We start from the raw sequence: 72089 nt of genomic DNA on the forward strand, positions 1-72089 counted from the left end.
TGTACATTTCACATTCCTTACGTTACACTTCATTCTTACGTTGAATGCACTTAGCAGCTGCTCATCTGTCATCTGTCACTCACATAAAAGTTGACAATACATATTTCACATACAAAGACATGTATATTAACCCAAAATATTGTGTCCCAATTATTAATCAATGCGCATTGTATACTATTAAATTTAGTATTCTAATATTTTTTTGAATATTCCCCAAATATATCTAACACTATGGTCCCTCCACTGCATCTCCCTGCCATGCTCTGTTTTTATCATAAGCCACTTTAATAAAGACCGGACTTAATACACGGATGGTGAGTGCTCTTCCTTTTCTTTAATTGATTCATGTGGATTAGCTTTTTTCCGAATGAGCACCATTGATCCGTAGTGGTAGTAAAACATTTCCAAGCCGAAGGGAGGTGAAACAGGAAGCTCAGGCTGAACAGTGTGCACGTCTTTTGTTTCACTGAGTTCATATCTAACACTATGTTCCAACCTATAGATAGGACTCTTCCATATGAAATGTGTGCATTTGTTGTACAGTTATATTTAGTACAAGTCTGCAACTGAATCCGTTTGAATGCAAAGGCTGAGGAACTTCTAAAGTTTCTTCTTACAGCTTTAAGTTGAAACAAGAGAGTGACCTGTCACACCATGCAATGAAGGAGAAAAAAACTACATTATTTCCATGCAAAGGAAAAAAAACAAGTTTTTAGTTTATTAGTTATATATTATTTTTTTATTAAGTGTTAAATATATATACAATCATGCAGTTAATATAGCTTCCTGTGTAAATAAAACATAAATTCATGTAAAAAGGTTTTTTTTGTTCAATTCCTGTTTTTGAAATGAAAGCTCTAAGGAAAAATAAAAGATAAGGTTAATTTCATATTTATTCAGAAACAAAATAATTTAAATATGTTATACATATGTATATATTTAATATATATTGTGAGGCAGTGACTGGTTCAAAGCCCTGGAATAGTGGGGGAGGGGTGTCAGTGTGTTCTTGGAAGCAGACAGGGCAGTTGCCTGCAGAGCTCTCTCTGTATGGAGCAGCACAGAGGCTGAAGGAACCAGAGAGACTGACACCCTGCGTCTTGGCCTGTCTTATGTTGTACCCAGCTGCACTCCAGAGGATAAAGAGTGCAGTGTGCTGAGTGAGTACAGAGACTTGTTATACCCGGCTGCAGTCACCCAGGGAAACTGGATAGAGGGAAGTTCGGCCTGTGTATTGACTGCGTCATATAGCCATGCACTATTAATGGACTGTATGAAGAAGCCGTATACTATATTGACTGTGTGAAGTAACACACTAAAAGAACGTTTTGTTTGAACTTGTTTGGGTCACTGCCGTTTCACTGTGTATGGTCATACCGCTGCATCACAATATGTAATTAATGTAATTCTAAGTATTATTACTGGAATAAATTTTAATTATTTCACTATACATATATATATAAATACAGTTACTATCATCTATACCTATACAAATATGCTACAGTATTTACTGTATACTATATTAATATATATATATAACTGCAGAAATATATTGTATAAAATAATTACATATTAATAAATAATACATTGTATAACTCCCCTACACCTTATATAATTGATTACATTTTTAGCCAATTCCTAACCCAAAATTTACCTCTCTGTTGATAATTTGTTGGACAGCACTATTTAATAAGGTCATTAACCCTAAGGACTCTTTGAAGTTGAAGAGCTGCAATAATGGAGTGTTCAGTTGAGCACCCCCTATACTCACCACTTGTTTCTGTCTGTCAATTTCCGCCATTTTTACAGGGAAATCTGACCCTTTAGCTTTCAACCCTTTCAGTGCAGCTTCAGTGGGAGACTTCTGCATTTCATTATAGGGTTTGTAGCAAATATGTAATTTTCTTCGTTCTTCATAGATTTGATTTTGAGTCAGTTTTGGAGATTTTGATTTTGGCTTCTCATAAGATATAATTCTGCCTGGTTTAAAAACCTTAGTATGATTTGTTTTCCTTTCAAGATTCTCATGTTTTCTAAAAAATTCAATGGACTGTGCACATTCATATAAAGAATCTTTCTGTGAAGCAATATCACGAGATACAGGATCTAGGAATCGAAATTTGTTCACAAAACAATTTATCATTGATTTTTTACTGGAATTAGTACTGATCATCCTGTAAACCCTTTCAAAAATGGACATGAATGTAAAAGTACATTCTTTCCGGCCAATCCTCAATTTTAGAAGAATATCAAGATCTGGATAATTTTCTTTTAGTCCACAAAATATCAAAATTTTTAATCTTTCTACATCAGTCATTTCTTCGTGGAATTCTTCCTCCTGCATTTTTAATGAGAATTTTCTGGAGAAAGTTACTGGGAGCCAAATTTTAAATAATTTATTTTTCTCCTGATTAGTCAGATCAAACTTATCGGCAAAACTTTCAAATATCTCTGAATTTCTGCACACATCGATTTTGTCATCATATGCAGGAATGATTTTACATAATTTTAACAAGGTCTTCCTAGATTTAGTTTGGAGTTGGGCCTCTGAGCCGTCTTCTATTTTTAGTGGCCCTTGTACATCTGTTTCTTGCACATCATCTTTGTCAGTTGTCATGTCTCCTACGTGTCCTCCATCTTGTTTTTCATCATGAGGCACAAAGTCAAGAGTGGCTGCCATTACAGACATGTGCGTCACATCTTCCTCTTCCTCACACTTTACTTTACACTGGACATCATTAATTTCCTTTTCCTTAGAAATTCTTTCTACACAATCTTTTTTGGACTTTTCTGTAACAAACTCATGAAATACATTAACCATATGTAATATATTTTTCAGTTTCTCTTTTTCTTTTTTCCTAGATACTAGCTTAGAATCTAACTTCAAATTCGCTATTCTACATTCCGCATATAACGAGAACCAAAATATTTCTACACTAGATCTATACAAACTTACAAATTCTATCTGACTTGATTTAGCATATAAATCAATCAAATCCATTTGTCTTACCTTGAAATCTCAGCTTGTAGATCTTTTGCTGGGTACCGGACTTCACTTGACCACGTCTATTTTCAGCACGTCCGGCACTTGTAGTACTCCTACTACTTGTCAATTCAACTAACACCTGTTAAAGTCTCCGTAATTCGTAGGTTCTTCTTGTGAGATCTTTGTGACTTGAAGTTTTGAAGTGAAATTTCTGAATACTTGCACAAAATCTTGCAAACTCTTCTGTCTTCCCCCCGTGTGCAAAAATGAAGGAAATTCACGAAAAAATAGCACAAAAATCAAAACTGGCTGGCTTCGCCAATGTTAAATATTCTTATTCTGCACATTCATTTAAATCAGGACTTAACCAGGTGCGTTATTCTTAAAAGAAAAATGTCGTCATATTCCCATAAAAAGTATAGTGGTTTATTGATTGTCCATAGAAAAATCAGGTTGCAGCAAAACATAAAACAGATCAAAATAGTTATGAACAGATTGTCCATGTGTAGAGAACAGCATTAGTTACCCATCTTTCCCAAGTCCAGAATGGAAGACATCTATCTGTGTGTCTCAAGTTTGAAGGTCATCATGGCTGCTAACAGCTGTTGTTCCTTCCTTCTCGGACATCCATGGAGAGAATGAGGTGAAGATGGGAGGTGACAGTCCCACGTGACAAAAGACCCCCACACCCTCCTAAGAGACACTTATATATCTTCTCTACAGATCACGTGTTGCCCTGTATATGGAGTGGACTTATGCTCTGAGCTCCTATATACATAAATAGCTTTTGTAACGTCAGCATGAAACAATATGTTCGGTACAGGATTGAGACCAAGAATATGTCAATTAATTAATATTTAACAACTTGTGCACCACAATTTATAGTAGTGCCTACGGCTATCTTCCAATAGACAATACAAACTTCTTATATTAAAGAGAATCTGTCAGTAGGATCAAATTTCCTAAGCCATCTATATGGGCATGTAGGTCATCGGAAGCTGAGTAAAATTATACCTGGATATCTGCGTTCTGATGTCTTATTCCAGAGAAATCTATGGTTTTCCTAAAATAAAATGACCTCTGTTTACTGTATTTGTCAATAAATAAGAATGAAAATGACGGGGTCTCCCCTATTTTTTAATAGCAAGCCAAGGGAAAGCAGACAGCTGTGAGTTGGTCTTATTTTGCTTAGAAGGGTCCAATGTCCATGCACCTTTCCTAGCCTATTAATATCAGCCACTAGCTGTCTACTTTACCTTTGCTGGTTATTAAAAGTGGCGGGACCCCCTTCACGCCCCAAAAAGAGGTCCACCCTATTTTTAATAATCAGCTAAGGGAAAGCAGACAGCTGAGAGTTGATATTATTAGGCTGGGCAGGTCCATAGATATTGGCCCCTTCACAGCCTAATAAGACCAGCCCTCAGCTACCCCAGAATTGGCACATCCATTAGATGCACAAATTCTGGCACTTCATCACAGCTTTTTCCGATTGCCCAGGTGTGGTGGCAATCGGGGGAATGGGATTGTGGAGTTTATGTCAGCTGTGTAATGTCAGCAAGTGAAAAGAGAAAAAAATCTTTATTTGAAAAAAAAACTCTTCAGCAATTTCCCTCTTTTACCATTTAAAAAAAAAAAAAAAAAAAATCAGTCCACATTGTCCAAATTGAGGTCCCACACCAGTCTGCCGTAGTCCGCATGGAGGTCCCACGATGATCCCAGTCTCCGTCTTCCAGTGCATGGAGAACTGTTCATACTTGGCAGGGCTGTGATGGCTCAGGAACTGCATACAGCTTAAGGTGGGCTTCACATTTCTTGATATTTCTAGTACCGGAAAAAATGGTACCGGAGATGTCAGTGTCCGTGTGTGTAATACTTGCGGCACACGTGTGGCAACCATGCAACATCAGTATCACAAGGACAGGAGCCAGGGAAGAAGCGCAACAGTAAGCGCTGTTACCCGGCGCCTGGTGCTGAAGGCTGTTCTCATCATTCTCCCCTGCTCTGCCTACAATCAGCGTGAGCAGGTGATGAATACTCCCATCAGCTGCTCCTGCTGTTATTAGTGACAGCAGGTGCACGCTGATGTAATAGTCCCATCAGCCACCACCTGCTGTAATTGTTCTCACTTGAATATAACTCATCATTCTCCCCTGATCGCAGGCATGAATGACGAGAGCCATCTTCAGCGCCCGGTGCTGGGGAACAGCACTTACTGTACCGCTGCATCTCAGGCACAGGGACGTGTTCACAAGGAAGACATTCCACTGTGTCATCCATGTGCATGTGTGCGGGACGTTTTGCATTTTGTGGTAAAAGAAAAAGGATAAGTCTATGTGTGGGTCACAGGGACACAGTCCATGGAAACACACTGACTTGTGCAGAGACCTATTCACTGGAATGGGTCTACACGTCAAAGTGTCTCTGATACGTGTGAAAACTGTCACCACACGTACCAGACACACTGACATGTGAAAGAGGCCTAAAGGCTTGTTGAATTCCTGCACTGCAGCCTTTCAACAAGCTTTATTAAGGATCCGAATAGTGACACATCCAGGAAAAATCCATGTTCGGAGTTCAGCACCGGACACTGGGTGTCTGGAACTAATCCCCCCGAATTTTTCAGTACAAGTTCGCTCATCCCTAGTTGAGAGATATGAGCTTCTGTGACCCCGCTGAATATAATTTTTTGGGGGTGTTATGGGGCCCAATGATTTCTATAAACACCCATTCCTGTATGCCCATATTAGCAGTTTGGAATTGGCAAATGGGGTGACAGATTACCTTTAACAGAGGTCTTAGACGTAATGAAATTGTTATACATAAAATGAAAATCCATGCCAGAACGATAGTCTCTGAAAGAAATGTTGACTTTAATTTCAAGATTACACAAATCTATTGAGGCATGTAGTGTGTTGTGAAATCTTCTGACAGATCAGCTTTATAGAGTAACTTATTTAAAATTTTCTAGTTCCTAAACTAATAGTACAAGTGAAAATAAGAAAATCTGTAATTAGAGATGAACAGATCAGGCAGAATTCACTTGTTTGCAAGCTATTTCCCGGGAAAATTCAATTTGCATATGAGTTATTCTCCACAAATTTAATGTCCCTTATTATGCACTTGGGTCTTGCTATGGAGCTATGACCTTCCATTCTCATGTGCAAAACCCCCCCCAGGCGCCATGACACCCAGAAGCCAAGAGGCCAGAAGATATTCTAATTTTTGGATACTTTGAGAATTCATTTGCACTCAAATTTTCTCATTTCCATCTGTAATATATCTTATTGAATAAATTTGCTTCTTTCTACAGCAGGATCGATCATTAGTTTTCAAAACTCTCAGTTCATGGGTAAATTCTGTATTCAGTGAAGACAGAATGTTACATTACCGAGATAGGAGATGGCAGCTGCTACTGATAAGATTCTGTGTAGACAGGTGGGGGGGAGCCTTGCATCTAGCTTATCCTTCCTCCTCACCCCTCCCCATATAATCTTATGAGTAGCAACGTTTATCTTGTACAGTATGTAACAGAGACGGGGGTGCGGAGGTTATGAAAAGGGAGGAGTTGGAAGCAAGGCCCCCTCCTGCTCCTGTCTGTACAGAATCTTAGCAGTAGTAGTAACTAATTTCCCATCTGATTAATGGAACAATCTATTTTCACTGAATAGAGATTTTACTTGTGAATTCAGAATTTTGAAAATGACTGATCAATGCTGTCGGAGAGAGAAAAAGCAAATTTCTCTGCTAAGATATATTACAAAGTTTCCTATTTTCATAAGTACTATTGATTTAGGTAATAAAAATTAAAAGACAGGTATCTATTAACCCCTTTCTGACATCGGACGTACTATCCCGTCGAGGTGGGGTGGGCCCGTATGACCACCGACGGGATAGTACGTCCAGCGCGATAGGCCGCGTTCAAGGGGGGAGCGCGGCCGATCGTGGCCGGGTGTCAGCTATCGCAGCTGACATCCGGCACTATGTGCCAGGAGCGGTCACGGACCGCCCCCGGCACATTAACCCCCGACACACTGCGATCAAACATGATCGCAGTGTTCCGGCGGTATAGGGAAGCATCGCGCAGGGAAGGGGCTCCCTGCGGGCTTCCCTGAGACCCCCGGAGCAACGCAATGTAATTGCGTTGCTTCGAGGGTCTATTACCTCCTCCTCCCTGTAGCAGGCCCGGATCCAAGATGGCCGCGGCATTCGGGTCCTGCAGGGAGGTGGCTTCACTGCGCCTACTCAGAGCAGACCCCGGGAAGCCTCCAGGAGCTGTGCACGTCAGATCGCCGATCTGACACAGTGCACAGCAAAGTGTCAGATCGGCGATCTTACACTATAACATCATGCCCCCCCGGGGCAATGTTATAGTGTAAAAAAATAAATAAAAATTCCACAAAAAAAATGCAAAAAAAAAATATATATATTGTTCCTATAAATACATTTCATTATCTAAATAAAAAAAATAAATAATAAAAGTTCACATATTTAGTATCGCCGCGTCCGTAGCGACCCGACCTATAAAACTGTCCCACTAGTTAACCCCTTCAGTGAACATCGTTTAAAAAAAAAAACAAAAAAAAAAAAAAAACCCGAGGCAAAAAACAACGCTTTATTATCATACCGCCAAATAAAAAGTGGAATAACACGCGATCAAAAAGACGGATATAAATAACCATGGTACCGCTGAAAACATCATCTTGTCCCGCAAAAAACGAGCCACAATACAGCATCATCTAAGAAAAAAGAAAAAAGTTATAGTCCTCAGAATAAAGCGATGCAAAAATAATTATTTTTTCTATAAAATAGTTTTTATCGTATAAAAGCACCAAAACATAAAAAAATGATATAAATGAGGTATCGCTGTAATCGTACTGACCCAAAGAATAAAACTGCTTTATCCATTTTACCAAACGCGGAACGGTATAAACGCCTCCCCCAAAAGAAATTCATGAATAGCTGGTTTTTGGTCATTCTGCCTCACAAAAATCGGAATAAAAAGCGATCAAAAAATGTCATGTAACCGAAAATGTTACAAAACGTCAACTCGTTCCGCAAAAAACAAGACCTCACATGACTCTGTAGACCAAAATATGGAAAAATTATAGCTCTCAAAATGTGGTAACGCAAAAAATATTTTTTGCAATAAAAAGCGTCTTTCAGTGTGTGATGGCTGCCAATCATAAAAATCCGCTAAAAAACCCGCTATAAAAGTAAATCAAACCCCCCTTCATCACCCCCTTAGTTAGCGAAAAATTAAAAAAATTTATTTATTTCCATTTTCCCATTAGGGATAGGGCTAGGGTTAGGGTTAGGGCTAAGGCTACAGTTAGGGTTGGGGCTAAAGTTAGTGTTTGGATTACATTTACGGTTGGGATTAGAGTTAGGGGTGTGTCAGGGTTAAGGGTGTGGTTACGGTTACCTTTGGGATTAAGGATAGGGATGTGTTTGGATTAGGGTTTCAGTTATAATTGGGGGGTTTTCACTGTTTAGGCACATCAGGGGCTGTCCAAATGCGACATGGCATCCGATCTCAATTCCAGCCAATTCTGCGTTGAAAAAGTAAAACAGTGCTCCTTCCCTTCCGAGCTCTCCCGTGCGCCCAAACAGGGGTTTACCCCAACATATGGGGTATCAGCGTACTCAGGACACATTGGACAACAACTTTTCGGGTCCAATTCCTCCTGTTACCCTTGGGAGAATACAAAACTGGGGGCTTAAAAAATAATTTTTGTGGAAAAAAAAAAGATTTTTTATTTTCACGGCTCTGCGTTATAAACTGTAGTGAAACACTTGGGGGTTCAAAGTTCTCACAACACATCTAGATAAGTTCCTTGGGGGGACTAGTTTCCAATATGGGGTCACTTGTGGGAGGTTTCTACTGTTTAGGTACATTAGGGGCTCTGCAAACGCAATGTGAAGCCTGCAGACCAATCCATCTAAGTCTGCATTCCAAATGACGCTCCTTCCCTTCCGAGCTCTGCCATGCGCAGATTATTATTATTATTATTACAACAACAACTATTGGGGTCTAATTTCAACTGTTACCCTTGGAAAAATACAAAACTGGTTGCTAAAAAATAATTTTTGTGGGAAAAAAAAGGATTTTTTATTTTCACGGCTCTTGTTATAAACTGTAGTGAAATACTTGGGGGTTCAAAGTTCTCACAACACATCTAGATAAGTTCCTTTGGGGGTCTACTTTCCAAAATGGTGTCACTTGTTTCAATGTTTAGGCACATCAGTGGCTCTCCAAACGCAACATGGCGTCCCATCTCAATTCCAGTCAATTTTGAATTGAAAAGTCAAATGGCGCTCCTTCGCTTCCGAGCTCTACCATGCGCCCAAACAGTGGTTTACCCCCACATATGGGGTATCGCCATACTCAGGACAAATTGTACAACAACTTTTGGGGTCCATTTTCTCCTGTTACCCTTGGTAAAATAAAAAAATTGGAGCTGAAATAAATTTTTTGTGAAAAAAAAGTTAAATGTTCATTTTTTTTTAAACATTCTAAAAATTCCTGTGAAACACCTGAAGGGTTAATAAACTTCTTGAATGTGGGTTTGAGCACCTTGAGGGGTGCAGTTTTTAGAATGGTGTCACACTTGGTTATTTTCTATCATATAGACCCCTCAAAATGACTTCAAATGAGATGTGGTCCCTAAAAAAAATGGTGTAAAAATGAGAAATTGCTGGTCAACTTTTAACCCTTATAACTCCCTAACAAAAAAAAATGTTGGTTCCAAAATTGTGCTGATGTAAAGTAGACATGTGGGAAATGTTACTTAAGTATTTTGTGTGACATATCTCTGTGATTTTATTGCATAAAAATTCAAAGTTGGAAAATTTTCAAACTTTTCGCCTAATTTCCGTTTTTTTCACAAATAAACGCAAGTTATATCGAATAAATTTTACCACTATCATGAAGTACAATATGTCACGAAAAAACAATGTCAGAATCACCAAGATCCGTTGAAACGTTGCAGAGTTATAACCTTATAAAGGGACAGTGGTCAGAATTGTAAAAATTGGCCCGGTCATTAACGTGCAAACCACCCTTGGGGCTTAAGGGGTTAACCCCTTCCCTACATGTGCCGTGTATTATTATTATTATTATTTATTTATATAGCACCATTGGTTCCATGATGCTGTACATGAGAAGGGGTTACATACAAGTTACAGATATCACTTACAGTAGACAAACTTACAATGACAGACTGATACAGAGGGGCGAGGACCCTGCCCTTGCGGGCTTACGTTCTGCAGGATTATGGGGAAGGAGACAGTAGGTTGGGGCTTGCAGGAGCTCCGGTGTTGGTGAGGCGGTAGCTTCGGTAGTGATGAGGCAGCGGGGTCAGTGCAGGCTGTAGGCTTTCCTGAAGAGATGTGTTTTCAGGCTCCGTCTGTGTATATATACACTTTGCCAAGGGAACGTTACTGCAAACTGCCGTATATGTACAGCGCAGCGATCGGGTGCCGGTGTCAGCTCTGTAAGAGCCGACACCCTGCAGCAACGACCACTATCAGTTCTAGCAATAATCGCGGACGTTTAACCTCTCTGATGCCGCTGTCAATAGTGACAGATTCATTGAGGTGCATTGCAGAGGGAGTGAGCTCCCTCTCTCTTTCAATTAGCATAGCGCTATGCAATCGCACTTTGTCGATGGTCTCCACAAGATGGCCACGTGGTTCTTCGGGGAAGGTGGCCTGTGAGACCCTGCTCTGATGCCCTGGAGTGCAGAAGCTTTGCAGAGTATCAGATTAGCAATCTGTCACTATTCAATTGATGTCCTATTCTAGGACAATGTAAACAAATTTAAAAAAAAAGCTGTTAAAAAGTGTAAACATTTTTTAAAAAAAATTCCCACGTAAAGAACAACAAAAAAAAAAACACCTTAAAAAATAATCAATCCAATAAATGCATTTATGTAAAAAAAAAAAAAAAGTACACATATTTGGTATTGTCACTTCCGGGACCTACCGACCAATAAAACTGTCTCACTAGTTCACTCCTTCTATGAACACCGTAAAAAAGAAAAACCAAACAAAAAAATCTATACTTTATCATCACACTACCGAACAAAAAAGTGCAATATAACGCAATTAATAACACAAATGTAAATAAGAATTTTACTGCTGGAAACGTCATCTTGTCTTACAGAAAACTACATACCATAAAGCTCCGTCAGCAGAAAAATAAAAAAAGTTATAGCTTGACACAAATATAATTTTTTCTATAAAAGTTTTATTGTGTAAAAGCGCCAAAACATAAAAGATATAAATGTGGTATCGCAGTAATCGTACTGACCAGAAGAATGAGCCTGCTTTATGAATTTTACCATATGTGGAATGGTATACATAAAAAAAAAAATCCTGAACTGCTGGTTTTTATTCATTCTACTTCCCAAAAATCAGAATAGAAAGCGGTCAAAAAATATTATGTGCCTGAAACTAGTACAAATAAAAATGTCAACTCGTCCCGCAAAAAGCTTTCACATGACTGTCGGCCGAAAAATGGTAAAATTATAGCTGTCTAAATATGGCAATGCAAAAAAACCCCTAGTTTTTCGAAAAAAAAGTGTCTTAGTAACTCTGCTGCCTCATCATAGTGAATGGATCCCTTGCGGGTTTCATCTGTCACATCACTCGTAGATTTACATGGAAACCCCAAAGTGCTCAGCGTAGAGCAACTAATAATTGTGATCCTAAATGTTCACGAGTCATATCAAATTTTACCACTATCATGAAGTACAGTATATCACAAAAAAAAAAAAACACTCCGAATCAGTGGGATCCATTGAAGCGTTCCAGAGTTATGACCAATGGAAAATATTGGCCTGGTCAGGAAGGTGAAAACAGGTTTCAGGGTGAAGGGGTTAAGTCTGTGGTATTACTGCATGGTGATAGCTCTGAAGTGAGTGGATGCAGCAGGCTACATTAGTAGCCTTTATTAACATGACAAGGGATCTTAGGATCAACTAAGACAATGAGGAAGGGAAAGTGAATGCATAAAATTCTGGCAAAAAAAACAGGATTTTAATGCTGATCTAAAAGGTTATTCAAAGTCAGCCATTCACTGCTGATGCAGAAGTTTGGGCTACAGAAACAGCTGAGCGCGGCTGTGCTAGTCTATAACTCCTGTAGAATTGGAGACATGGAAATATCATGACACAACCTCTTTAGGTATTGATACTCCAGTCTCAGAAATGAAACTATATAACCACCAAGAATGACTCCAAAATTGAAAAATATAATATACTAAAACACAAACTATGACTTTATTTTATTAGCGAAAATGGACAAATAACATGTCTAAATAAATATACAAAACATAAACAAGATAACAAAAACTTTTTTTTTTGCTTAGCTGATTGAAAAAGAAATATTGAAGTCCTAAAAACATAAATAGACATTTCTATGAGTCAGGCTCTATGTGTGGTCTTTGTGCAACCATATATATATATAAATCATCTGTATGGAGTGGATCATTGTGATATGGACATGTGCGGAACGTGCACATAACAGAACCAGCACATGCTACAGGAAAGTGCATAAAAAAGTAATATGAAGGGTAGAACAAGCAGCACATGAGATAAAGTGTCAAACAACAGAACACTAAACACTGTTAGAACTCACTAGTTTATTAAACGCACAATAAAATAAAGATAAGTGAGAAGTTGGCCTTTATATGTATGAGAGCAGACAAAGGAAGGAGAGGTCAATCGGATACAGTGGGGAAAATAAGTATTTGATGCACTGTCGATTTTGCAAGTTTTCCCGCCTACAAGAATAGAGGTCTGTAATTTTTATCACAGGTACACTTCAACTGTGAGAGACAGAATCTAAAAATAAAAAACAGAAAATCCCATTGTATGATTTAAATAATGAAATTACATTTTATTGCATGAAATAAGTATTTGATCACTTATCAACCAGCAAGAATTCTGGCTCTCACAAACCTGTTAATTTTTCTTTAAGTCCTCCAACTCTGCACTCGTTACCTGTATTAATTGCACCTGTATGAACTTGTTACTTGTATAAAAGACATCTGTCCACGCATAATTACACTCTAATCTCTCCACTATGGTCAAGACCAAAGAGCTGTCTAAGGATACCAGGGACAAAATTGCTGACCTGCACAAGGCTGGGATGGGCTACAGAACAATAGGCAAGCAGCTTGATGAGAATGCAACAACTGTTGGCATAATTATTAGTAAATTGATGAAACACAAGATCATGATGGATTAAAAGCCTGCGGGGCATTCAAAGCCCCCGGCTTATGCCAGCACATGTCAAGGCCTGTTTGAAGTTCGCCAATGACCGTCTCGATGATCCAAAGTTGGCATGGAAGAAGGTCATGTGGTCAGATGAGACCAAAATAGAACTTTTTCGTATCAACTCCACTAGCCGTGTTTGGAGAAAGGAGGAGTACAACCCCAAGAACACCGTCCCAACCATGAAGCATGGTGGGGGAAACCTCATACCTTGGGTGAGCTTTTCTGCAAAGGCGACAGGAAAACTGCACAGTATTGAAGGGAGGATGAGGTCATGCATCACGAGATTTCAGCCAACAACTTCCTTCCATCAGAAAGAGCATTGAAGGTGGGTCGTGGCTGGGTTTTCTAGCATGACAATGATCCGAAACACACAGCCAGGGCAAGTAAAGAGTGGCTCCGTATGAAGCATTTCAAGGACCTGGAGTCGCCTATCCAGCCTCCAGACCTCAACCCAATAGAAAATATTTGGAGGGAGCTGAAACTCAATGTTGCCCAGCGACAACCTCAAAACCTGAAAGATCTGTAAGGAGGAGTGAGCCAAAATCCCTGCTGCAGTCTGTGCAAATTTGGTCAAGAAATACAGGAAATGTCTGACCTCTGAAATTGCAAAAAAAGGTTTCTGTACCAAACATTAAGTTCTGTTTTTCTATTGTGTCAAACACTTATTGCATGCAATAAAATGGAAATTGTCTGATTTTTACATGTGACTTTCTGGATATTTTTTTTTTTCAAAGATTCTGTCTCACAGTTGAAGTGTACAAAAAGTGTACCTACGATAAAAATTACAGACCTCTCCATTCTTTGTGGGGGAGGGGGGAAACTTGCAAAATTGGCAGTGTATTAAATACTTATTTATCCCACTGTACCAGCGATCACTGTTCGGAGTGGGTTAAACCAAGATCTGATTGGCGGACACTTCCCCGATATGCGTCTGCTCAGGTTTCTATGCAGTAGGCCGGCTGTCTGCGCCACAGTTTAAGGAGTGTAGAACGGAGTGTCGTGATGCATAAAACACATGACAGAACAAGCAACAGGAACAAAACTACTCAAAATACAACTTCAGATGTGCTGCACTTAATGTGAATAGACCCTGTTATATGTATGTGCGCTTAACGGTTCACTTCAAAAGGCAATTAAAAACGGGACATTTTGGGGATATGCAACCCAAAAATGTCGAGAATGCAGATAGCAACACTGTCTTCTTCTTTAGAATGACTCCCTAACCTATGTAGTTAAAAATACACTTTTCAAGATCCAGCGATAAATATTTTCAGGTAAATCACAAGTGAATTCCTCCTATATGTCTCTCTCTCTCTATATATATATTTGAATATGAATTAAAGCATATCAGTGATATAAGCCATTCTGTGGCCAAAAGCGACCAACAGTCAGACACGTAGGAGCGACAGGTCACCAAGAACAGGTTTGGAATCTGACAAATGACAGCTTAAACATTTTTTTTTGGTTGCTGATAATTCAGACACACAAGCTACACAGGCAGTTTTTGGTAAAACATCCATATGCAGAGAGGATCAGTCACCTCTCCGGACAGGTCCGTGTTCGTACACAATGGTAATCCCCATAGAATAACGATACTGGAACATCTTTTGTTATAGGCGAACGCCGTCCTCTGCTATCCCCCTAGAAACGTATGAATAAATTGACAACTTGGTGTTACCATTTCTTTGCTAAATGGGTGTGCACTGGAGGCTGCCACTGATTGGACAGACTGAGGACACACCCACAACTGTCACCGCCCACTTCATACATTTCTAGGAGTAACTAGATGATCCAGAGGGATCCCTTATGTGGAATACAATTTTAAGAAGAGAGATGTCAGGAGAGCCGACAAGTCCTCTATATAAGGCCATTTTGGTCAGGATTGTGCATCAGTATTTGTAAGTCATAATCAATGTATCACCACAGAAGGGGTGCAAATATATATACTTTTAAAATGTATAAAATCTTTCTAATGTTTAGGCTACACGCCTGATCGTACAAATACTGACTGAAGTACGTCCATCTGAAAGTGGCTTTAGTAGGACAGTAATCTATATGGACAACTTTGGATCGCATAACCAAAAACTCTTCTGTGGCATTTATGCCTTAGGACGCGCTCTCATCAACACGGATTAAGGCCACAAACTGAGGTCATTGTATATCGCACATTTTACACACTCAATCCTTTGAGAACTACGTTTATCCTATGACAAATTAAAATTACCTAATCTGATCAATATTAAACGATATTTGTAAATCCTTTCAGCCTGTCTGAGGCACATTCAGAGATGAGCTCACCGTCCATTCCAAGAAATGACGGAGCTTCTCCTTGACATTTACTAAAAACTGATAATATAAGCCATTGCTCTAGGAATGCTTTAAGGCAGATGATGGAAGCCTGTATAATTCATGTCCTATTACTACTGCGTCTCCAGCGCTACTAATTGTGTACGGTGTATAAAAACTCTTTCCTCTCATAAGTGCTTCTGGATGTTAAAGGCACTTGGACGATGTTCCACATTACTTATAGCAATGTGATCACCAACCATGGTGACCAGGAACAGTACGGTCCATATAAATGTGGCAAAAAATGCTTAAATGATAAGAAATGGCTTTCCTCGAGGAGAAAAAAAAAACTCCCTGAAAGCATGGTTATAAAAATTCAGGAGTCGTCTTCCCTAACATATGGCAAATTAAATATTCTCCAGTATCCAGTCATCATTAGAAATAGGAGGTACGGAGAGAGTGAGGTTTCCTTCAGAGTCCTCCCTGACACCTTTATGGAGGACACCGGCTTCTTGATAATACTCTTCCTCTTCATCAAAATATCCGTTTTCCATGGCGTATGTGCAGTCTGCACTGGAGGCGGCCTGGCACGCGCCTTTATATTCCTGGATGGATTCATACAGTGAGTAGAGCTGACACAGGAGAGACATGTCAAGTTGTCTTAGCCCGACCTGGGAATACAGAAGAAAGCAGCTTATAACCTGCACAGCATGAGGCTCACAATACAGTCATTACCTGCGGGGCACAATATCTTATTGCTCTCACAAAGTCTCCAGGTATTTATGTTTTCTTAATAAGATTTGTGATCACCACTGTTGTGTGTCATGGGCTTTTGTGAATTTTTATACAACTTACACAAAAAGGAAGGAATTCAGCAAATGTTTTTTGTGGCTTCAGAAAATTGTGCATTTTTTCACAACTTGCAGTTACGCAAAATGTTATGATGTATGTTGGCCCCACAACGTTTCCAAGAAATGCTGCTTATGTTATCACATCCACTAATACTTTACTCACGCACTGACAACACAAAAATAAATCGATATTGATGCTTTCCCTGGAGAACAGTTTTATCCTGGCCTCCATTTATCTCAAAAGTTCTTCACCGCCACCCACATCTAACAGACAGCCACATGAATAATTCACATACTGACCATTTTGGTCTCGTCTGCATTAAATGCTAAAAGATTAATATACAACGGTCTCCTGAAATATCTAATCAATTGTGACAGCTCTTTGAGAATGCATCGCTGTCTGAACAGATCCAAATATACCATTATGTACTTTCCAAGCGCCATCATATAGCCTCCATTGCTTAGCAATCTTCTTTCCATGTACTGAACTGCATATCCTTAGGGAGCAGTCAGATGGCCATATAACATGGCCGAGTGCTCTCTGAAGTGTCATTGGATTGCACTTAGCCCAATGCGATTTTCTCATGCCAATTCAGCAGAAGAAAATCACGGCATCCGATGATCGGATCACACACACCCATACAAGTCTGTGGGTACGCGTGAAATATCGGACTACACTTGGATGTCACCCCAGTGCAGTCTGATGTACGCTCACAGAGACAATGGAGAAGATGGAGAAATTACGTTCTCCATCTTCTCCACACGTGTGCTGCGATTTTCTCATGTGAGAGAATTGGATCACACTCGGCTCAATCTCTGGTAAAGTTTGAGTCGAGTGTCATTAGGAGAATCGGCCCGACTCTTTCGCATGAGAAAGTAGATGCCCGTGTGACCCCGGGACCTTATCCAGATCTGTTGACATCTGCAATGAGAATCTCCATTGCTGTTATTGTCTTTTGGCAGTGATAGCAGCACATGCAACTCCTTCCTAGTTAAGCCTACGCCTTAAAATGTATCTACATTTAACCTTACTCGCCAAATCGGACATTGCGTGCAGAAGAAACTACGGCATGCTGGGTTGTAGAGGCAATGGTACTGCATCCAGATAGAATCATTAATGGATCCTGTACTATAATAAGACCTATGCTTGATGCTCTCTGAACGTTGTACAGATTCACAGAGGGCAATGGCATCTCTCTCCAGGTCCAATATCAGACTGGGCAAGAAAACTTATGTAGAGGAACACACATGCAGCTTTGTAGCATCTGAAAGGCTGATTACACTCTGCTATACAATCCTGTAAAAAAAACAACCCAAAAACGTATTCCAGGCTAATAAGGTTTTCAAGGGGTTTTTAGTATTCCATTGCACCTATGCCTGGTACTGCAGTTCAGTCCCAAGGGCAGAGTAGCAGGTCCAGTCACTAGGGAGCGGTGACAAACTACAAAAAGGCTACAGCTGTCATAAGAAGCAAAAGCTCCTTAAAGCGAACCTGGCAGCAGGATTTTGCTAAGTAAACTACAAACACTGTCACGTTGCCACTGATTAAAATGATATCTGGGGTGAATAAATCCGTCTTGTGGTTCTTGTATAATAGTGTTAGGCTGTGTGCACACGTTCAGGATTATTCGTGTTTTTTCGCGATAAAAATGCTTAAAAAACGCATACATTAAGCATTCCATCATTTTTAATGCATTCTGCAATTTTTGTGCACATGATGCGTTTTTTTTTTCCACAAAAAAAACGCATCGCGGTAAAAAACGCAGCATGTTCATTAATTTTGTGGATTTTCGCGTTTTTCCCGCTATTTAATGCATTGGGAAGCTCCGGGAAAAAAAACGCACAAAAAAAACGCGTCAAAAACCGCATGCGGATTTCCGGCAGAAAAAGTCCGGTTTTGTTTAGGAAAATTCTGCAGAAAATCCTGAACGTGTGCACATAGCCTTAGAAGTTTTCAGTTAATGATATGCCCGTGCTCCGGGCGGGACTATAGGCAGAATCTTATCTTCCTGCTCTAAGCCTGACAAACCAAGGAAAGACCTGCAGGGGCCACAGGCCGCCCGAAGCACAAACAGCCTGTCTTTATGATGAGGAACAGGTTTGTGCTTCGGGGCGGCTTTACTGTAGAGATACAGCCAGAGGTTGAGAGGTCACATCACTACTTAATATCTGTTCAACATAACTGTATTAGAGGAAGCTGACCTGTTAAAACATTTTTCTTGGAGAGACATTCCTTTATTGGAACTGACGAGCTGTATAAGACACTCGCCCTGCACATCGCTTGTGAGATGGAACATGAACCACTCTGATATATTATGGAGCTGCCAGTTAAGTAACTCTCTGATACATTCTTAATATCCACATTACAAGAAGAGTACTTGCAGGACTACGCAGAACTGAAATTATCCATTAAATGCATATGGATATGGGGCAATTGATAGGCTTGCAATTCCCAACCTCTCAAGTGGGCGATTATATGCTTTGAAAACCAAAAAGGATGCTTAGGCAATGTAGGGTTAATGTGTGTTCTTAAAGAGGTTTGCATTAATTATGATTGACGGTGTGTCGTTAGGTGGTCAGTCAGTTTTTCTTTAATAAGGCATAGCACCACACTCACCTGTACTGGGTCCTGCAGAAAAGCCACACTTACAATACAGTGTTAACATATTCTAGGGATGGCGAGAGAGAACAATGAACCACAAGTGGACACCGATCTGTGACTATAGATTAGCCACAGCGCTTACAGGGATTCTGGGATAGTCTGAGACACACCCGTCTCATCATTGGCTCAGACTGCTGCTCTGTCCCCTCCTCCATCCAGCCTGGCCTATTTCATTGGCTGAGTAAATACACAAGCGGACGTAGAGGTCAGTGAACCCACTGCAGATTTCTGGTAAATCAAGGCGAGAATGATTATAAAGAGAAGATTGCTAAATTGGTGAGAAAACTGAAATTCGAATTGCAATAGTCATACATATGCTGAGGAAAATAGGCCTTAGTAAGGAGTATGGAGAAACACTTTAAGATTCATAATGTAATAAGTACAGTGCATGTTACAGAAATACATCTAATAAATTATACTTTTGAACAAAACAATACACTGCTAAAAAAAAATAAAATAAAGGGAATACTAAAATCCCACATCCTAGATATCACTGAATGAAATATTTCAGTTGCAAATCTTTATTCATTACATAGTGGAATGTGTTGAGAACAATAAAACATAAAAATGATCAATGTAATTCAATATTAGTATCCCGTGGAGGTCTGGATTTGGAATGAAACTCAAAATAAAAGTCGAAAATCAAATTACAGGCTGGTCTAACTTCAATGGAAATGCCTCAACACAAGGAAGTGATGCTCAGTAGTGTGTGTGGCCTCCACGTGCCTGTATGACCTCCCTACAATGCCTGGGCACGCTCCTGATGAGGTGGCTGATGGTCTCCTGAGGGATCTCCTCCCAGACATGGACTAAAGCATCCGCCAACTCCTGGACAGTTTGTGGTGCAACGTGACGGATGGTGATGGATGGTCTGTGGTGGATGGTGCGAGACATGATGTCTCAGATGTGTTCAATTGGATTCATGTCTGGGGAACGGGCGGGCCAGTCCATAACTTCAATGCCTTCATCTTTCAGGAACTGCTGACACTTCAGCCACATGAGGTCTGGCATTTTTCCGGCATTAGGAGGAACCCAGGGCCAACCGCACCAGCATATGGTCTCACAAGGGGTCTGAGGATCTCATCTCGATACCTAATGGCAGTCAGGCTATCTCTGACGAGCACATGAAGGGCTGTGTGGCCCTCCAAAGAAATGCCACCCCACACCATTACTTACCCACTGCCAAACCGGTCATGCTAAAGGATGTTGCAGGCAGCAGATCGCTCTCCACGGCGTCTCCAGACTCTTGTCACATGTGCTCAGTGTGAACCCGCTTTCATCTGTGAAGAGCACAGGATGCCAATGGCGAATTTGCCAATCCCGATGTTCTGTGGCAAATGCCAAGCATCCTGCACGGTGTTGGGCTGTGAGCACAACCCCCATTTGTGGACGTCAGGCACTCCGACCATCCCCATGGAGTCGGTTTCTAACCGTTTGTGCAGACACAAGCACATTTGGGGCCTGCTGGAGGTCATTTTGCAGGGCTCTGGCAGTGCTCCTCATGTTCCTCCTTGCACAAAGGCTGAGGTAGTGGTCCTGCTGCTGGGTTGTTGCCCTCCTACGGCCCCCTCCACGTCTCCTGGTGTACTGGCCTGTCTTCTGGTAGCGCCTCCAGCCTCTACGCTGACAGACACAGCAAACTTTCTTGCCACAGCTCGCAATGATATGCCATCCTGGATGAGCAGCAATACCTGAGCCACTTGTGTGGGTTGTATAGTCTGTCTCCTGCTACCACGAGTTTGAAAGCACAACCAACATTCAAAAATGACCAAAACAACAGCCAGAAAGCATTGGTACTGAGATGTGGTCTGTGGTCCTCACCTGCAGAACCACTCCTTTATTGAGTGTGTCTTGATAATTGCCAATAATTTCCATCTGTTTATTCCATTTGCACAACAGCATGTGAAATTGATTGTCAAACAGTGTTTCTTTCTAAGTGGACAGTTTGATTTCACAGAAGTTTGATTTACTTGGAGTTAAATTCTGTTGTTTAAGTGTTCCCTTTATTTTTTTGAGCAGTGTGTATATATCCATCATTCAATGATGCAGGACATGATATATGGGTAGTCTCATGCCTTGCCTAAACATAATATCCTAAAGACTACAAAAACAAATTGACAATAGCAGACATATCCTACTATTTAACCAGCTGAATGGTAAAACAATTAGATTATGTATTCTACGGATATCCTATAGTTTTACTGAAAGCGGCTCACTTAACTTTCACAATGGATCCAAGCAGGAACTCTGGGGAGAAAACGTGCAACTTCTCCCAATGAAATCCCTACACAGGATGCCAGGGAGGATTCCTTCACAGCCCAAATACCCACATCTATTAACACTGTGCCGCTATAAAACTGCACAATGGTTGCCCTGATGAATGCCTACCTTCTGGCAGATTTCACAGTATGATACAAGAAAATAGCCAGATTGTTAATTATACTCAATTAAGTATGGGGATTTTAATGAGCCATGTGCAATGAATGCATCATTCTTATCTGCCAAATTATAAGGGTGGCACTTTGCTATACTGAGCGGTTAAAGACCTGGCACATATGCTCTTAATGTTATAATGAGGGCCCAAGTATAAAAATAGCAGATCCTGTTTCTCAATCTTCTTACCCTACCTAAGTCTCTGGCCCTGGGCTGACAGCAGTCAGCAAACAATAGAGCTACCTTCACTTTAATGATTCATATGTCCTCGTGATCCATAATACAAGGGGCTAGGCCTCATAGGACTTACTATTTCAGGTTAAGCCCTTTATCCCACTAAATTATTATACTCTGAGGATGATCGGAAAACCGCAAAAGGCACAAAAGTATAAGAATGAGGATTACACAGAACGGAACAAAAGAAACATTTATACTTAATGGCCCAAACAAACACAATGAAACGCCTCCTCCGAGACAACTACAATCTAATGCAGCACTCCGACAAGTAGTCATTGGCAAAACAAGTCTTCTACCAAGATTCACATGACAAAGTGTAAACTCCAACATGGAGTGTGTTCACATGTAGCAGAAATCTGTTACTTTCCCAATTCTTGTTGACTCAGTTGTAGACATGTGATAAGTCATTCATCAGGCTCAGCTCCTTTTGTTAGGCTGTAACGCCCACCTGTAGGGGGCTAGAGGACAGGTGGTCAGAGTTGTGATTGAACGGTGTCCTAAAGCCCATATATATATATATATATATATATATATATATAAAGCTGCATTAACACAGCCTCATGAAGGCCATTGTATAGCCTGTTTAGGCAGGCTGGCCGTGCGTCAACGTGTATGGACCAGTTGCAAATACGATCATTCTATGAGCATATAATATCAATTGTTCTAGGCAGCACATGTTCCATTTACCTAGGACGATGTGCCGCCGAGAACGATGATTTTTAAGAAAACTTAAAAATCACTTCAAGCAATTAGCGAGCGCTTGGATCATTTGTCGGGTTTTGGCAACCTGCTTGGACAGGCCGAATATCAGGATATGTGAGTCCCTAGGAAAGCTCGCTCCTGTTAACTGCCCAGTGTAAAATCAAACTACTAAGTCATCAAAAATATGATATACGATGGCAAATAAGTATTTACATTTCACACAAATCGTGTAATAAATCGGTCATTTAGTTGCTACATATATTGTATTCACCCATGTAAATGTCAGATTACTGATAATGTAAGAGTGGGAAAGGCATTGGAAAGAATGTTAAAGATTTTGCAGTAGACCGCCTTTAGCGCCCCTTTTGCCTCTCGTGCATTTTGCGTCTTTACAAGCCTTTGTTTGCGACAATTATACAATTGAGGCAGTCTATACACTGGTGGAGGTAGTGCTTGCTCAAAGTTTAGCAAAAACTGCGCCTTGGATACAACATACTTCAGCATCTTGTGTATAAAGAGCAGAGGAGTCGCTGTAACTGATCAACTTGTAGAACACCGACCCCGATTCCTCATGATTTCCCATCCCAGCCTTCACGAGGAGGTGCAGTGCGAGGAGCCCGATTTATTAACAGGCCCATGCCTCAATGAATCAGGTGAGACGTGGAGCGGTGTGTTGCTCCATGCACCTTCTGATGGACTGGAGTAAGATTTGTGGCGTAAAGTATGCCACAACTTGCTATGAATTTGACATGGGGAATTACACCCCCCGCCCTGCCGTAGCGCCGTTCACTTCATCAGAGCTGGGTGTCAATGCCAAAAGTCATGACATTTTTGTGCAGCCAAAAATTTGTGACTTTTCAAAGCTTTTTCCGATAGTTCTCTGACGTAAAAGGTTTGATGAATCTGGCCCATAGCTCTGTTCAAATTTTGAGCCAAGCTTGACCAACCAATCACAGATATCACGGCTACAAATAATTAGAAAGCTGCATTTGCAAAAGCAATATTGGTAAATGAGCAATTTCCATTTGCTTTACATAATGAGCAAGAAATGATAATTTTTTGCTCACAATTTCATCGGCGAATAAGTATTTTTTGGACATATAAAGTGGTCACTCACCCCACTTGTACAACACAATTATCGAGCACAGTAAGTCATAAGCGTTTGATTCTTAATGATTAACTCCTTCACTAAAAAATGGGCCGTAGAGAAAACAGTAGTTTGACAATAAATGGCTTCACCCAACCACTAGCCAAGAGTGGAGAAAAAGTTTTAGTGTTATCATTCATATTCTCTGAAAAAAGGCCACTTATGGGCAGGGTTTGCATGAACCCTGTCCCCTTCGGACCCATGAGTCCTGGGAAATCTGGGACAGTGGACAAACATGATGGCTGCATCTAATGTATGCTTCGAGAGTGTGAATACTTAGCTGGAGACTTCTAACAAGTCCAGACAAGACATTTGTCTCTTAATGCTTTCCATGACCTATCTTACAGTAGATCGGCTGAATACGTTACATGATCTGAATATTCTTATATACATAAGTCATACAGGAGACACCAACACTGCTGCAGTGTTTGACAGCACGTCTGCCATATAACAGAAGGAGGTGTCGGAAATTCTGACAACTTGCACTGTAATGATGAGTATGCACGACACTATGAGTAACTGTCCTTTTATTATTACGGTAATTACCGTTCTCACAAAGGCGGAATTGGTGCGAATCTATCTGCACAACTCTGTCCTTGACCACGTCATTAGTCTGTTGTCACTGAGAATCGCCCCGTACTTCCCGGCATCTACTGCCATTGCACGTGACGTTTTTTCAGGTCAGCTAATAAAAAAAAAAAAAATAGCAGTGGATGCAGGGAGATAAGAGGCGGTTCTCAGGGCACCAGTCCACCACAGATTACAGAAGTGGCCGATGGACTAGGTTGTATTAAATGATTCGCACCAACTCTACAGAGGACACTTTTTAGACTGCATACAAAAGGGTTAACTCACCATTTCTTTCCTAAGTAAAGCCAGCGCTGCATCTAAGTTTGGTGGCTTTGGATGAGCTTGAGAGCCTCCACTTGAACCTCCGCGGCTTAGGTCATCTTGAATGCGGGATTTCTGTGCGTACACTCTCTCCAGGTCTCGCCAGCCTGACCCTCCACTTGAGTTTAGCAGCCCACTGAGGCTCTTTGGCAGTGGAGGCAACCCCTCCATGCAAGGGGTCAGCGGAGTGACAGCTGTGTGGGACCCACTCATCACTCAGCAGGAACGGAGCCAAATATTCCTCCTAAAGAATTACAAACATGTTACATCTATTAGAAGAATTGCAATGATGATCCCGGTCATTGGCATTACCAGGCAACTAAGAAGGCGCCATGCAACCGGCAATGCCCCGGGGGCTCAGACAGGCTTCTAAAATAACTGCTCAGGGTTTCTCTGACAACTGTGATAGTCTATGCACCTGAAAGGACGAGCTGAATGAGGGCGAGTTCATACAAATCATTATCTTACACTCCGGATGAAGCCATCACAAACTTAACATGTTGTGCATCTGGATTGTGTCGGTGTTAATCCCTCCTAATCTCCTGATGGCCTGGCATAGACTTCAGACTCTGCCCCTAGAGAGGACTCTCCCAGTCACACAGATTTACAGCCAGCGCATTGGTGAATAATGAGAATAGCTGGGCACTTTGGATGCCACATTGGGTATGGCTGTAAGGCCGGGGTCACACTAGACCGTAATACGGACGAGTGCTATGCGATAAAAAATCGCATAGCACTCGGCACAATGTTAATCTATGGTGCAGCTCCCATCATCCGATATTTTCTCCACCGTATTTCGGATCCGAGGGAACTCGCAGCCTGCTGCGATTGTCAGCGTATCTCGGCCGAGACTCGCCAATGCAAGTCTATGGGTGCGAGAAAAAATCGGATTACACACGGACCATGCGTGTGCATTGCGAGAAATACGCAGCGGTGTTCTATAGAAAAGCCGGTAATTCAATTGCCGGCTTTGCATTTCTCCTGCACAAACCCGACAGGATATGAGACATGGTTTACATACAGTAAACCATCTCATATTCCCATTTTTTTTGCATATTCCACACTACTAATGTTAGTAGTGTGTGTATGCAAAATTTCAGCGCTGTAGCTGCTGAAATAAAGGGTTAAATGGCGGAAAAAATTGGCGTGGGCTCCCGCGCAATTTTCTCCGCCAGAATGGTAAAGCCAGTGACTGAGGGCAGATATTAATAGCCAGGAGAGGGTCCATGGTTATTGGCCCCCCCGTGGCTAAAAACATCTGCCCCCAGCCACCCCAGAAAAGGCACATCTGGAAGATGCGCCTATTCTGGCACTTGGCCACTCTCTTCCCACTCCCTGTAGCGGTGGGATATGGGGTAATGAAGGGTTAATGCCACCTTGCTATTGGAAGGTGACATTAAGCCAGATTAATAATGGAGAGGCGTCAATTATGACACCTATCCATTATTAATCCTATTGTTGGAAAGGGTTAAAAAACACACACACACGATTTAAAAGTAGTTTAATGAAATAAACACAGCGGTTGTTGTAATAATTTATTGTTCTCGCAATCCATCAGGACCACCCTCGCTTGGAAAAATAATAAACGCACAAGATACATACCTTCTGGTGAACCGTCTCGTCCCACGAAGTAATCCATCTGAAGGGGTTAACTAATATTACAAGCAGGAGCCCTGCAAATGCAGCTGTGCTCCGTGCCTGTAATCCCCGGCGAATGAATGAAATGTAGGTCATTGACCTACATTTCCTTCAGTCGCGGTGAGGCGCCCTCTGCTGGATGTTCTCATGAACTGCAGCCTGGGAACTTTTTCCCACGCTCCAGGTCATATGAGGACATCCAGCAGAGGGCGCCTCACCGCGACTGAAGGAAATGTAGGTCAATGACCTACATTTCATTCATTCGCCGGGGATTACAGGCACGGAGCACAGCTGCATTTGCAGGGCTCCTGCTTGTAATATTAGTTAACCCCTTCAGATGGATTACTTCGTGGGACGAGACGGTTCACCAGAAGGTATGTATCTTGTGCGTTTATTATTTTTCCAAGCGAGGGTGGTCCTGATGGATTGCGAGAACAATAAATTATTACAACAACCGCTGTGTTTATTTCATTAAACTACTTTTAAATCATGTGTGTGTGTGTTTTTTAACCCTTTCCAACAATAGGATTAATAATGGATAGGTGTCATAATTGACGCCTCTCCATTATTAATCTGGCTTAATGTCACCTTCCAATAGCAAGGTGGCATTAACCCTTCATTACCCCATAGCCCACCGCTACAGGGAGTGGGAAGAGAGTGGCCAAGTGCCAGAATAGGCGCATCTTCCAGATGTGCCTTTTCTGGGGTGGCTGGGGGCAGATGTTTTTAGCCACGGGGGGGCCAATAACCATGGACCCTCTCCTGGCTATTAATATCTGCCCTCAGTCACTGGCTTTACCATTCTGGCGGAGAAAATTGCGCGGGAGCCCACGCCAATTTTTTCCGCCATTTAACCCTTTATTTCAGCAGCTACAGCGCTGAAATTTTGCATACACACACTACTAACATTAGTAGTGTGGAATATGCAAAAAAAATGGGGATATGAGATGGTTTACTGTATGTAAACCATGTCTCATATCCTGTCGGGTTTGTGCAGGAGAAATGAAAAGCCGGCAATTGAATTACCGGCTGTTCACAGATATCGCACTGAATGAAATATAAATACAGAATATATATATATGTGTCTCAATGATATATATATATATATATATATATATATATATATATATATATATATATATATATATATATATATATATATATATATATATATATATATACTGTATATATGTTTTCCCGAACATTTGAGCACATAAATCCATTAGATGTTGGTTTTGCAAGCTTGCGAGAAAATCTCGGCATACGGATGCCATACGGATGTCACACGGATCATTTGATGCGAGGAAATCGCATCCTCGCACTGCACACGGATCACTGTTTTTGAAACATTTGTGCGATTCTCGGCCGTGAAAAACAGACCGTTTTTTTATACGTTAAGTGTGTCCCCGGCCTAACCCACATGATATTATTGCTCCCCTCACATGGCACCGCAGCTCATCCCGGCTCCCATGGACAAACTCTTACAGTAGGCGTAATACGGGCATGTTACTGATGGAGTCAGGATGAGAGAAGCTGCTCCTACGCATTAGGTGAACGTCGCCCCCGGTAGCTGACACCAGTCAATGATATAATAGATATAAATGTTGTATGCACCACAAATGGTATCAATGAGAATAGCTCACCACACAAAAAGCCCTCACCTAGCACATACCATGGAAACATGAAAACATACAGGTCTATTTTTTTAAACACAAGGTTTTGATTTCAATACGTTTTTGCTTAAGTAAATAAAATAAAAAGAATTAAGCTAGTTTGGTATTGCTGTAATGGTACTGACCTGGAGATTCATGCCCCCGGGTCTTTTCTACCAAACAATGGATGTCTGAACAAAAACAGCATCCCCCCCCCCCCCCCCATTTTATCCCACCTGAAATATTTTTCATCTTTTTCCAACACTCCATTTGGTAAAATAAAGTGACATTAAAACTGCAGCTCCCCCCATTATAAACAAGCACTTGCATGGCCATGTTGATGGAAAAACGAGAAGTTATGATTATTGGATGTATGTAACCCCTTGTCATGTACAGCAGCATGGAACCAATGGTGCTGTAAAAATAAACACTGGAAAAAATAAAAAAAAATCACCTGGTCATTATGGAGTTAAACAATAGGTCATTTTTCTGATGAGTGGTCTTAAAGGGAATATTTAATCAAAAGATTGCTCTAATTGCCAGCCTTGGAGGGGTTGCCTTTACTGATGAGCGAACGTACTCAGATTAGGCATTAGTCGAGCACGCTCAGGTGCACGCTCGAATAATCAAGTCGCCAAGCCTGCATGTCTCATGGCTGTTCAACAGCCGCAACACATGCGGGGATGGCCTAACAAACAGACAATCCCTGCATGTGTTGCGGCTGTCTAACAGCCACGAGACATGCAGGCTTGGCAACTCGAACATATTTTTTGAGCATACCATAGACACTCTGTTAGCACTGAGCATGCTCAGATAACACTTTATCCACTCACGTTCACTCATTCCTAACTAAATTGGCCCATAGGAACATAAGGCTTTAAGATAACAGTCTATGGATGACTAACCTGTGAATTCTCTCACCACTGCTGCCTCTTTGCTGCTCCCAACAAGTCTGTATCATAGGGCATCAGTGGATGCTGCAGCCAATCAATGCCCTCAGGGTTGATACTGCAGTGCGTGGAATAAGACTACTGAGGCCAAGGATTGCTGCAGTCACATCCGGTAGACAAGACGTCCCCACTGCAGAGCTGCAAACAAAGCCTGGTGGGGAGCAGAGAGGTGCTGGAGACACAGGGAAGTCAGCAGGTCAGTAAGGGTATGTGGACATGATCAGGAATTGGCAGCGCAGGTCCGCTGTGTCCACAGCGCTGCCGGCTATTGAACGCAAGTGAAGCCGCATGCGATACCATGCAGAATCACTGCGTCCAATACATTGTACGGGTGAAATAAATAGACATGCTGCGGTCTGGAGAGACGCACCGCATGTCCGTCTCCGCGGGTGTCTCTGGACGCACAGTGCGCATGGGAAATCATGAGATCCCATCCACTATGCTGTAACATCTGGCCGCTGCGGGTTGGATGATGCACAAGTACACAACGCCCAACCTGCAGCGTTCACTGACAGTGTGCACCTACCCTAATGGCTATGCTATTTGTAAGCATTACTAGTCTGGGAGCTAATATGGCCCTGTGTAATAGTGATATTTGTTTGATCACCTCCTAATGTATTTACACATGGATGCCGTCCAGATACAATTGCTCTAGAGTCATATTGTGTGACAATACATTCTGGGGCGCTGAGAACAGCTGTGGTCATACTGGTGTATGGTTAGGCTTACACATGCATTCCGGTGATGCGGAGGAGGGCCAGATGCTGCTCCCTACAATAAAAGTATGTTTTTTGGATTTAGCTCCACTTCCTAATATTGGACATGTTAACAGAACAAGCGGCCAGCCCCCTCTGTAAACACTGGTGAATGTGCATGCCATTACAATAAGGAGAGAGAGATAAGCAGCTGCCAGAGGCCAACTCACAATGAATCTACTTCCCCTGGGAGCCGGTGATAGATGGGTGGCATTACCAATCTCTGCCCACTCGCCCCATAGAGGCCACTGTTCAGGATTACGTGCCAGCATGCCCAAGACACTCATCATCTCTGCTGCAATGGCACCGTTGGCGTACAGCCCCACTTACCAAGTATAAGATGATCGGCTGTTCTAGAACTCGCCTTTTTTTGTAATGCAGCGCTAATTAAAAGGGGCTATACAATGAAAACAAGTTATCATCTATCAATGCGATAATTTGCGGATCGGAGGCAGTCTGACCACTGGGATGGGCACCGCTTAGCAGGTTACCCCTTACAAAATAGATCAGCAGGTTGGGCATTCATTCATTTTCCATGGGGCTGCCAGGAAAAGCCGAACAGCACTCCGGAGTCCCATAGAGGATGAATGGAGCAGCGACTGAGCTTGTGCACGGTCACTCCATGCTGACGGGGATAAAAGTTCCTTGGTCTGCTGTTCGGAGTGGGCCCCAGCAGTCGGACCTCCACAATCAGCAAGCTAGCACCCGTACTTGTTTTCACCAGACAACTACTCAACTTTTTTTTTTTAGTAAATTTAGGTATTCCCCATAAAATAATTTTGGATCATGTTTTGGACCACCTTGCTGTTCGTGTTACTCCTCATATAAATTTAGGAACGACAACTGGTTGTTACCCATTCTGCCGGTCAGAGGCGAGTTCCTGCACAGCACTGATTGGACGACGTAAGCCTGTATAAGGATGACGACTGTCTCTTCACAGAGGATGCGGACTTGAACTCTAGTGCCACCTACTGGATGGAACAATCCTAAAAGTGAATATTGACCCTTTAATGAGCTTTGCCACATGACTCAGATCATTTTTGCTTTGCAGTAAGGAGGGCAACACCCCCTAAACACGTCTGCAAACTGAGATTCTAGTTTGGCTTTTATTATAAGTCATGTGGCAAAGCTAATTAAAGAGTTAATATTAACTTTTAGGATTGTTACATCTAGTAGGTGGTGTTAGAGTAACATTGCATGGCCTATAAGTCTCCTTACATCTCCACAAGGAGAAAAATTACCTCCTAGGTCCCTGTGTAGGGACACATGCCCCAATGGTAACACCAAGCTGTAACGTTATAACAGCGGAATGGCACAACGCAGTTAGGAGAAATCATGCTTCATTGCTATTTAATAGAGAATACAATGATTAACTAAAGCAGACAAGTCAGGGGGGCTCGTAAAAACCCGGGCTACAAGTGAGGAGCTGGCTGTCACACAGGGGGCCATCACACTAGTGTCGGCCTCTCCGTGGCCATGGTCAGAGGTGAAGCTGTCCCCGTAGTGAGTGATCAGTCATTTTACTCCATCTCGTGTGTATGTACAGCTCCGGCACAACTAATTGTGTGAATGACATCAGGCTGGAGATTTGCCATCTCCCCGTGAGCCGCCGTCTCCTGCACCAGCCAGGCGGGCAGACATAATTGCCTATTGCTGATCACTATGTGTCATGTATCTTCTATGGTATCTGGATGCGACGGATGCCTGTGCCACTCTGATCTAGGACCACCACAAGGATACTGCAGATCAGACAGATTAATAATGAATGGGGGTCTGTCCAGCGCTGCTACACAGCAAGCGTATGACAGCAATATTCCTGCGAGCTCGGCAGCCAGCCCGTGCCACAAGTCTGCCAGGGAAGTCATTATTCAATGGAAAACCAGCTATGGACAGCCATTCCTCAGATCAGAGGCCAATCATGGAAGGCCGGAGCACGGCTGCTTTAGGAAACCGGAGTCAGGCAGCGTATGATATAAGGGCACTAACCTCCTGGGTGGGGACAATAATGTAACATCTGGGGGGTGTCACCACTGAACACATTTATAAGAGGCAAGGACACAAGGGACTTATGAGCCCACAAGGTTGTCCAGCTGGGCCAGAGGTTGGGATCCCGAGAGTTACTTGGAACAGATAGGGGGCTGCGATAACACTAAGGTGGGCACCAATGCAACCACCCTCTCCCAAAGTGGCGCAGATGTGTAAATCATTAGCAAAGCCACTCACTGGGCACTAAAGACCCTTGGGAAGCCAGAGAGGGGCAACTATCAGGTCCGGAAAAGACAACCCTACTACGTGTGCCCTTCTGCTAATTTTACCTAGTGGACAGGAGTAGTCGACAGGACACCAAGCAAAATGGGGGCTTCATATTTATATACATATATGTCTTTACCTACAGCTAAAGCTGTGATCTCCTGCCCTGATGCCACCACATACCACGACCAGTCGCTGAGGTCACAGCAGACCAAGGGTCCCCAACCTGTGGATCGGGTGGTCTACTCCAGCGAGCACCATTCGCACATGTATTAGCATCCATGGGATGGGGGTACCCGGATTAATAAAAGGGGAAATATTACTTTAATAGGAGTCACTTATTAGGACAATATTACTTGTTAAGGGGCACTGAGGGGACAGTATTATTTGGAGGGGCACACACTTGTGCGTTCTGCAGGGTCGTCTACGACTCGTATAGAACGTGGCTGGTGGCCATCTGTCAAAGCTGAATGTGGCTCTTGAGGAAAGAAAGGTCGGGGACCCTATAATGGAGGGTACGTGGCCATGGTTTGGGGTCGCCGTTGGAATGGGCAGTCTGGGTCTGTCTGCTCCACTCACTGGACCTGACGGTTCTGGTACCGCACACAATGGCCAGTGCCCATGCAGTGTTACATGCAGCAGAGTGTGCCCCCACTCCACCCTGCCCATGTATCAGGACCCCACACAATGGACGGCACAGCGCCCGCACTCACTGCTCCTCCCGCACTCGGCGGCGGCTTTGTGTCAGATCCTCACAGTACAAGCGCCTCGTCCTCGGTGTGCGCCGGCCCTGTTACCATCCCTCTCCCGGGCACGGCTCCTGTCAGCGGCGTGTCCCGTCCACCCTCCCGGGCTGTGTGAGGAGAGCTGCTATGTGTGATGGGGGAGGGCGGCCGTGTGCTCCTCTCTGTGGCCGGGCGGGGGGTGTTGGCTGTTGGTGCAGGGAGGAGGAGGAGGAGAGCAGGGAGGAGGAGGATCTCTGTGTGTGGACTCTGTGTACATGTGGACGGTCCCCGGGACCTGCTACACAGCACCGCCCATAGACTTGTATGGCAGGAGCACCGACAGCGCCGTGAGGCTGGTACTGCTGTGTACCCGTGATGGGGGCTGTGTACCCATGGTGGGGGCTGTGTACCCATGGTGGGGGCTGTACCAGCAAAATGGGCATAGCTGCACCACAGAGCTCCCTTGTGCAGTACCCAGTGAAAACAAGGTATCGCCTAAACCTATAGATCAATGGGCTATGGACCTATACTGAGCTCCAGCTGCCAAGACCTGTGGATCGGTGCGCTCTGGCTGCTGGGCCCTAAGATTGGTGGGATTTAGCTGCTGGGACCTGTAGGTCGGTGGGATGTAGCTGCTGGGACCTGTAGGTCGGTGGGATGTAACTGCCGGGACCTGTAGGTCGGTGGGATTTAGCTGCCGGGACCTGTAGGTCGGTGGGATGTAGCTGCTGGGACCTGTAGGTCGGTGGGATTTAGCTGCCGGGACCTGTAGGTCGGTGGGATGTAGCTGCCGAGACCTGTAGGTCGGTGGGATGTAGCTGCCGGGACCTGTAGGTCGGTGGGATGTAGCTGCCGGGACCTGTAGGTCGGTGGGATGTAGCTGCCGGGACCTGTAGGTCGGTGGGATGTAGCTGCCGGGACCTGTAGGTCGGTGGGATGTAGCTGCCGGGACCTGTAGGTCGGTGGGATGTAGCTGCCGGGACCTGTAGGTCGGTGGGATGTAGCTGCCGGGACCTGTAGGTCGGTGGGATGTAGCTGCCGGGACCTGTAGGTCGGTGGGATGTAGCTGCCGGGACCTGTAGGTCGGTGGGATGTAGCTGCCGGGACCTGTAGGTCGGTGGGATGTAGCTGCCGGGACCTGTAGGTCGGTGGGATGTAGCTGCCGGGACCTGTAGGTCGGTGGGATGTAGCTGCCGGGACCTGTAGGTCGGTGGGATGTAGCTGCCGGGACCTGTAGGTCGGTGGGATGTAGCTGCCGGGACCTGTAGGTCGGTGGGATGTAGCTGCCGGGACCTGTAGGTCGGTGGGATGTAGCTGCCGGGACCTGTAGGTCGGTGGGATGTAGCTGCCGGGACCTGTAGGTCGGTGGGATGTAGCTGCCGGGACCTGTAGGTCGGTGGGATGTAGCTGCCGGGACCTGTAGGTCGGTGGGATGTAGCTGCCGGGACCTGTAGGTCGGTGGGATGTAGCTGCCGGGACCTGTAGGTCGGTGGGATGTAGCTGCCGGGACCTGTAGGTCGGTGGGATGTAGCTGCCGGGACCTGTAGGTCGGTGGGATGTAGCTGCCGGGACCTGTAGGTCGGTGGGATGTGGCTGCCGGGACCTGTAGGTCGGTGGGATGTGGCTGCCGGGACCTGTAGGTCGGTGGGATGTGGCTGCCGGGACCTGTAGGTCGGTGGGATGTGGCTGCCGGGACCTGTAGGTCGGTGGGATGTGGCTGCCGGGACCTGTAGGTCGGTGGGATGTAGCTGCCGGGACCTGTAGGTCGGTGGGATGTAGCTGCCGGGACCTGTAGGTCGGTGGGATGTAGCTGCCGGGACCTGTAGGTCGGTGGGATGTAGCTGCCGGGACCTGTAGGTCGGTGGGATGTAGCTGCCGGGACCTGTAGGTCGGTGGGATGTAGCTGCCGGGACCTGTAGGTCGGTGGGATGTAGCTGCCGGGACCTGTAGGTCGGTGGGATGTAGCTGCCGGGACCTGTAGGTCGGTGGGATGTAGCTGCCGGGACCTGTAGGTCGGTGGGATGTAGCTGCCGGGACCTGTAGGTCGGTGGGATGTAGCTGCCGGGACCTGTAGGTCGGTGGGATGTAGCTGCCGGGACCTGTAGGTCGGTGGGATGTAGCTGCCGGGACCTGTAGGTCGGTGGGATGTAGCTGCCGGGACCTGTAGGTCGGTGGGATGTAGCTGCCGGGACCTGTAGGTCGGTGGGATGTAGCTGCCGGGACCTGTAGGTCGGTGGGATGTAGCTGCCGGGACCTGTAGGTCGGTGGGATGTAGCTGCCGGGACCTGTAGGTCGGTGGGATGTAGCTGCCGGGACCTGTAGGTCGGTGGGATGTAGCTGCCGGGACCTGTAGGTCGGTGGGATGTAGCTGCCGGGACCTGTAGGTTGGTGGGATGTAGCTGCCGGGACCTGTAGGTCAGTGGGATGTAGCTGCTGGGACCTGTAGGTCGGTGGGATGTAGCTGCCGGGACCTGTAGGTCGGTGGGATGTAGCTGCCGGGACCTGTAGGTCGGTGGGATGTAGCTGCCGGGACCTGTAGGTCGGTGGGATGTAGTTGCCGGGACCTGTAGGTCGGTGGGATGTAGCTGCCGGGACCTGTAGATCGGTGGGCTCTGGCTGCCGGAACCTATGGATCGGTGGGATGTAGCTGCTGGGACCTATAGATGAGTGGGCACTACACACGCACTGGACTGCTTATATCTCAATTACATCTATCTATTCCTATTTGATGGCTCACGCTATGAATTTACTGTACTTGGCTGATGAAATCTCAGGTTTCCTATGAGATGGGTGCATAAAAATCGGACGGCACACGCATTTTCCATTTTTATCCCTTCTCGCACCTATTGACTTGCGTTCGCGAGTCTCTTCCGATATTACACGGCCATTCACAGCATGCTGCAATTTTTTTCTCAGTCCGATCTGAGCTCAGAAAAAAATCGGAGATGAGCAGTGAATCATTATATAACATTAGTCAAGAGTGCAGTCCGTTTTTTTATTGGATTGCACTCTTCCGGTTTGAACGCAGACTAGTATGTGCCCTAAAAGGGAACCTGTCAGCAGGATTGTGCACAGTAACCTACACACAGTGTCAGGTCGGCGCCGTTATACTGATTACAATGATTCCTTGGTTGATGAAATCCGTCTTGTGGTTGTTGTTTAATCTTTATTTTCAGTTTTGAGCTAATGATATGCTCTGGGGCGGTCTTCATGTGGGGCTCTGATTAGGTATTCATCTGTATGGCTTCTGACGGGTCACTGATCCCTCACTGACCTGCTCCCTAGTCTACATACTGTATTTCATATTGTGGGGTTACAAAGAAAAAATCATGAAAATGGCGGCAACGTGCGCACAGTAGCATCTATCAGAACGCTATTAGATGCTATTAGACGCCTTTTTAATGAAGACATTTTTTTTCCCCATCATGATAGTATAGGACGAAAATATATATGCATATTAGCCATGTATCATGCTGCAGCGCAGGCGCCATTTTGATGAATATTTTTTTTTTCCTAACCCCACAATATTTTATACATTATGTAAGCTAGGGCGCAGGTCAGTGAGGGATCAGTGACCTGTCGGCAGGCAGCATTATGAATTGTTAATCAGAGCACCACATGAAGACCCCCACAGCCCACCCCGGACATGAGCATACCGTTAACACAAAACTGCAAATAAAGAGCAACCATAACCCGGATTTCATCAACCAAGGTGTCATTATAATCAGTATAATGGCGCCGACCTGACACTGTCTATAGGTTACAAAGCGCAATCCTGCTGACAGGTTCCCTTTAAAGGGGCTGATCCACTGGTAGGTGAGTATTCCTCAGGGTATTATTATTATTTTTAAATAATTTACTTTCAGAGAACCCGATTGAGACCAGGTTCATAATAGCGTATTTCATTGTCCGTATAAGGATGACAATGCCTGGATTGACGATGGGCCTCCTGACCAAAATTTACAGCCTTATTTGTGTCTATGAGACTGTAAAGTCTGGTCGGGAAACCCGTGGTCAGTCCAGGCATTGTCATCCATATACGGAGTATGTGAACCCGGCCTAAATTCTAGCTTTTCACAAGGTAGATGTTACACAGGGTCCATAAAGCATGGTCAACCATGAAGTAGCTGGTGCTGCACCCCACTAGTTTTTTTATTTTTGGAGTAATTGTGGGATGTTATTTTAATAGACTTCATATATACAGTAGATGTATAATTCCAAACTATAGTGTTGCACAGATGCAGCTATCGGCACACAATGCCAGCAGCAATCTAGTCTGGCAATGAAGGCATCACAATCCCTGATCCATCAGATCTAATCTGGTAATGAGGGTGTCACAATCCCTGATCCATCATATCTAATCTGGTAATGAGGGGGTCACAGTCCATGATCCATCAGATCTAATCTGGTAATGAGGGTGTCACACTCCCTGATCCATCAGATCTAATCTGGTAATGAGGGTGTCACAATCCCTGATCCATCAGATCTAGTCTGGTAATGAGGGTGTCACAATCCCTGATCCACCAGATATAATCTGGTAATGAGGGTGTCACAATCCCTGATCCATCAGATCTAATCTGGTAATGAGGGTGTCACAATCCCTGATCCATCAGATCTAGTCTGGTAATGAGGGTGTCACAATCCCTGATCCATCAGACCTAGTCTGGTAATGAGGGTGTCACAATCCCTGATCCATCAGATCTAATCTGGTAATGAGGGTGTCACAATCCCTGATCCATCAGATCTAATCTGGTAATGAGGGTGTCACAATTCCTGATCCATCAGATCTAGTCTGGTAATGAGGGTGTCACAATCCCTGATCCATCAGATCTAGTCTGGTAATGAGGGTGTCACAATCCCTGATCCATCAGATCTAGTCTGGTAATGAGCGCGTCACACTCCCTGATCCATCAGATCTAATCTGGTAATGAGGGCGTCACAATCACTGATCCATCAGATCTAATCTGGTAATGAGGGTGTCACTCACAATCCCTGATCCATCAGATCTAATCTGGTAATGAGCGTGTCACAATCCCTGATCCATCAGATCTAATCTGGTAATGAGGGTGTCACAATCCCTGATCCATCAGATCTAATCTGGTAATGAGGGTGTCACAATCCCTGATCCATCAGATCTAATCTGGTAATGAGGGTGTCACAATCCCTGATCCATCAGATCTAGTCTGGTAATGAGGGTGTCACAAACCCTGATCCATCAGATCTAGTCTGGTAATGAGGGTGTCACAATCCCTGATCCACCAGATCTAGTCTGGTAATGAGGGTGTCTCTGCTGTTATCAGATTGTGCTGTGTGTGATAAGAGGGCGTTTACGGTAATTCCCTTCTGAATGACCAGTTTGCTAAATAATCTCTACAGGGGATCGCCTGCAGCTGCTGCCGGCCTGCCACATCCTGAAAAACACAAGAACATATGCCCTGTATTTATCACATCCACACAATCCGTAATTACAGCTGATTGTTCATGTTTGTTTATGTAGAGATTAATACTAGAATCTGTCGGATTCTGATGGTCTATAACTCTATAATCATTAATAAAAGTGAATGTTCATACAAACTCAGGGCCGGACTTAGCCCAAAAGGCGCCCTGTGCGAGACTGCAGGACGGCGCCCCCCCCCCCTCCAAACTTTGAAAGAAAACAATAACTCTTTAATATTCACAACAACACGTTTACTTAGAAAACTTGTGTTTCCCTGCAAAACACTTGAAGAAACACTAATATTGCAATAACGGGAATTATAAAGTGCTTTAAAGCGGACCAAAAGGAAAAAATGACGCTTGGTCCAAAGCCATATGGGCTGACAGCCAATCAGAGTGCAGAGCGGCGGCCTGCAAGGCCAAACACCGCCACACCATGACCAGATGACATATTACCACCACAGTGATCGAATAATATCAAATACAAGGAACGAATACCACAACATCATGACCAGACCACATATTACCACCACATAGTGACTGAATACTACAATACTGATCAATAATAAAAAAAACCACAATACTATCACCATAAGTGCCATTATACACAGGAGATCTGTACTTAGTATGCAGCGTCTGTGTATAGGTAATACAGTGATCACCGGTGACATACACAGGACCTCAGTATATAGTATACAGTGTATAGTGTCAGTGTATAGGTAACACACTGACTCACCAGTGACATCTCTAGGTGACGTCCTTCATCTTTCATCCCGCACAGACCGCCATCACTTCATCCAGCCAGGACTCGTCTCTGCAGGAAATAACACAGTTATCTCGAGTTCCACTTGCAGAACACATTACTTAATTTTCCCAACTTCTACATTACACCACATGAAGAAGGCGACATAGTGTCACTCTACACAGTAATAGGACCGCCCCTCCATTTAAAACAGTATACTCAAAAAATAAAATAAATACATCACTGCAGTAATAATATCCCTTAATTAGCCCCTATGGTAATAATATTCGCCATCCTGGCCCCCGTGTGTCTCATTCCTGGCGTCAGCCATATATTCTCCCATCCTGCCCTAATGAGTATCTATCCTGCCCCATATGATCTTCCCATCCTGCCCCATCTGTCTCCATCGTATCCATCCTGCCCCATCTGTCTCCAATCCTGCCTCCAGTGTCTCCAGTCATGACGCCATGTCTGTCATCCTGCCCCGTGTCTCCATTCTGCCCCTGTGTCAAGCATTCTGCCCGTGTCCAGCATTCTGCACCAGTGTCCAGCATTCTGCCCCAGTGTCCAGCGTTCTGCCCCAGTGTCCAGCGTTCTGCCCCAGTGTCCAGCGTTCTGCCCCCGTGTCCAGCGTTCTGCCCCCGTGTCCAGCGTTCTGCCCCAGTGTCCAGCGTTCTGCCCCCCGTGTCCAGCGTTCTGCCCTCGTGTGCAGCGTTCTGCCCCAATGTCCTTTCTGCCCCCCTGTGTCCAGCTTTCTGCCCCCCCCTGTGTCCAGCTTTCTGCCCCCCCTGTGTCCAGCTTTCTGCCCCCCAGTGTCCAGCTTTCTGCCCCCCGTGTCCAGCGTTCTGCCCTCGTGTGCAGCGTTCTGCCCTCGTGTGCAGCGTTCTGCCCCAATGTCCTTTCTGCCCCCCTGTGTCCAGCTTTCTGCCCCCCCCTGTGTCCAGCTTTCTGCCCCCCCCTGTGTCCAGCGTTCTGCCCCAGTGTCCAGCTTTCTGCCCCCCAGTGTCCAGCTTTCTGCCCCCCAGTGTCCAGCTTTCTGCCCCCCCTGTGTCCAGCGTTCTGCCCCAGTGTCCAGCGTTCTGCCCCCCTGTGTCCAGCTTTCTGCCCCCCAGTGTCCAGCTTTCTGCCCCCCAGTGTCCAGCTTTCTGCTCCCCAGTGTCCAGCTTTCTGCCCCCCAGTGTCCAGCTTTCTGCCCCCCAGTGTCCAGCGTTCTGCCCCAGTGTCCAGCGTTCTGCCCCAGTGTCCAGCGTTCTGCCCCAGTGTCCAGCGTTCTGCCCCAGTGTCCAGCGTTCTGCCCCCCGTGTCCAGCGTTCTGCCCTCGTGTGCAGTGTTCTGCCCCAATGTCCTTTCTGCCCCCGTGTGTCCAGCTTTCTGCCCCCCAGTGTCCAGCTTTCTGCCCCCCCATGTGTCCAGCGTTCTGCCCCAGTGTCCAGCGTTCTGCCCCAGTGTCCAGCGTTCTGCCCCAGTGTCCAGCGTTCTGCCCCAGTGTCCAGCGTTCTGCCCCAGTGTCCAGCGTTCTGCCCCCCGTGTCCAGCGTTCTGCCCTCGTGTGCAGCGTTCTGCCCCAATGTCCTTTCTGCCCCCCAGTGTCCAGCTTTCTGCCCCCCCCCTGTGTCCAGCTTTCTGCCCCCCCCCTGTGTCCAGCTTTCTGCCCCCCTGTGTCCAGCTTTCTGCCCCCCTGTGTCCAGCTTTCTGCCCTGGGCCCCCCCCCCCCGATCGCCGCTCTCAATAAAAAAAAAAAAAAAACAAGTTCTGCTTACCTGACCGCGATCCTGCTCTGTCTGGTTATCGGTGGGGGCGGCCATCTTCCTGAGGCCGCGCGTGCGCAGGTGGAGTGCTCTGCTGCCTGGGGCTTCAGGAAAATGGCCGCGGGATGCCGCGCATGCGCAGATGGAGATCGCGGCGGCCATTTTTCTGAAGCCGACATGCGAACAGGTAAATTCTGCGCCGCCGGCGACCCGCCCCTCGTATTGTGCCGCCCCCCGCATTGCGCCCCCCTTCCTACGCCACTGCTTGGCGCCCTGTGCGGCCGCACAGGTCGCACAGGGCAAAGGCCGGCCCTGTACAAACTGATGGCAATTGTTTGTGTGCGTGCTCTCCTTCATAACTCCTCTATTATACAGCGATCCATTCTGTGTGCAAAATTATCCCTGATCTGTATAATAGATGTTATGGTGTAAATATTACTGTAATCTAAGATCTCCTGTACATGGCAGTGCGCTGTGCATAAACCCTCTGCAGCAATGCAGGTTTCTTGTGGTTGTAATTCTGCAGCAGCAACAGTGGCACCAAATCATGTAGGTTTAACCCCTGCATGACCTCGCAATTTTTGTTTTTTCCTCCCCTTCTTTCCCAGAGTCATATTTTTTTATTTTATTTTTCCTTCACTATAGCCATATAAGGGCTTTTTTTTGCGAGACGAGTTGTACTTTTTTAATGACACCATTGATTTTACCACTTGGAAAACAATTCCAAGTGCGGTGAAATTGCAAAAGAAGAGCAATTCCGCAATAGTTTTTGGGGTCAATATGAGTACGCAGTACACAGATACCAAACATGTATAAGATCTTTTTTATTTAAGTGGTGACATTTTTTTTTAGAAATTTGTTAGGAAAAAAAAAAATTGCTTATGTCGCCATTTTGTGAGACTCCTTGCGGTTTCATTTTTTGAGATCTGAGGCTGTGTGAGGGCTTATTTTTTGCACTCAGAGCTGATTTTTTTTTAAATTGATACCGTTTTTGCAGTAAATACAATGTTTTGATCGCCTCTTATTTTATTGACATGTTACACCTGCCAAAAAAACCCTAAGGGTATGTGCACACGTCAGAATTTCTTGCAGAAAATTCCTGAAGAAAACCGGACATTTTCTGCAAGAAATCCGCATGCGTTTTTTGCGCGTTTTTTTCCGGAGCTTCCCAATGCATTAAATAGCGGGAAAAACGCGAAAAATCCGCAAAATTAATGAACATGATGCGTTTTTTTGCGGAAAAAAACGCATCATGTGCACAACAATTGCAGAATGCATTTTAATTGATGGGATGCATATGTATGCGTTTTTTTATGCGTTTTTATAGCAAACTAGCTGTACTACCCGGCTTCGCCCGGGTTAATGACTGCTGTTAGCAAAATAGAATGTGTTAACAAAAATTTATTCTGCACACAAAAACCACAAAACAAATAGATAGAAATGTAATTATTAAAAGGCAAAAACTAAGCAAATAGAAGCATTTCACAACATATATTAGCTTTGTTATACTGAGAATGTCTTTGTTGCCTATATTAACCAATCAGAGCTCAGGTTAATTAACTGTAGCAAAATAGAAGCTGAGCTGTGATTGGTTGCTATTGGCAGCCTGATAAATCCCCAGCCAACAGGAAGCCCTCCCCCCTGGCAGTATATATTAGCTCACACATACACATAATAGACAGGTCATGTGACTGACAGCTGCCGTATTTCCTATATGGTACATTTGTTGCTCTTGTAGTTTGCTTATTAATCAGATTTTTATTTTTGAAGGACAATACCAGACTTGTGTGTGTTTTAGGGCGAGTTTTATGTGTCAAGTTGTGTGTGTTGAGTTGCGTGTGGCGACATGCATGTAGCGACTTTTGTGAGATGAGTTTTGTGTGGCGACATGCGTGTAGCAACATTTTGTGTGTTGAGTTGCATGTGACAGGTTAGTGTAGCAAGTTGTGTGCAGCAAGATTTGTGCATGGCGAGTTTTGCGCGTGGCGAGTTTTATGTGTGGTGCATTTTGAGTATGTGCAAGTTTTGTGTGAGGCAACTTTTGCATGTGGTGCAACTTTTGTACATGTGGCAATTTTTCTGTGTGTGCAAGTTTTGCATGAGGTGAGTTTTCCATGAGGTGAGTTTTGCACGTGTGGCGAGTTTTGCGTGAGCCTAGTTTTGCATATGGCGAGTTTTGCATGTAGCGAGTTTTGAGTGGTGACTTTTGTGTTTCGACTTTTATGTGGCGAGGTTGGTGTGTGTGTGTGGTGAAATGTGTGCTGAGGGTGGTATATGTGTTCAAGCACGTGGTAGTGTGTGGCGCATTTTGTGTTTGTGTTCATATCCCCGTGTGTGGTGAGTATCCCATGTCGGGGCCCCACCTTAGCAACTGTACGGTATATACTCTTTGTCGCCATCGCTCTCATTCTTTAAGTCCTCATTGTTCACATCTGGCAGCTGTCAATTTTCCTCCAACACTTTTCCCTTCACTTTTTCCCCATTATGTAGATAGGAGCAAAATTGTTTGGTGAATTGGAACGCGCGGGGTTAAAATTTCACCTCACAACATAGCCTATGACGCTCTCGGGGTCCAGACGTGTGACTGTGCAAAATTTTGTGGCTGTAGCTGCGACGGTACAGATGCCAATCCCGGACATACACACATACATACATACACACATTCAGCTTTATATATTAGATATACCTGTATGTAATCTCCTGTATATAGTATATACCTGTGTGTCATCTCACCTATATATAGTATATATCTGTGTGTCATCTCCTGTATATAGTATATACCTGTATGTCATCTCCTCCTATACATAGCATATACCTGTGTCATCTCCTCCTGTATATACTATATACCTGTAGGTAATCTGCTCCTGTATATAGTATATACCTGTGTGTCATCTCCTCCTGTATATAGTATATACCTGTATGTCATCTCCTCCTGTATGTAGTATGTACCTGTATGTCATCTCCTCCTCTATATAGTATATACCTGTGTGTCATCTCTCCTGTATATAGTATATATCTGTGTGTCATCTCCTCCTGTATATAGTATATACCTGTGTGTCATCTCCCCTGTAAATAGTATATACCTGTGTGTCATCTCCTGTATATAGTATATAGCTGTATGCCATCTCCTCCTGTATTAGCCCTCGTTCACACGTTATTTGGTCAGTATTTTTACCTCAGTATTTGTAAGCTAAAATGGCAGCCTGATAAATCCCCAGCCAACAGTAAGCCCACCCCCTGGCAGTATATATTAGCTCACACATACACATAATAGACTGGTCATGTGACTGACAGCTGCCGGATTCCTATATGGTACATTTGTTGCTCTTGTAGTTTGTCTGCTTATTAATCAGATTTTTATTTTTGAAGGATACCAGACTTGTGTGTGTTTTAGGGCGAGTTTCGTGTGTCAAGTTGTGTGTGTTGAGTTGCGTGTGGCGACATGCATGTAGGGACTTTTGTGAGATGAGTTTTGTGTGGCGACATGCGTGTAGCAACTTTTTGTGTGTCGAGTTGCATGTGACAGGTTAGTGTAGCAAGTTGTGTGCAGCAAGTTTTGCGCATGGCGAGTTTTGCGCGTGGCGAGTTTTATGTGTGGTGCCTTTTGAGTATGTGCAAGTTTTGTGTGAGGCAACTTTTGCATGTGTTGCAACTTTTGTGCATGTGGCAATTTTTCTGCGTGTGGCAATTTTTCTGCGTGTGCAAGTTTTGCGTGTGGCGAGTTTTGCACGTGTGGCGAGTTTTGCATGTGGAGAGTTTTGCGCGTGGCGAGTTTTGAGCGGCGACTTTTGTGTTTCTACTTTTATGTGGCGAGGTTGGTGTATGTGTGGTGAAATGTGCACTGAGGGTGGTATATGTGTTCGAGCACGTGGTAGTGTGTGGCGCATTTTGTGTGTGTGTTCATATCCCCGTGGTGGTGTGATTATCCCATGTTGGGGCCCCACCTTAGCAACTGTACAGTATATACTCTTTGGTGCCATCGCTGTCATTCTTTAAGTCCCCCTTGTTCACATCTGGCAGCTGTTAATTTGCCTCCAACACTTTTCCTTTCATTTTTTCCCCATTATGTAGATAGGGGCAAAATTGTTTGGTGACTTGGAAAGCGCGGGGTTAAAATTTCACCTCACAATATAGCTTTGACGCTCTCATGGTCCAGACGTGTGACTGTGCAAAATTTTGTGCCTGTAGCTGCGACGCCTCCAACACTTTTCCTTTCACTTTTTCCCCATTATGTAGATAGGGGCAAAATTGTTTGGTGAATTGGAAAGCGCGGGGTTAAAATTTCACCTCACAACATAGCCTATGACGCTCTCGGGGTCCAGACGTGTGACTGTGCAAAATTTTGTGGCTGTAGCTGCTACGGTTCAGATGCCAATCCCGGACATACATACATACATACATACATACACACACACACACATTCAGCTTTATATATTAGATAAACGTGAGAAAATGCAACGTGTGCACACAGCCTATTTCTTTCATTTTCTCTTTAGCCTGTTTACAGATTGGATTTATTGTTTTTATATTTGAATCTGACATTTCTGAATGCAGCTATATCAAATCAGTGTTTTGGGTTTTTTTTATTTTATTTTCAATGAGGCAAAATGGGGGTGATTTCAACTTTTGTGAGGGTTTTTGTCACACTTTCACTGACTTAAATAATCCCCTTAGGAGACTTGAAGCTGCGATCGTCAGATCGCTTGTGGTATACATAGTAGGGCTTCAGCTCTGCTGTGTATAGCAGAAATCACCATCTATGAACGCTGGCCATGGGCCGGTGTCCATAGTAGATTCATAGTGACAGGCACAGGGGTCTGATGCAGAACGTGGACTTAGGCCGGCATCACACTGCCGTAGAATACAGGCGCATGCTATGAGAGTAAACATCGCATAGTATTCGGACCAGTGTTAATCTATGGGCAGCTCACATCACCGTTTATTTTCTCAGCTGTATTCGGTGTGCGTGTAAAATTGCAGCATGCTGCGATTGTCACCGAGACTCGCCAATGCAAGCCTATGGGTGCAAGAAAAAAATCGCACAGCACTCGGACCATGTGAGTGCTGTCCGATTTCTACAGACCGGTGTCCTTTGAAAAGCCGGTAATTCATTTGCCGCATACAGTAAAATCACACTGACAGGTTAGAATACATAGAGTAGAAATATGCACATAGAATACATAGATATATAGATGTCAGTGACACACACATACAGTACAGACCAAAAGTTGTACACACCTTCTCATTTTAAGATTTTTCTGTATTTTCATGACTATGAAAATTGTACATTCACACTGAAGGCATCAAAACTATGAATGAACACATGTGGAATTATATACTTAACAAAAAAGTGTGAAACAACTGAAATTATGTCTTATATTCTAGGTTCTTCAAAGTAGCCACCTTTTGCTTTGATGACTGCTTTGCACACTCTTGGCATTCTCTTGATGAGCTTCAAGAGGTAGTCACCGGGAATGGTTTTCACTTCACAGGTGTGCCCTGTCAGGTTTAATAAGTGGGATTTCTTGCTTTATAAATGGGGTTGGGACCATCAGTTGTGTTGTGCAGAAGTCTGGTGGATACACAGCTGATAGTCCTTCTGAATAGACTGTCAGAATTTGTATTATGGCAAGAAAAAAGCAGCTAAGTAAAGAAAAACGAGTGGCCATCATTACTTTAAGAAATGAAGGTCAGTCAGTCCGAAAAATTGGGAAAACTTTGAAAGTGTCCCCAAGTGCAGTGGCAAAAACCATCAAGCGCTACAAAGAAACTGGCTCACATGAGGACCGCCCCAGGAAAGGAAGACCAAGAGTCACCTCTGCTTCTGAGGATAAGTTTATCCGAGTCACCAGCCTCAGAAATTGCAGGTTAACAGCAGCTCAGATTAAAGACCAGGTCAATGCCACACAGAGTTCTAGCAGCAGACACATCTCTACAACAGCTGTTAAGAGGAGACTTTGTGCAGCAGGCCTTCATAGTAAAATAGCTGCTAGGAAACCACTGCTAAGGACAGGCAAAAAGCAGAAGAGACTTGTTTGGGCTAAAGAGCACAAGGAATGGACATTAGACTAGTGGAAATCTGTGCTTTGGTCTCATGAGTCTAAATTTGAGATCTTTGGTTCCAACCACTGTGTCCTTGTGCGACGCAGAAAAGGTGAACGGATGGACTCTACATGCCTGGTTCCCACCGTGAAGCATGGAGGAGGAGGTGTGATGGTGTGGGGGTGCTTTGCTGGTGACACTATTGGGGATTTATTCAAAATTGAAAGCATACTGAACCAGCATGGCTACCACAGCATCTTGCAGCGGCATGCTGTTCCATCCGGTTTGCGTTTAGTTGTACCATCATTTATTTTTCAACAGGACAATGACCCCAAACACACCTCCAGGCTGTGTAAGGGCTATTTGACCAAGAAGGAGAGTGATGACCTGGCCTCCACAGTCACCAGACCTGAACGCAATCGAGATGGTTTGGGGTGAGCTTGAACGCAGAGTGAAGGTAAAAGGGCCAACAAGTGCTAAGCATCTCTGGGAACTCCTTCAAGATTCTTGGAAGACCATTCCCGGTGACTACCTCTTGAAGCTCATCAAGAGAATGCCAAGAGTGTGCAAAGCAGTCATCAAAGCAAAAGGTGGCTACTTTGAAGAACCTAGAATATAAGACATTTTCAGTTGTTTCACACTTTTTTTTGTTAAGTGTATAATTCCACGTGTTAATTCATAGTTTTGATGCCTTCAGTGTGAATGTACAATTTTCATAGTCATAAAAATACAGAAAAATCTTTAAATGAGAAGGTGTGTCCAAACTTTTGGTCTGTACTGTATACACACATATGCTTCAGCAAGGCTGGAATTGAGCAGGTTGTTCTTTGTGAAGGATGTATGAATCAAGCCACATACAAGGTTATCCTGGAAAAACAGTTGATTCCTTCTGCTCAAGCAGTGTTCCCCAACTCTGAGGACTGTTTTTTCCAGCAGGATAATGCGCCATGCCACACAGATAGGTCAATCAAGGTGTGGATGAAGGACCACCACATCAAATCCCCATCATGGGCAGCCAAATCTCCAGACCTGAACCCCATTGAAAACCTCTGGAATGTAATCAAGAGGAAGATGGATAGTCACAAGCCATCAAAGAACTGCTTACATTTTTGTACCAGAAGTGGCATAAGGTCACCCAGAAGCAGTGTGAAAGACTGGTGGAAAGCATGCCAAGACACATGAAAGCTGTGAATGAAAATCATGGTTATTCCACAAAATATTGATTTCTGAACTCTTCCTGCGTTAAAACATTAGTATTGCTGTTTCTAAATGATTATGAACTAGTTTTATTTTTGCATTATTTGAGGTCTGCAAGCAATGCATTTTTTGTTATTTTGACCATTTCTCATCATGCCCAAGAAGACTCATGACTGTACTAGCTCAAAAGGGTGCTTCTACTCAATACTGAGCAAAGAGTCTGAATACTTATGACCATGTGATATTTCAGTTTTTCTTTTTTAATAAATTTGCAAAAATTACTACATTTCTGTTTTTTTCAGTCAAGATGGGGTGCAGAGTGTACATTAATGAGAAAAAAATGAACTTTTTTGAGTTTACCAAATGGCTGCAATGAAACAAAGAGTTAAAAATGTAAAGGGGTATGAACCCACTATATCTGTTCTATCCATTCTATTTTAACCTTTCGCTCTGTGATTTTACTGTGCAAGGCACATGAATCACTGGCTTTTATTCTATCTACCTACCATATATACTCGAGTATAAGCCTATCCGAGGCACGTACTTTTGCCACGGAAAACTGGGTGAGCTTATTGACTTGAGTATAAGCCGGGTATGCATTGTCCCCCTCATCCCTGACCTGCTATGCGTGGCTCACCCTGTCCTGTCCTGGTTTGTGGCTCCCCCTGTCCTGTCCTGCTATACGTGTCTCCCCCTGTCCTGGTAAGTGGCTCCCCCTGTCCTGTCGTGCCATACGTGGCTCCCCCTGTCCTGTCCTGCTATTCGTGGCTCCCCCCACCCTGTCCTGGTATGTGGCTTCCCCCGTCCTGTCTTGCTATGCGTGGCTCCCCCTGTCCTGTCCTGCTATACGTGGCTCCCCCTCTCCTGTCCTGCTATTGCGTGGCTCCCCCTGTCCTGTCCTGCTATGCATGGTTCCCCCGTTGTTAGGGCTGGCGGAACGCACCGAGTATATTTAGATATTATTATTGGTGCGTTCGCAGCCCGGGGTCCACCGTGCAGGAGACCAACCTGCTGCTAGCAAATGGTGGCACAATATGGCTGTAGAAGCGAACTCTGTTACTTCACAGAGTCGAAAAGAAGGGAAAACGCTGTGCCCTGTTAGCGTCACAGGGGAACACAGCTGCCTAACAGAGCAAAAGCAATCAGTGGTCAGGGAGTAGCAAGAACACAAACACCTCCTCTCCGGTGGAGCCGGAATTCTAATGGCTTTACACCAGCCCTGAATTCACCATACAAACTCCTCACCAGAGGTGCCGGTATTCTAGTGGCTTATTTCAGCCGGACCCTGACCACAAGCAGACAAGACCACTGAGTAGCTAAAGGTCATAACATAAGCTGATACTAGCGCATGGCCGTGCGGCCATGCAAACCTTTTATAGCTGCAGCAACTTCAGGACCTTCCAAGAGGACCAATGGGAGCTGCCACAGTACCTGAGCATGTGACCCCCGACCTCCAATGAGAGGTCTTTCCCAAGGCATGCTCAGAAGGGGAAAGCAGGACAGTCCCAGAGACGTCTGCTCGCCGCTGACCAGTACTGGCTACAATGGCTGAGCCTGGAAAGGCAGCAGTAACCATCCCCACAGTATCAGGCTGAGCCAGCCGCTTGGACCGACGTCTCCGCTGAGCAGACTCCACTGTGGCTGGAGAAGAATGGGAAACCGCAGCGGAAATGTTTCTAGACTCCCCCTGTGCAGAGGCGGGAACTCAAACCCTAACACCCGTCCTGTCCTGATATGTGGCTCCACCTGTCCTGTCCTGGTATGTGGCTCCCCCTGTCCTGGAGCTCAGAGAAAGTATTGCGGCAAGGCACAGATCTGGCCAAGATTACAAGAGAATTTCTGCAGTACTCAAGGTTCCTAAGAACACAGTGGACACACACACACTTTTATATATATGGATAATGTAGAACATGGAATTTTAATAAACTTTCAACTATGCCTTATAAATGAAAGCTGAAAGAAAACTTTCAAGGTGATGTTCCCTATGTTATTCCAGAAGCAAATCCCTATTCACTTTCACACACTGAATACAGGTTTCTAATGGTGGGGTGGAGCCTACACAGTGCTCCTGCCTAGATTCCATGCACTGTATGACAGGGCAGGCTACCTCAGTCACACAGTGCACAATGCTAAGCTCTGTCGGCTGTTCATTGTCCGCACACAACTCTTTAGCCTGTCAGCTGGTTCCTGTGTTCTCAGTGACATTGGCACTTTCTCTCAGTGTTTACTGCACTGCTCCTCTATGCTATCAGCTGCTTCCCATGTGCTCAGTGACATCCCTAGCTCTCAGTGTTATTGATGGTCCTTTGCTGTAATTTTCATCACTCACAGGCAGGAGCCAGCAGCTGACAGAATAACCCTAAGAAGTGCCGATGTCACTGAGCACAGAACAAGCTGATAAGGTAGAAGGAGAAGAGCTGGTTTCTGTGTGCTCAGCGACATGGGCACTTCTTAGGGTTATTCTGACAGCTGCTGGCTCCTGACTGTGAGAGCTGCCCATGTCACTGAGCACATAGGAAGTAGCTGACAGGGCAGAAGGAGCAGTATAGTAAACACTGAGAGCAAGAGCCGATGTTACTAAGCTCCTACTGCACTCTCAGCTGATTGTTGTGTGTGTCAGTGCTATATACTGAGGAAAACTGCCTACATCTCTGAGCACACAGGAACCAGCTGACTGGCATAGGAGCTGTGCTCACACACAACAGCTGAAGGAGCTGGAGCACTGTGTGACTGAGGTAACCTGCCAACACTGACACACAGAGCATTGGATCCAGCCAGGAGCGCCCAAGCTGTGTAGGATCTGCCCCACCCTTAGAAAACCGCCTTCGGTATCTGTGGAACTGAATATGGATTTGCTTCAGAAACCGCATCTTCTATAAGAGTTTTGAGGGTTTTTTTCAGATTTCATTTAAGGTATATTTGAAAGATTGTTAAAATCGCGTGCTCTACATTTTTATTAAATAAAAATTATTACCACAGTTAAACTTTAACTCCACCGACGATCATTTGTCTGGGAAACCCATCGATTCTGGCGGGTTTGGTTGACATTAGTCTAATATACATTTGTGGGCTTTGTTCTGAGGATTGATAGCACCTAGCTTTATTGCTTTATTTTAGCCCTTTTGCTCCTTTTCTCCTGCCACCTTGTGCCCCTGCCATGTCCTCTGCAACCTTTGAGTGGAAACAAGAAATTCTGTGTAGCACATGTAAGGAGACAGCAGGCACGTAGGATGCAGTAACAGAACGTAGTCAGAGCAAGGGTTAACAGAGGATTTACAGTAATTCTACAGTGGATACTCCATGCAGGGAGAAGTAGAGGGAAATTTTCTAAATACAAATTACTGTAACTTGGAACATGGTAGTAAAACAAGTAACTAAGACAATACATTCAGAGGAAATAGACTTATCAATCCGATGCAGTCCTCAGTGTATTCCCTGAGTGCAAACGATGGCACCAAGGCAATGGTGTGGTGGAAATTTGGCATTGTCCTGGAGAGGATGGCATCCTCGGTCCTGGAGAAGATGGCGTCGGGTCCTGTTGTGGGCGATGTTTCCTTGTAGTCCTGGTGCTGGCTTTGGGTCCGGAAGGAGAAGGAATACACAAGGGAATGTCTCTGTCTTGCACGGCGGTTTCCTCTATATGGGGTCTGTTTACAAGCTTATCAGAATAAAGTTCACAACGGGTGATACGACTCTCCGATCTGCGTGGGTGCGAGGCTATGTCCCATACACGGGCCCTTTGTCTCACAGTCAGCGGTGTCAGCGATATTGGTACAAGGCTCTGATGACAGTCTCCATTTATCGCCCTCTGGCCTTCAAGTCTTAGGCCTGCTCTCTCACGATACTCCGCGTTAGGAGCCTCTACTCTGACCTCTTGTGCACTGCACGTCCCCTCCGTAACTGTCAGATTAGGCTACTTTCACAGTAGTCCGTCGGTACGGGCCATCGCAAACCGTCGGCCCGACGTACCGATGGACAGTGTGTTAATTAATCACAACGTGGGCAGCGGATGCAGTCTTACGACACATCCGCTGCCCAGTGTGATGAGCGGGGAGGAGGGGGCGGAGTTCCGGCCGCGCATGCGCGGTTGAAAATGGCGAACTCGACGCACAAAAAAAGTTACATGGAATGTTTTTTTGTGCCAACGGTTCGCCAAAACACGACGCATCCTTCACACGATGGATGCAACGTGTGGCCATATGTCGCAATGCTTCGCTAATGTAAGTCTATGGGGAAAAAATGCATCCTGCAGACAACTTTGCAGGATGCGTTTTTTCTCCTAAACGACACATTGCGACGTATTCCAAACGACGCTAGTGTGAAAGTAGCCTTACTCTCACTCTGCAGTTCCCTCAGCTTAACCACACCCCCTTTTCTCAACTGTTGGGAACGGTTCGGGGCCTTAAGCTTCCCCCCTGCAACATAGGTGACAGCCCCAATGGTTCTGAACCCGTCACAGAGGAAGCATGCCTAGCTGGGTTCTTCTCCTTACACACATCTCATATACCAGTTGTTGGAAGGAGGATCCAATTACTGGTCTCTTTTTTAATGTTGTGTCTGCATTAGTTTTCCATGTAAGTATGTAACCCATCTGTTGTTCTGAATTCATTTGGCAGAGAGGGTAGCATTTGTTTTTGCAGAGTGCATCGTTCATGCAGTATTAAACCCTTTCTCTTTTATATACCAGCTGTTTGCTGATCTACAGATCTGTCTATGGTGGTGCTTGATAGGTATACATAGCTAAAAAGCCAATCAGTTCTATATCCCAAGGTTTATACATTCTTTTTTAATATTGCTGGAATGATAGCTGAAGATTTATGCACATAGGCTGTTTTGCATGTGTAATGCTAGTGATGTGGCATTACATATTCACCCACTTTAAAAGTATTCATGTCCACATGCATCTTGAACTTCTTACCGTTTTGTAGAACAACCTATAGGAGAAACACATAAAATGCAAACAGCGACATATTATGAGTCCATGAGACTCTATATAAATTCTGTAACCTGGAGCAAATATAACATCATCCAAAAGTCTTTGAAGGCACGTAGCTTGAACGTTGCATAAAATGAAGGAAATAAAGAATATGGGGCTGTTGTATAACAATCTCTTGCAGTGGGCTATCTTCTCATTTTAGAGTCCCAATTAAAGTACATAGAGCAAAATATTAACTCAGTCATTCAAGGTATCTTGCTGGCAAACGGCCTTTGGTCACTCTCTCTGACCTCAATGAGTCACTTGTGACACCTGATGAGGGCTCATCCTCAAGGGATTCAGAGTCAAAATATTCAGTGGGGGGTGGCTGAAAGTCAACAACTTCATACTGTGGTTGGACAGGTTGTGGGATAGACCACTGCAAACAAGAACCAAATGGCCATCCAACAGGAGACACAGTACCTTTACTTTCTGGAGCTGTCGCTGATCTTTTGTCAGGAGATATCTGATCTGGAACGGCATTCTCTGCAGGATTCTTCCTGGATTCAGCTCTGAAGTCATCTGAGGGATGGTTGACGATGTCATTTCTTATCCCGATCCAATAGAATATCTTTTGGATGTTACTCTCAGTTTTGTGGCAACCAAAATGTCCAGATTGGTTATGGTAGGCTTCTAAGACAATGCTGGCATCTTGCCTTGGTACGACGATCTGGATTACTCGCTCATGGGTAGCTGGATCAATGGTTCTTCGAACCAGCAGTCCTTTGTCAGTGAATAGCCATTTCCACTGTCTCAAAAGTCTCTTCAACGCAAGGTTCCGGAAGTTGTAGCTGCCCTGATTTCTATAGAGTCCGTTCCTTGTACTGAGGATGTCTTTCAGAGTATTCAGAACACTACTCTCTTCCTGGATTTGGATCCATTTGACTCAGTTTGTAACTGTTGCTCTTGCTGATCAGGGTGGAGATTTAATCTTAACACACGGGCTCTTTGCTTTATATTTAGTTGATGGAAATCTGGCATCTCCAGCCCGGACAACGCATCAGCATTGGAGTTAGATTTTCCTGCTCTGTGTTTGATAGTGAATTGGTAATTTAACAGTCGTGATGCCCATCTCTGTTCTAGGGCTCCCTGTTGGTGGTATGTTGGCCCATTCCTCCATGCAGATCTCCTCTAGAGCAGTGATGTGGCTGACTAAATACTTTTTCCCCACTGTATTACTGGTTGGTGGGCCCCAGTAATGATGTTCTCTGGTGGGTCCCTGTGTTCTCCAATCCGACACTGTATTTATCTGTACTGTACACATGCTGGTGACTGTTTCATTCAGCGTTATTTGAATGCACTTATTTATTATATTAATGGCTGGACCGTACATGACAAGCGCTATAATTTACCTTTCGTCTCGCCTGTAGAATCATTTTTTCCATTCCAGAATTGCACAATGATCTTATTTTTTCCAATGTGCAGTTCTTTTTCCATCCATGTTATATTTCTCGACAACATCTTGAGAGTTTCTTGCAGCCTTGATCTGGTTAGTGACTTTCACAAATTTCTGTTATATTTCAGTGTTTCTTGGTTATTATTAATGAGCACATTCATTGAGTGAAACCAGAAGGTACAAAAGCAAAGCAATGTCTATGCAGGTCTGTCGATGAATGTTTTAGCAGGATTCTCTGCAGTAGATTGAGCAATTCACACGAATGGCGCACAAATGTTGAGTTTTAAAGGAAACCTGTTCTATTTCTGTCTTCAGTTGGTCAATGAGTATTCTCTCCTTGTGCATTAGGACAGAAAAATATAAGACGTACAGTGAAAAATGAATTGCCTGGATTACATATTCCACATATACACTTAATGATATTTGTCTGATGCTCAGGCAACCCTCAATTCCTTTCAGTGTGGCTTACAGCATGTACGAGATACGTGGCTGGTATGTAAGAATGGTGGACGGTGCTATTGTGGTATTGTGTTCCTGCCCCTGAAGTCACCAATCACATTATAATATAGTGTGAAAAATGTTTCATTGCAGCCATTTGATAAATTCAAAAAAGTTCATTTTTTCTCATTAATGTACTCTCTGAACCCTATCTTGACTGAAAAAAACCCCAGAAATGTAGAAATGTTTGCATATTTATTAAAAAAGAAAAACTGGAATATCACATGGTCATATGTATTCAGACCCTTTGCCCAGACACTCATATTTAAGTCACATGCTGTCCATTTCCTTGTGATTCTCCTTGAGATGGTTCTAACACTTCATTGGAGTCCAGCTGTGTTTAATTAAACTGATAGTACATGATTTGGAAAGGCACACACCTGTCTATATAAGGCTACTTTCACACTAGCGTCGTGTGACGGACGTCGCAATGCATAGTTTTAGAGAAAAAAACGCATCCTGCAAAGTTGCCCGCAGGATGCGTTTTTTCTCCATAGACTTGCATTAGCGACGCATTGCGACGTATGGCCACACGTCGCATCTGTCGTGCGTTGTGTTTTTGGCAGCCGCGACGCACAAAAAAGTTCAATGTAACATTTTTTTGTGCGTCGGGTCCGCCATTTTCAACCGCGCATGCGCGGCCGAAACTCCACCCCCTCCTCCCTGGAACTCACAATGGGCAGCGGATGCGTTGTAAAACTGCATCCGCTGCCCACGTTGTGCTACATCAACATACTGTCCGTCGGTATGTTGGGCCGATGGTTTGCGACGGCCCGTACCGACGGACTAGTGTGAAAGTAGCCTAAGACCTCAAAGCTCACAGTGCATGTCAGGCCAAATGAGATTCATGAGGTCAAAGCAACTGGCCAAGGAGCTCAGAGACAGAATTTCGGCAAGGCACAGATCTGGCCAAGATTACAAAAGAATTTCTGCAGTACTCAAGGTTCCTAAGAGCCCAGTGGCCTCCATAATCCTTAAATGGAAGAAGTTTGGGACCACCAGAAGTCTTCCTAGACCTGGCCGTCCAGCCAATCTGAGCAATCATGGGAGAAGATCCTTGGTGAGAGAGGTAAAGAAGAACCCCAAGATCACTGTGACTGAGCTCCAGAGATGCAGTAGGGAGATGGGAGAAAGTTCCACAAAGTCAGCTATTACTCTAACCCTCCGCCAGTCGGACCTTTATAGCTGAGTGGCCCGACGGAAGCCTCTCTTCAGTGCAAGACATATGAAAGCCTGCATAGAGTTTGCTAAAAAACACATGAAGGACTCCCAGACAATGAGAAATAAGATTCTCTGGTCTGATGATACTAAGACAGACCTTTTTGGTGATAATTCTAAACGATATGTGTGGAGAAAACCAGGCACTGCTCATCGCCTGCCCAATACAACCCCAACAGTGAAACATGGTGGTGGCAGCATCATGCTATGGGGGTGTTTTTCAGCTGCAGGGACAGGACGACTGGTTGCCACTGTAAGAAACAAGAATGCGGCCAAGTACAAAGATATCCTGGATGAAAATCTCTTCCAGAGTGCTCTGAACCTCAGAATTGGCCGAAGGTTCATCTTCCAACAAGACAACGACCCTATGCACACAGCTAAAATAACAAAGGAGTGGCTTCAGAACAACTCTGTGACCATTCTTGACTGGCCCAACCAGAACCCTGACCTAAACCCAATTGAGCATCTCTGGAGAGACCTGAAAATGGCTGTCCACCAACGGTCACCACCCAACCCGACAGAACTGGAGAAGATCTGCAAGGAAGAATGGCAGAGGATCCCCAAATCCAGGTGTGAAAAACTTGTTGCATCATTCCCAAGAAAACTCATGGCTGTACTAGCTCAAAAGGGTGCTTCTACTCAATACTGAGCAAAGCGTCTGAAATTTTATGACCATATGATAGTTCAGTTTTTCTTTTTTAATAAATTTGCAAAAATGTCTACATTTCTGTTTTTTTCAGTCAAGATGGGGTGCAGAGTAAACTTTTTTGAATTTACCAAAATTTTAAAGGGGTCTGAATACTTTCCTACCTGTATATATATGTATATTTATTCAGTACAGACCAAAAGTTTGGACACACCTTCTCATTTAAAGTTTTTCCTGTATTTTCATGAGTATGAAAATTGTACATTCACACTGAAGGCATCAAAACTATGAATTAACATGTGGAATTATATACCGTATATGCTCGAGTATAAGCCGAGATTTTCAGCCCCAAAAAATGGGCTGAAAGTGCCCCTCTCGGCCTATATTCGAGTCATGGTCGGCGGGTGAGGGGGAGCGACGACTGTCAAATACTCACCTGCTCCCGGCGCTCCTGACGCGGTCCCTGCATGTCCCACAGTCTTCGGGCATGGCAGCTTCTTCCCCTGTTCAGAGGTCACTGGTACCGCTCATTAAAGTAATGAATATGGACTCCACTCCCATAGGGGTGGAGCCGCATATTCATTACTGTAATGAGCGGTACCATGTGACCGCTCACTACAGGAAGAAGCTGCCGCACCTGGAGACCGTGGGACATGCAGGGACCGCGTCAGGAGCGCCGGGAGCAGATGAGTATTTCATATTCACCTTTCTGCGTTCCACCGACGCTCCGTCTTCCGCGTCCTCTGCAGTGACTGTTCTGGTCAGAGGGCGCGATGACGTATTAGTGTGCACGCCGCCCTCTGCCTGAACAGTCACTGCAGAGAGACGGGACGCTGAGGAGCAGCGGGCAGCGACGAGAGGTGAGTATGTCATTTTTTTTTTAGTGCAGCAGCAGCAGTATTACATGTGGCACAATGTTATATGGAGCATCTATGGGGCCATAATGAACTACATGGAGCATTATATGGGGCATCTATGGGGCCATAATGAACTGCATGGAGGATTATATGGGGCATCAATGGGGCCATAATGAACTGCATGGAGCATTACATGTGGCATCTATGGGGCCATAATGAACTGCATGGAGCATTATATGGGGCATCTATGGGGCCATAAAGATGGTGATTTTGCAGGCCTAATAACAGCTCAGGAGCTGAAAGAGGGAGGGAGGTGAGCCGCTATATAGAATTAATGAATTAATGTGCTGGAGAAAGGTGGCTGGTATCTCAGGAGTTAACTCCTCAATCTGGAAGGCAGCTATTGCTCCTATTTGGCCAGCGTCTGTTGCTTGGGTTCCTTAGCAACAAGATCTACACTTTGTAAGATATAAGCTCTCACAGCAGGAGAATGAAAGCAGAAAAAGCAAGTCATCTGCTAACTTGCTTATTTTCTTGCTGTCTACTAACTAAGTAAAGCAATTTAAAAACACGAGAATACCTCTTTAATTTGAAAATCCATAACAGAATGACTGTAAAATTCTGACATTAACCCCTTAGTGACAGAGCCAATTTGGTACTCAATGACCAAGCACATTCAAGAAGTTTATTAATCCTTCAGGTGCTTCACGAGAAGTAAAGCAACGTGGAAGGAAAAATTGAACATTATACTTTTTTCACAAACAAATTTGGAACCAAACTTTTTTATTTTCACAAGGGTATCAGGTGAAAATGGACCACAAAATATGTTTTGTTTTCTCCTGAGTACGCTGATACCCCATATGTGGGGGAAAGCCACTGTTCGGGCGCATGGCAGGGCTTAGCACAATTTGACTTTTTGAGCGCAAAATTGGCTGGAATCAATGGTGGGCGCCATGTCGCATTTGGCAGCCCCCTAATGTACCTAAACCGTGGAAACCCCCCAATTCTAAATCCAACCCTAACATAGCTCTAACCCAACCCTAACCCCAACACACCCCTGTTGTGAACTCTGTTTTTGGGCTCCCTCTTGTGGTCACAACTGGTACTGTGTGAGTGCTGTCTTTGGGCTCCCTCTGGTGGCTCTTTGTGTCATTCTGCAGGTCTGAGGCTTGATCAGCTGTCTCGTTATCTGTTAGCTGGTTTCCTATTTAGTTCACCTGAACTCTCAGTTGTTGCCTGCTGCCAATGTCTTCAGTGCTATTTTGGAGCTCTCCTGCAGTCCTTCATTATCAGTCTCTTCAAGAGAAGCTAAGTTTTGCTTGGTTCATTTTTTGACCATCAGTGGTCATATGTTTCTTGGTTTATTTTTGTTTCTTGTCCAGCTTGCTAATATGTGATTTCCTTGCTTGCTGGTAGCTCTAGGGGGCTGAGTTTCTCCCCTCACACCGTTAGTTGGTGTGGGGGTTCTTGTATTCTCAGCATGGATATTTTGCATAGGGTTTTTTGCTGACTGCACAGTTCCCTATCTGTCTTCTGCTATCTAGTATTAGCGGGCCTCATTTGCTGTATCTGTTTTCATTTCTACGTTTGTGTTTTCCCCTTACCTCACCGTTATTATTTGTTGGGGGCTTCCTATATCTTTGGGGTGATTTCTCTTGAGGCAAGTGAGGTCTTACTTTCCCTCCAGGAGTAGATAGTTTCTCAGGCTGCGTCGAGACGTCCAGGATTTTAGGCACGTTCACCGGCTACCTTTAGTGTGTTGGTTAGGATCAGGTTTGCGGTCAGTCCAGTTACCACCTCCCTAGAGCTCGTGTCTATGTTCATAAACTTAGCTAGTCCGTTTTGTGATCCTCAGCCACTAGGATCATAACAGTACAGCAGGCCGAAAAGTGTTTAATGCATCGCAGAAGTGGGATAAGAGAAGCCCTGAGTACAATTTTTTTTTTCCTCTCTATCTTTGCTGCAGTCTGTCCAGCTTCTCTCATCCCCTTAATCTCTGGGTGGTTTTGTGTTCAGCTGCAGACATGGATATTCAGAGTCTGACTTCTAGTGTGGATCATCTTGCTGCAAGGGTGCAAAGCATTCAGGATTTTGTTGTTCATAGCCCTATGTCAGAGCCTAAAATACCTATTCCTGAGTTGTTTTCTGGAGATAGATCTAGGTTTCAGAATTTTAAGAATAATTGTAAATTATTTCTATCTTTGAGACCTCGTTCCTCTGGTGATTCCGCTCAGCAAGTTAAAATTGTTATCTCCTTGTTACGTGGCGACCCTCAAGATTGGGCTTTCTCTCTGGTGCCAGGAGATCCTGCATTGCTGAATGTGGATGCGTTTTTTCTGGCGCTTGGACTGCTTTATGAGGAACCTAATCTTGAGAACCAGGCAGAAAAGGCCTTGCTGGCTCTTTCTCAGGGCCAGGATGAAGCTGAGGTGTATTGTCAAAAATTTCGGAAATGGTCGGTGCTTACTCAATGGAATGAGTGTGCCCTGGCTGCAAATTTCAGAGAAGGTCTTTCTAAAGCCATTAAGAATGTTATGGTGGGGTTCCCCACGCCTGCAAGTCTGAATGACTCAATGGCTTTGGCCATTCAGATTGATCGGCGTTTGCGGGAGCGCAAATCTGCGCACCATCTGGCGGTGTTTTCTGAACAGAGACCTGAGTCTATGCAATGTGACCGAGTTCTGACCAGAATTGAGCGCAAAATCATAGACGTCAAAATGGGTTGTGCTTTTACTGTGGTGATTCAACTCATGTTATCTCAGCATGCTCTAAGCGCGTTAAAAAAATCGCTAAACCTGTCACCATTGGTACTATACAGCCTAAATTCATTTTATCTGTTACTTTAATTTGTTCTTTGTCATCCTACTCGGTTATGGCTTTTGTGGATTCAGGTGCTGCCCTGAATCTGATGGATTTGTCGTTTGCCAGGCGCTGTGGTTTTGTCCTGGAGCCTTTGGAATTCCCTATTCCACTGAGGGGAATTGATGCTACACCATTGGCTGAGAATAAGCCTCAATATTGGACTCAAGTGACCATGTGCATGACTCCTGTGCATCAGGAGGTGATTTGCTTTCTTGTGCTGCATAATTTGCATGATGTTGTCGTGTTGGGTCTGCCATGGCTGCAGGCCCATAATCCAGTTCTGGATTGGAAAGCTATGTCTGTGTCAAGTTGGGGTTGCCAGGGGATTCATGGCGATGCTCCTTTGGTATCAATTGCTTCTTCCACTCCTTCTGAGGTCCCTGAGTTTTTGTCGGATTACCAGGATGTATTTGATGAGCCCAGATCCGGTGCCCTGCCTCCTCACAGGGATTGTGATTGTGCTATAAATTTGATTCCTGGTAGTAAGTTCCCTAAGGGACGACTTTTTAATTTGTCTGTACCAGAACATGCCGCAATGCGGAGCTATATAAAGGAGTCTTTAGAGAAGGGACATATTCGCCCGTCCTCCTCCCCTCTTGGTGCAGGATTCTTTTTTGTGGCCAAGAAGGATGGTTCTCTGAGACCTTGTATAGATTATCGTCTTCTAAATAAAATCACGGTCAAATTTCAGTATCCTTTGCCATTGTTGTCTGATCTGTTTGCTCGGATTAGGGGGTCCAGTTGGTTCACCAAGATAGATCTTCGTGGTGCGTATAACCTTGTGCGTATTAAGCAGGGGGATGAATGGAAAACGGCATTTAATACGCCCGAAGGCCATTTTGAGTACTTGGTGATGCCTTTTAGACTCTCTAATGCTCCTTCTGTGTTCCAGTCCTTCATGCATGACATCTTCCGAGAATATCTGGATAAATTTATGATTGTGTATCTGGATGACATTTTGGTCTTTTCTGAGGACTGGGAGTCCCATGTGAAGCAGGTCAGGATGGTATTTCAGGTCCTGCGTGCTAATGCCTTATTTGTGAAGGGCTCAAAGTGTCTCTTCGGAGTACAGAAGGTTTCCTTTTTGGGTTTTATTTTTTCTCCTTCTACTATTGAGATGGACCCAGTCAAGGTCCAGGCTATTCATGACTGGACTCAGCCTACATCTGTTTAGAGTCTTCAGAAGTTCTTGGGTTTTGCTAATTTTTACCGTCGCTTCATTGCTAATTTTTCTGGCATGGTTAAACCCTTGACGGATTTGACCAAGAAGGGTTCTGATGTGACTAATTGATCTCCTGCGGCCGTGGAAGCCTTTCGGGAGCTGAAGCGCCGGTTTTCTTCGGCTCCAGTTTTGTGTCAGCCTGATGTCTCTCTTCCTTTTCAGGTCGAGGTTGATGCTTCTGAGATTGGAGCAGGGGCTGTTTTGTCGCAGAGAAGCTCTGATTGCTCTGTGATGAAGCCTTGTGCTTTCTTTTCAAGAAAGTTTTCGCCTGCCGAGCGGAATTATGATGTTGGTAATCGGGAGTTGTTGGCTATGAAGTGGGCATTTGAGGAGTGGCGACATTGGCTCGAGGGAGCTAAGCATCGTGTAGTGGTCTTAACTGATCACAAAAATCTGATTTATCTCGAGTCTGCCAAGCGGCTGAATCCTAGACAGGCTCGTTGGTCGTTGTTTTTCTCCCATTTCGATTTCGTGGTCTCGTACCTGCCTGGTTCGAAGAACGTGAAGGCTGATGCTCTTTCTAGGAGTTTTGTGCCTGACTCTCCGGGAGTTTCAGAGCCGGCTGGTATCCTCAGAGAGGGAGTGATTTTGTCTGCCATTTCCCCAGATTTGCGACGAGTGCTGCAGAAATTTCAGGCGGATAGACCTGACCGTTGCCCACCAGAGAGACTGTTTGTCACAGATAGATGGACCAGCAGAGTTATTTCCGAGGTTCATTCTTCGGTGTTGGCAGGCCATCCTGGGATTTTTGGTACCAGAGATTTGGTGGCTAGGTCCTTCTGGTGGCCTTCCTTGTCGCGGGATATGCGTTCCTTTGTGCAGTCCTGTGGGATTTGTGCTCGGGCTAAGCCTTGCTGTTCTCGTGCCAGCGGTTTGCTTTTGCCTTTGCCTGTCCCGAAGAGACCTTGGACGCACATTTCCCTGGATTTTATTTCGGATCTTCCAGTCTCTCAGAGAATGTCTGTCATCTGGGTGGTGTGTGATCGTTTTTCCAAAATGGTCCATTTGGTGCCCTTGCCTAAGTTGCCTTCCTCCTCCGATTTGGTTCCTCTATTTTTTCAGAATGTGGTTCGCTTGCACGGCATCCCTGAAAATATTGTGTCTGACAGAGGATCCCAGTTTGTGTCCAGATTTTGGCAGATCTTTTGTGCTAAGATGGGCATTGATTTGTCTTTTTCGTCGGCCTTCCATCCTCAGACGAATGGCCAAACCGAGCGAACTAATCAGACCTTGGAAACTTATTTAAGATGTTTTGTTTCTGCTGATCAGGATGATTGGGTGACTTTTTTGCCATTGGCCGAGTTTGGCCTTAATAATCGGGCTAGTTCTGCTACTTTGGTTTCGCCTTTTTTCTGCAATTCTGGTTTTCATCCTCGTTTTTCCTCGGGTCAGGTTGAGCCTTCTGACTGTCCTGGGGTGGATTCTGTGGTGGATAGGTTGCAACAGATTTGGAACCATGTGGTGGACAATTTGAAGTTGTCACAGGAGAAGGCTCAGCGCCTTGCCAACCGCCGTCGCGGTGTGGGTCCCCGACTTCTTGTTGGGGATTTGGTATGGCTGTCTTCTCGGTATGTTCCTATGAAGGTTTCCTCTCCTAAATTCAAGCCTCGCTTCATCGGTCCTTATAAGATTTTGGAAATCCTTAACCCGGTGTCATTTCGTTTGGACCTCCCAGCGTCGTTTGCCATTCATAACGTGTTCCATAGGTCTTTGTTGCGGAGGTATGTGGTGCCTGTGGTTCCTTCTGTTGAACCCCCTGCCCCGGTGCTGGTTGAGGGCGAATTGGAGTACGTGGTGGAGAAGATCTTGGATTCTCGTATTTCTAGACGAGGCTTCAGTATTTGGTTAAGTGGAAGGGCTATGGTCAGGAGGATAATTCCTGGATTGTCGCCTCTGATGTTCATGCGGCCGATTTGGTTCATGCCTTCCATGTGGCTCATCCTGATCGCCCTGGGGGTTTTGATGAGGGTTCGGTGACCCCTCCTCAAGGGGGGGGTACTGTTGTGAACTCTGTTTTTGGGCTCCCTCTTGTGGTCACAACTGGTACTGTGTGAGTGCTGTCTTTGGGCTCCCTCTGGTGGCTCTTTGTGTCATTCTGCAGGTCTGAGGCTTGATCAGCTGTCTCGTTATCTGTTAGCTGGTTTCCTATTTAGTTCACCTGGACTCTCAGTTGTTGCCTGCTGCCAATGTCTTCAGTGCTATTTTGGAGCTCTCCTGCAGTCCTTCATTATCAGTCTCTTCAAGAGATGCTAAGTTTTGCTTGGTTCATTTTTTGACCATCAGTGGTCATATGTTTCTTGGTTTATTTTTGTTTCTTGTCCAGCTTGCTAATATGTGATTTCCTTGCTTGCTGGTAGCTCTAGGGGGCTGAGTTTCTCCCCTCACACCGTTAGTTGGTGTGGGGGTTCTTGTATTCTCAGCGTGGATATTTTGCATAGGGTTTTTTACTGACCGCACAGTTCCCTATCTGTCTTCTGCTATCTAGTATTAGCGGGCCTCATTTGCTGTATCTGTTTTCATTTCTACGTTTGTGTTTTCCCCTTACCTCACCGTTATTATTTGTTGGGGGCTTCCTATATCTTTGGGGTGATTTCTCTTGAGGCAAGTGAGGTCTTACTTTCCCTCCAGGAGTAGATAGTTTCTCAGGCTGCGTCGAGACGTCCAGGATTTTAGGCTCGTTCACCGGCTACCTTTAGTGTGTTGGTTAGGATCAGGTTTGCGGTCAGTCCAGTTACCACCTCCCTAGAGCTCGTGTCTATGTTCATAAACTTAGCTAGTCCGTTTTGTGATCCTCAGCCACTAGGATCATAACACACCCCCAACCCTGGCCCCAATCCTAAACCTAGCTCTAACCCCAACCCTAACCCTAGCTCTAACATTAGCCCCGATCCTAACCCTAGCTCTAACCCCAACCCTAACCCTGGCCCCAATCCTAACCCTAGCTATAACTGCAACTATAGCTCCAACCATAACCCTAACCCTAGCCCTATCCTTAATGGGAAAAATACATTTTTTTATTTTATTATTTTTACCTAACTAAAGGGGTGATAAAGGGGATTTTGATTTACTATTTTTTATTTTGATCACTGTGATAGTCTATTACAGTGATCAAAATGAACCAATAGGAGAAATCTCCTATTGTTGCGGGGTGCCGGCCGGCAGATCTCGGTTGTAGCGCCGGTGCCCGTAAGTCCGTGGGGGTCCCGTTGGGGTCAGTGCTCTTGGTCTGCTCCCCGCCACCTGGCCTTGGTCCCTGGCTCTCCTCCTGCTGCTGCTTCCTGGCGCGCAGCCAGCAGGTCTCTGGGTATGACTCTGAGGGTGCGCTTGCGCGTGCTCCCGGTCTCTTAAAGAGACAGTGCACATTTTTCAAATATGCTCCGAACCAATGATTGAACAGTGAGTACTATTTCTGGCTCCTCTGCTATAGGAGGTGCCAGAGCAACAAGTGCTTCCTGTTGCTAGCTTCAGATTCCTTGTACTGTCTTGCCTGCGTTCTGTCTGTGCACCGTCAGAGTCCGGCTGGTACCCTGCTAACTCTGTTTGTCTTCTCAGACTGTCTGCCACTCGTCACTCCGCTATCCCGGACGATACCAGTGCTGCCTGTGCCTGCTCTGTCAGCTGCTCGTCATCCAGGATGACATCTGCACTGCCAGTGCCAGTTCCATCTAGCTCAGCCGCTTGCCGTCGGTCTACCCCACCGCTACTCGCTATCTCAGTCAGTCCACCTGTTCTGCTGGGCCAGCTGCCACGTGTGTGGGGTTTAACTGGAGGTAGCACCTGCGTCCCTCGGACATTCCAATCTGACCCTGCTCGAGGGGTCTTACTGTTGGTGTCTGGGGATCGCATAGTCACGCCCCCTTCGGAGTAACCCGGGCCGTGGTCCTGTGGTTCCACTAAAATAACAATAAACGAATGTGCACTGCAACAGCTATGCCTCCGCTTCCATTCGTTAAATCGGTGGGCGCACTGCGCATGCGCTCGCCATTTTCTTCCTGGTAGATGATTCAGAGGGCCGGGGGACAGAGCCGGAGGGACTAAGGAACACCACAGGTACCGGTGGGGCTAGGGGGACCCCTATTTCTCTCGCCTCTGATGTGCTAGATCATCTCAGAGGAGAGAGAAAAGAATGGGAAATCAGACTTTTTTTTTTGCGGTCGCCGATATTCTGTCAATAACGGTAACCACACCCCTGGGGATGGTAAAAAAAACCGACCCAAATCATGTTCTCTGGGGTAGCTGAGACCCTGGAGGTTTTCCGATGCTGGGGGGTGCTATAGCCTTATTCCTCAGGGCCGTTAAAAAGCGGCGCTGAGGAATAAATACTCTTAACTTCCGTCATTAAAAGGCGTATCGGTGGTCGTTAAGGGGTTAAAATGAGGATTTTATGAGTGCAGCTAAAGATTGAAAGATCTTTTAAGTGCAAGTATAATCAGTTGTTGCCCACCCTGCCTGACTGCAGCTTGTTCTGAGCAGTATGAGATCTCAGCAGTAGCAACAAAGGATACTGAGGAGCTGCTACTCATTCTCATCAGGTCTAGGAGTTATGCTTAAAAATCCTGTCAGCTTCTTCCAGTGGCCATAACCACCAACATGTCTTTATTGAAAAGTGTATGTACTCCCAACAGGGGAGTACTAACATCTATAATATAACGCTGGGAGCGTCACTCTGTCCGAAGCCTTTATAGACTGCGCAAGCGCAAGCGCCGGCGCAGTCTGGACCCCACAGAGCGACGCTCCCAGGAGATCGCGGTATGCGTAAGCGCTGAACGCACACCGCGATCTCCAACAGAGAAACAGGGACGAGCCAGGAGGCGGAGGGTGAGTATACTTACCTGTCCCGTTCCACCGACGCCATTCCGGGCCATGACTATCCCCCTGCTCCCGGAATCGGCGCCTGCGCAGTCCGCGCTTTCCGGCGCCATTTTCTTGAAGACACACTGCAATGTCTTCAAGAAAATGGCGCCGGAAAGCGCGGACTGCGCAGGCGCCGATTCCGGGAGCAGGGGGATAGTCATGGCCCGGAATGGCGTCGGTGGAACGGGACAGGTAAGTATACTCACCCTCCGCAAGTAACAAATTGCTGTGCCATGAGGCTGTGGCACTTCATGCCACAGCTATTTGTTACTTACGCCACTTACGTCCACAGCCACCGCACCCACCACAGCCGCCGCACCCAGCACAGCCGCCGCACCGAGCACAGCCACGCACAGCCGCCCACAGCCACGCACAGCCACACACAGCCGCCCACAGCCGCCGCACCCAGTACAGCCGCCGCACCCAGCACAGCCACGCACAGCCACCCACAGCCGCCGCACCCACCACAGCCACAGCACCCAGCACAGCCACGCACAGCCGCCGCACCCAGCACAGCCGCCTACAGCCACGCACAGCCGCTGCACCCAGCATAGCCACGCACAGCCGCCCACAGCCACGCACAGGCGCCTACAGCCACGCACAGCCACCGCACCCAGCACAGCCGCCGCACCCAGCACAGCCACCGCACCCAGCACAGCCGCCGTACCCAGCACAGCCGCCGCACCCAGCACAGCCGCCGCACCCAGCACAGCCACGCACAGCCACCGCACCCAGCACAGCCACCGCACCCAGCACAGCCGCCGCACCCAGCACAGCCGCCTACAGCCACGCACAGCCGCTGCACCCAGAATAGCCACGCACAGCCGCCCACAGCCACGCACAGGCGCCTACAGCCACGCACAGCCACCGCACCCAGCACAGCCGCCGCACCCAGCACAGCCACGCACAGCCACCGCACCCAGCACAGCCGCCGTACCCAGCACAGCCGCCGCACCCAGCACAGCCGCCGCACCCAGCACAGCCACGCACAGCCACCGCACCCAGCACAGCCACCGCACCCAGCACAGCCGCCGCACCCAGCACAGCCACGCACAGCCGCCGCACCCAGCACAGCCGCCGCACCCAGCACAGCCGCCGCACCCAGCACAGCCGCCACACCCAGCACAGCCACGCACAACCGCCCACAGCCGCCGCACCTAGCACAGCCGCCGCACTCAGCACAGCTGTCCACAGCCGCTGCACCCAGCACAGCCACGCACAGCTGCCCACAGCCACGCACAGCCGCCCACAGCCACGCACAGCCGCCCACAGCCACACACAGCCGCCCACAGCCGCCGCACCCAGTACAGCCGCCGCACCCACCACAGCCACCCACAGCCGCCGCACCCACCACAGCCACCGCACCCAGCACAGCCACGCACAGCCGCCGCACCCAGCACAGCCGCCGCACCCAGCACAGCCACGCACAGCCGCCGTACCCAGCACAGCCGCCGCACCCAGCACAGCCGCCGCACCCAGCACAGCCGCCGCACCCAGCACAGCCATGCACAGCCGCTGCACCCAGCACAGCCGCCGCACTCAGCACAGCCGTCCACAGCCGCCGCACCCAGCACAGCCACGCACAGCCGCCCACAGCCACGCACAGCCGCCCACAGCCACACACAGCCGCCCACAGCCACACAGAGCCGCCCACAGCCGCCGCACCCAGTACAGCCGCCGCACCCAGCACAGCCACCCACAGCCGCCACACCCACCACAGCCACCGCACCCAGCACAGCCACGCACAGCCGCCGCACCCAGCACAGCCGCCGCACCGAGCACAGCCGCCGCACCCAGCACAGCCACGCACAGCCGCCCACAGCCACACACAGCCGCCGCACCCAGCAGAGCCGCCGCACCCAGCACAGCCGTCCACAGCCGCCGCACCCAGCACAGCCACGCACAGCCGCCTACAGCCACGCACAGCCGCCGCACCCAGCACAGCCGCCGCACCCAGCACAGCCGCCGCACCCAGCACAGCCATCCACAGCCGCCGCACCCAGCACAGCCACCCACAGCCGCCCGCACCCAGCACAGCCACGCACAGCCGCGCCACATACAGCCGCCCGCACTCAGCACAGCTGCCGCACTCAGCACAGCCGCCCACAGCCACGCACAGCCGCCTACAGCCACGCACAGCCGCCTACAGCCACGCACAGCCACCGCACCCAGCACAGCCGCCGCACCCAGCACAGCCGCTGCACCCAGCACAGCCGTCCACAGCCGCCACACCCAGCACAGCCACGCACAGCCGCCGCACCCAGCACAGCCACCCACAGCCGCCGCACCCAGCACAGCCGCCGCACCCAGCACAGCCACGCACAGCCGCCGCCGCACCCAGCACAGCCGCCGCCCACAGCCACACACAGCCGCTGCACCCAGCACAGCCACCGCACCCAGCAGCGCCACGCACAGCCGCCCGCACTCAGCACAGCCGCCCGCACTCAGCACAGCCGCCCGCACTCAGCACAGCCGCTCGCACTCAGCACAGCCGCCCGCACTCAGCACAGCCGCCCGCACTCAGCACAGCCGCCCGCACTCCGCACAGCCGCCCGCACTCCGCACAGCCGCCCGCACTCCGCACAGCCGCCCGAACTCCGCACAGCCGCCCGCACTCCGCACAGCCGCCCGCAATGATGGGGGCGCAGGATGGTGCAGCACGTGATAGGATGGGGGCGCAGGATGGGAGCACATGACAGGATGGGGATGCAGGATGGAGCAGCACATGACACGGTGGAGCAGCACATGACAGGATGGGGCGCAGGATGGAGCAGCACATGACACGGTGGAGCAGCACATGACAGGATGGGGGCGCAGGATGGAGCAGCACATGACAGGATGGGAGAGCAAGATGGGAGCAGCACATACCAGGATGGAGACCATATACCAATATAAATGCTCGCCACCCGGGCGTAGAACGGGTTCAATAGCTAGTGATTAGTATATCCCCTTCATTCTAGCAATTGCTGGATTTGTTTCACCTATCTATCTATCTATCTATCTATCTATCTATCTATCATTTTTGAGCCTTCATCTAGTTCCCATACATTTAAAAGCACCCCTTGCTCTTCAGACAATGAGGAGAGCAGTTGCAGCAACTTGTGAACAAATGTTCTGGTGGAATGTACACACTGATATGTGGATACCTTCTCTGACATTCATTCCTAGCATTCCGGTCCTGTGGGTATCAGATCACTGTTGTTATCACTAGACCCTGGAAACCCTCTGTCTGGAGAATTTAGGTTTACTTACTAGTCCTATTTTAATGTGGTGTGAAATATTTGAGGTAATTGCATATGCATGTGAAACTGCTGAAATGACGTTGTAAAACTTTTTGACAACCTAGTCTCATAGTCTCATATAACTGGCAGACCATGATTTTGTGCGTGCCTGAAAAGAGGCATACTGCTAGAATGGAGGCCAGACTGTCAACCATGACTCCATTTTCTTCATTGAAGTGAATGACTCCATCTTTTTTTGGGTGGGATTCCAGCAGAAACCCTGATAAAGTCTTAGTTCTCCTGCTCCTATGTCCAAATGGCAACATTTCCTGGTCTTGTTCAGTATTGTCAAAAGAGAATAAATCCAGTATTTGGATAAAAATCACCACTCATATTGATGACCTCATGTTAAATGGTTTGCCCATTTTAAAATTTCATTTTGCCATAATTTTGCACAGGTCTAAAATAACAGAGTTGTTACTGACTCCCTTCCTGGATCCAAAGCTGTCCACTGCTCTGGTCGTTGTTGATTGGCCCCAGTGGTCACATCACTGGACTGAGCAGCTCTTTTGATATAGATTGCACAAGCTGCCGAACCTAGTAATTGATTGTAGCAGGTATAAGCACTGTAAGAAGCGATGTCAATGCAGCAGTTAACCAACAAAGACCGGAGCATGGTGTGGAGACAGCACTTCACCAGAAGAGGGAGAGTAAGACTATGTGCACACGTTGCGGATTTTGTTGCGGGTCCACAGTGTTTTTTCCACACTGATTCCGCAAAGAGTGCTCAGGCAATGGCAATCCAGAATTGGTGTGCACATGCTGTGGAAAATTCTGCACAGAATCTCAGCGTTTTATTTTCCGCAGCATGTCAATTCTTTTTGCGGATCTGCAGCATTTTTGCACGCATTGACTTATATTGAGCCAGTCACATATAATAGTGGCAGCATGAGCTGATGATGGAACAGTAGTAGTCCCATAATCTGGCGACTGTGTTGAATAGTAAAATAAAAAAAAACTAATTCATACTCACCAAACACTTAATTCCCCAACGCCCTCGATCTCCTGCAATAAAAATAAAATAATAAACCATCATAAATATTCGCTGTCCACCATAGTGCATTTAATAACGAGTGTCCCATGGCGATTTCACGTGTAGAACAGTCACACCGGGAGATGTGACCAATCTACCCACCTCCCAGTGATGGGAGGTAATCGCCCCCTGCAGTGTATCACTGCGCTGCCATGAGAGGTCACCAGAGTTCGAGCTATCACTTGCGGCACCGCTGCATGAGAAAATTCTCACACAGCGGTAGTGCCGTGAGTGAGAGCATGAATTCCGGTGAACTCTCAGTGTATCGCCGAAGGCCGTGTAGAGCAGTCACACCTCCCGATCACCATGGGACACTCATTATTAAATGGACTACGGTGGACAGGGAGTATTTGTGTTGGTTTATTATTTCATTTTTGTTTCAGGAGATCGAGGGATTCGGGGATTAGGCGATGCAGTAAGTATGGTTAATTTAGATTAATAAAGGAGTCTGTGTGATTATTTCAAATAGAGGACTTTATTCTGGCCGTGTCTTTATTTACCATATAACTATAAGATTAGTAATGGAGAGGTGTCTTATTGACGCTTCTCCATTACTAAGCCGTAGGCTTGATGTCACCGGACAATACACAGATGACATCAACCAACAAATATTACCCCACTGGCCACAGCTACAGGGCAAGTGGGAAGAGCGAGGCTAAGTGCCAGAATTGGCAACTCTATAAGATGCACCATTTCTGGGGCAACTAAGAGCTGATGTTTTTAGCCAGGGGGGTGCCAATATACATGGCCCCTTCCCAGGCTATTAATATCAGCCCGCAGCTGTCTGCCTAGCCTTTGCTGGTTTGATTTTATAATTTTTTTCTGGGGTTCCCCTGTAAACTAGCCAGTAAAGGCTAAGTAAACATCTGTGAGCTGATATTAATAGCCTGGGAACCTTTATGGCTATTGGCTCCTTCCCAGAATATTAACATCAGCACTCAGCCATCGGCATTCCCTCTGCTGGTTATGGAAATTACGTGGGAGCCCACGCATTTTCTTTTTAAATTAAACAAAATTGTTTTTTGAAAAATAAACAGATATTGCGTTTCACCCAAATTTTGTGTGTGTGTGTGTCTTTTATTTAACTCTTTATGTACCATTTTATAAATGAGTGTATCTGTCTGATATATATATATATATATATATATATATATATATATATATATATATATATATACAATATGTACGCAGCTCAAAAAAATAAAGGGAACACTGAAACAACAGAATATAACTCCAAGTAAACCAAACCTCTGTGAAATCAAACTGTAAACTTAGGAAGCAACACTGTTTGACAATCAAAGACCAAATCTCAGTACCAATGCTTTCTGGCTGATCTTTTGGTCACTTTTGAATGTTGGTTGTGCTTTCACACTTGTGGTAGCATGAGACGGACTCTACAACCCACACAAGTGGCTCAGGTAGTGCAGCTCATCCAGGATGGCACATCAATGCGAGCTGTGGCAAGAAGGTTTGCTGTGTCTGTCAGCGTAGTGTCCAGAGGCTGGAGGCACTACCAGGAGACAGGCCAGTACACCACGAGACGTGGAGGGGGCCGTAGGAGGGCAACAACCCAGCAGCAGGACCACTACCTCAGCCTTTTTTGCAAGGAGGAACAGGAGGAGCACTGCCAGAGCCCTG

General features: G+C 45.7%; 1 protein-coding gene across 1 annotated transcript; it reads right to left on the minus strand.

Moving 5' to 3' along the window:
- Positions 1–12240: 12240 nt before the first annotated feature.
- FAM89A (family with sequence similarity 89 member A) lies at positions 12241–32675 on the minus strand. The gene is made up of 3 exons (XM_077283038.1): positions 32434–32675; positions 24440–24719; positions 12241–16223 (listed from the first exon to the last, which is right to left on the minus strand). Exons 2-3 carry the CDS (start codon positions 24686–24688, stop codon positions 15960–15962), a joined length of 513 nt encoding a protein of 170 aa, XP_077139153.1. The 5' UTR covers positions 24689–24719; positions 32434–32675; the 3' UTR covers positions 12241–15959.
- Between the last annotated feature and the right edge of the window lie 39414 nt (positions 32676–72089).

This window comes from Ranitomeya variabilis, chromosome 2 (assembly GCF_051348905.1).
Source record: "Ranitomeya variabilis isolate aRanVar5 chromosome 2, aRanVar5.hap1, whole genome shotgun sequence".
Lineage (NCBI taxonomy): Eukaryota > Metazoa > Chordata > Amphibia > Anura > Dendrobatidae > Ranitomeya > Ranitomeya variabilis.

What these genes read in the sequence shown, in the direction of transcription:
- FAM89A (XM_077283038.1), bottom strand. Translation starts at nt 24,688, where the DNA reads ATGAGTGGGTCCCACACAGCTGTCACTCCGCTGACCCCTTGCATGGAG. An exon ending in CTTTACTTAGGAAAGAAATG is followed by an intron (nt 16,224 to 24,439) that starts GTGAGTTAACCC and finishes CTGTATTCCCAG; the next exon opens with GTCGGGCTAAGACAACTTGA.